The sequence below is a fragment of the Haematobia irritans genome, chromosome 3 (assembly GCF_050003625.1).
Source record: "Haematobia irritans isolate KBUSLIRL chromosome 3, ASM5000362v1, whole genome shotgun sequence".
Classification (NCBI taxonomy): domain Eukaryota; kingdom Metazoa; phylum Arthropoda; class Insecta; order Diptera; family Muscidae; genus Haematobia; species Haematobia irritans.
In genome coordinates this window covers 178,445,488-178,517,576 of record NC_134399.1, presented here as the reverse complement: position 1 = coordinate 178,517,576, position 72,089 = coordinate 178,445,488, and the positions used below count along the sequence as shown (strand labels likewise).

General features: G+C 34.0%; 1 protein-coding gene across 4 annotated transcripts; it reads left to right on the top strand.

Annotated features, from left to right (window-relative positions):
• Nucleotides 1-33,966: 33,966 nt before the first annotated feature.
• Nucleotides 33,967-57,959, top strand: LOC142229923 (uncharacterized). 4 transcript variants are annotated; one of them, XM_075300518.1, is made up of 4 exons: nt 33,967-34,107; nt 37,181-37,560; nt 40,473-40,655; nt 57,574-57,959. In XM_075300518.1, exons 2-4 carry the CDS (start codon nt 37,431-37,433, stop codon nt 57,684-57,686), a joined length of 426 nt encoding a protein of 141 aa, XP_075156633.1. In that variant the 5' UTR covers nt 33,967-34,107; nt 37,181-37,430; the 3' UTR covers nt 57,687-57,959. The 4 variants fall into 4 exon arrangements, with proteins under 4 accessions (XP_075156633.1, XP_075156635.1, XP_075156634.1 ...); XM_075300520.1 differs by lacking the exon at nt 33,967-34,107 and adding an exon at nt 34,114-34,253; XM_075300519.1 differs by lacking the exon at nt 33,967-34,107 and adding an exon at nt 34,132-34,284.
• Nucleotides 57,960-72,089: the final 14,130 nt, after the last annotated feature.

The window sequence follows — 72,089 nt, the reverse complement described above, 5'->3', positions numbered from 1 at the left end:
TTGTTTGCAGGCAGGTCAAGTTCGAAGATGGGCTATATCGGTGGAAGTTTTGATATAGTCCCCATATAAACCTACCTCCCGATTTGGGGTCTTGGGCCTATAAAAACCGTAGTTTTTATCAGATTTGCCTGAAATTGGAAATCTAGAAGTATTGTGGGACCATAAAGAGGTGTGTCGAAAATGGTCCGTATCGGTCCATGTTTTAGTATAGCCCCCATATAGACCGATCTCCCGATTTTGCTTCTTAGGCGTCTAGAAACAGTATTTTCTATCCGATTTGTCTGAAATTGAAAATCTAGAGGTATTTTAGGACCATAAGGAGTTGTGTCGAAAATCGTTCGTATCGGTCCATGTTTTGATATAGCCCCCTTATAGACCGATCTCCCGATTTTGCTTCTTGGGCGTCTAGAAACTATATTTACCATCCGATTTGCCTGAAATTGGAAATCTAGAGGTATTGGGGGACTATAAAGAGGTGTGTCGAAAATGGTCCATATTGGTCCATGTTTTGGTATAGCCCCATATAGACTGATCTCCCGATTTTGCTTCTTACACGTCTAGAAACAGTATTTTCTATCCGATTTGTATGAAATTGAAAATCTAAAGGTATTTTGGGACCATAAAGAGGTGTGTCGAAAATTGTCCGCATCGGTCCATGTTTTGATGTAGCCCCCATGTAAACCAACCACCCGATTTGGTGTCTATAAAACCCGTAGTTTTTATCCAATTTGCCTGAAATTGGAAATATAGAAGTATTTGGGGACCATAAAAAGTTGTGCCGAAAATGGTGCTCATCGGTACATGTTTTGGTATAGCCCCCATATAGACCGATATACCGATTTTGCTTTTAGGGCTTCTAGAAACTATATTTACCATCCGATTTGCCTGAAATTGGAAATCTAGAGGTATTTGAGGACCATAAAAAGGTGTGCCGAAAATGGTGCTCATCGGTCCATGTTTTCATATAGCCCCATAGAGACTGATTTCCCGACTTTGCTTCTTTGGCTTCTAGAAACAAAATATTCTATCCGATTTTCCTGAAATTGAAAATCTAAAGTTCTTTTGGAACCATAAAAAGGTGTGCCGAAAATGGTGCCCATCGGTTCATTTTTTGGTATAGCCCCCATATAGACCGATCTCCCATTTTGCTTCTTGGGCTTCTAGAAACTATATTTACCATCCGCTTTGCCTGAAATTCTTGAGCTACAATAACTGTATTTATTACATGATTTGCCTGAAATTCGAAATCTAGAGGTATTTTTAGACCACAAATAAGAGTGCCGAAATTGAGGTATATCGGTCCATTTTTTGGTATAACCCCCATTTAGATAAACGAAATTTCTTTTTCTTATAAAGTGTTTTCGTTTATTCAACGATTGTATCTAAAATTTGTGTCAAAAGAAAACTTTGCTTGTCTAAAATTACGTTTCTCAAAAAAGAAAACACTTCTTTCGGGGTATAGCTGAAAGTAAAAGTTCCAGATTTTACTCATCGTATTTAAATAAATGCGGAAAAATCTACAGATTTAAGATTTTAAATCAAGGCGTAATTTCAACATATACACGATATGTTTATATTTTCTCTAAAACTCAAACAAATTTGGTTCTCATAAATCCAGAATCTTATCTGGTCTTCATAGGTAGAATCTTTAAAGTTTGTCTTCGGGAGCTGGCTCGTTTGGGAGAAGATTTGTCATCAAACCCCCTACAATTCTATATATTATCACGTAACCCACAACGATGAAGACTTTTCATAGTAAACTATTATACTTGATTCATGGTGATGGGTATTTAAAATTCGGCCCGGCCGAATTTACTGCTATATATACTTGTTTTTGTCAAAATTTGTTGTTATTATTCAACATAGTTCCCTTCAAGGGCGATACAACGATTATAACGACCTTCCAATTTTTTGATACCATTTTGGTAGTACTCCTTCGGTTTTGCCTCAAAATAGGCCTCAATTTCGGCGATCACCTCTTCATGGCAGCCAAATTTTTTCCCTGCGAGCATCCTTTTGAGGTCTGAGAACAAGAGAAAGTCGCTGGGGCCAGATCTGGAGAATACGGTGGGTGGGGAAGCAATTCGAATCCTAATTCATGAATTTTTGGCCACCGTTCTCAATGACTTGTGGCACGGTGCGTTGTCTTGGTGGAACAACACTTTTTTCTTCTTCATATGGGGCCGTTTTGCCGCGATTTCGACCTTCAAACGCTCCAAAAACGCCATATAATAGTCACTGTTGATGGTTTTTCCCTTCTCAAGATAATCGATAAAAATTATTCCAAAAAACACAGGCCATTACTTTGCCAGCGGACTTTTGAGTCTTTCCACGCTTCAGAGACGGTTCAGCGGTCGCTGTCCACTCACCTGACTGTCGATTGGACTCAGGAGTGTAGTGATGGAGCCATGTTTCATCCATTGTCACATATCGACGGAAAAACTCGGGTGTATTACGAGTTAACAGCTGCAAACACCGCTCAGAATCATCAACACGTTGTTGTTTTTGGTCAAATGTGAGCTCGCACGGCACCCATTTTGCACAGAGCTTCCGCATATCCAAATATTGATGAATGATATGACCAACACGTTCCTTTGATATCTTTAAGGCCTCTGCTATCTCGATCAACGTCATTTTACGGTCATTCAAAATCATTTTGTGGATTTTTTTGATGTTTTCGTCGGTAACCACCTCTTTCGGGCGTCCACTGCGTTCACCGTCCTCCGTGCTCATTTCACCACGCTTGAATTTTCCATACCAATCAATTACTGTTGATTTCCCTGGGGCAGAGTTCGGAAACTCATTATCAAGCCAAGTTTTTGCTTCCACCGTATTTTTTCCGTTCAGAAAACAGTATTTTATCAAAACACGAAATTCCTTTTTTTCCATTTTTTTCTCAATAACAAAAGTTGCTTCACAAAAGACGCTCTATCTCACAAACTAATTAACTTACAGACACGAATCATTTGAAGGTTGGTACTATATAAAAATTATATGCATTTAATACTAGCGACGCCATCTATGTGTCAGACCGGGGACTTATCAAACAACCTGTTAATAAAGACTTGATAAAAATGTAATCGTCTTCGTATAAAATTTTTGTACTTTTAATTTAGTGTTTTGATCAAAAAACCGAATAATAAACATCTCTTGTAAGCGTGCAAGAAAATGATGAAATAACGCCTTGATTTGAAGTCTATAGATTTTTAAACCCAATTATATAAATGATTACGAGAAGTAAAATCTGGAAATTTTACATTCAGTTTCAAGCAATTTTCGTGATCAGTGCACCTCAAGATCTGAAATCGGTCTATATGGAGGCCTTACCAAATGGACCAATAAAAACTAAATCATATACACTTTTTTGTTGGATTAAAATGCCAGTATATTTTCAATTTGTGGCGAATCGGATAAAAACTACAATTTCTAGAAACCCTAGGAGTTAAATCAGGAGATCAGTCTAATAGGGGACTATTGCAAAAACATGGAGGGATACACATTATATTCGGCACATCTAATTGTATTTCTAGAATCTACACCCCAAATCGGAGGGCCGGTTTATAAGGGGGCTATATTAAAAACTGTACCGATACACAATATACTCGACACACCTCTTTATGGTCCTAGAATACATCTAGATTTCCAATTTCAGGCAAAATAGATTAAAACTACGAATTCTAGAAGGCCAAGAAGTAAAATCAGGAGATCATTATATATGGGGGCTATATCAAAACAAGGTCCGATAATCACCATTTTCGGCACACCTCTTTATGGTTCTAGAATACCCTAGATTTATAATATCAGGCAAATTGGATAAAAACTACGGATTCTAGAAGCCGTGGAAGTAAAAGCCTAACTCATATTTATCGCAAAGCATCAACTCCGATGTTTTTTCTCCAGTGTCTTCAATATACATATTGGTTACGTTTGAAGCTTTCTGTGCGATAAAGCTTTAATATAAACCAACAATTCTTAGTTATCTTAGTTCTTAGAACGTATTTTACATATGAGCTCCCATTCGTTCAGGTCAATCTGTATATATGTTAGAATTAATTTGAAATGTGATTTGAATTGCAAATAACACTAACATATTTCTATTCTTTTCCCCATATAGAGAGCTATGCACACATGTATCACCCCTATTGATTTTTCTTTAGTCTGATTATTGTTATGACACTATTTAGACCGGCCATTCCATTTATACTATCTGTCTGTCCTACATTCGCTTATTTGTAAGATATTTACATTCGTGACATGTTGTGTCAAGAATCTAACATAAAATGCTGCGGTCTTATGTTTCATACGGTGGTATCACTTTAATGTCAATTAAATTTATTTCAGCTGTGTGAGATCTACACTGGGTTAATGAGAAAATGTAATTCGTAATACGAACTGATGATTTATTATTATTTACTACTCAGCAAAAAAGCGTCGTAGTACATCCAGCATATTAGCGCAGAAGCGATGAATTTATCATGGCTTTGCCATAGGACTGGTGTTAATTAAAAAAATTTGTGATAGTTCGATTTTTTTTTAATTTTTACTGCATTATGACGCTTGTCTGAATCTCAAATATTTTCAAAACTTCGGAGGAATATATTTAGTAATTGTTCCACAAAATTAAAAAAAAAAAACAAAATAAGGAAAGTCTAAAGTTGGGCAGGGCCGACTATATTATACCCTGCACCACTTTGTAGATCTAAATTTTCGATACCATATCACATCCGTCAAATGTGTTGGGGGGCTATATATAAAGGTTTGTCCCAAATACATATATTTAAATATCACTCGATCTGGACAGAATTTGATAGACTTCTCTATAGACTCAAAATTTAAGTCGGCTAATGCACTAGGGTGGAACACAATGTTAGTAAAAAACCAGTAAGGAAAGTCTAAAGTCGGGCGGGGCCGACTATATTATACCCTGCACCACTTTGTAGATCTAAATTTTCGATACCATATCACATCCGTCAAAGGTGTTGAGGCTATATATAAAGGTTTGTCCCCAATACATACATTTAAATATCACTCGATCTGGACAGAATTTGATAGACTTCTACAAAATCTATAGAGTCAAAATTTAAGTCGGCTAATGCACTAGGGTGGAACACAATGTTATTAAAAAACCAGATCGGTGAAAAATATATATGGCAGCTATATCTAAATCTGAACCGATTTTTTCCAAAATCAATAGGGATCGTCTTTGAGCCGAAACAGGACCCTATACCAAATTTTAGGACAATCGGACTAAAACTGCGAGCTGTACTTTGCACACAAAAATACATTAACAGACAGACAGACAGACGGACAGACAGACAGACAGACGGACATCGCTAAATCGACTCAGAATTTAATTCTAAGACGATCGGTATACTAAACGATTTGTATGTAACGCCTTCTTGGCGTTACATACAAATGCACAAACTTATTATACCCTGTACCACAGTAGTGGTGAAGGGTATAAATATGGGAAACATTTAAATCTGGAGCAATTTTAAGAAAACTTCGCAAAAGTTTATTTATGATTTATCGCTCGATATATATGCATTAGAAGTTTAGGAAAATTAGAGTCATTTTTACAACTTTTCGACTAAGCTGTGGCGATTTTACAAGGAAAATGTTGGTATTTAGACCATTTTTGTCGAAATCAGAAAAACATATATATGGGAGCTATATCTAAATTTGAACCGATTTCAACCAAATTTGGCACGCATAGCTACAATGCTAATTCTACTCCCTGTACAAAATTTCAACTAAATCGGAGCAAAAAATTGGCCTCTGTGGTCATATGAGTGTAAATCGGGCGAAAGCTATATATGGGAGTTATATCTAAATATGAACCGATTTCAACCAAATTTGGCACGCATAGCTACAATGCTAATTCTATTCCCTGTGCAAAATTTCAACTAAATCGGAGCAAAAAATTGGCCTCTGTGGTCATTTGAGTGTAAATCGGGCGAAAGCTATATATGGGAGCTATATCTAAATCTGAACCGATTTAGCTGATATTTTGCAAGTTTTTCGAGACTCATAAAATATTCGGATGTACGGAATTTGAGGAAGATCGGTTGATATACACGCCAATTATGACCAGATCGGTGAAAAATATATATGGCAGCTATATCTAAATCTGAACCGATTTTTTCCAAAATCAATAGGGATCGTCTTTGAGCCGAAACAGGACCCTATACCAAATTTTAGGACAATCGGACTAAAACTGCGAGCTGTACTTTGCACACAAAAATACATCAACAGACAGACAGACGGACAGACAGACAGACGGACATCGCTAAATCGACTCAGAATTTAATTCTAAGACGATCGGTATACTAAACGATGGGTCTCAGACTTATCCTTCTTGGCGTTACATACAAATGCACAAACTTATTATACCCTGTACCACAGTAGTGGTGAAGGGTATAAATATGGGAAACATTTAAATCTGAAGCACTTTTAAGGAAACTTCGCAAAAGTTTATGATTTATCGCTCGATATATATGTATTAGAGGTTTAGGAAAATTAGAGTCATTTTTACAACTTTTCGCACGGATGAAAAAGACTGTTTTTCATATGTTTGGCTATAAACATTATATGTTTGGAACACAAATTTTTAAACATAATATTTTTGAGTGCAAGCATATAATGTTCATAAACTAGCATAACATGTTTGGGACATATATGTTAATATGTTAGAACATATTATGTTTGGGACATAAAATGTTTGTAAATATAATATGCTTGGATGCAAACATATATTAATTTAGAAATAGTCTAAAAACATATATGTGTTTAGTAGCTTGGAGCGCTATTTAACAGGGAGCGATATTGAATTAAGTTGGTGGTTGTTGCTTGTTATTACAAAATTTACATTATATTTTTCCTTGGGCAATTGATCAGCTACTTCTTTGATCCTTACAAACTGTGTGGTCCGCTGTTCGAATCCCCGTCCGGCAAAAGGTAAAATTAAAATAAAAAAAAAAAATGAATAATTTCTTCTACAATGTTTGTATTACAGAAAAAGGTGCTAAGAACTAAAAAATGTCTTGGAAGTGAGAAAGATGTGGGGGAATATACAATTAGGCAGAAACAAAATTTTGAGCATTCAGGTCGAAAACCTATGTTGTTAGCACCTATTTTACCTGTTTATTTTCATAATTCATTATGATTGTAAATATATAAATAAATAAATAAAATTTTGAGCACAATATTGTTTGGGAGAATTTTTTTTAAGCATATAATATTTTTGGGTGCAAAATGCTTCCAAACATATTATATGTTCACATAATAACATATTGTTTTTTTGGAAGACAACATTATTGAATTTGGATGCAAAAATACAAAATGTTTGGAAATTGACTACCCAAACATATATTGTTTAGACCAATATGCTTTCAAACATATTATATATTGGAAGAGATCAAACATATAAATGTTTGGGCAATACCCAAAAATGTATATGCTTGAAGCAAAATATGTTTGGGAGTATATGTTACAGAATCGATTTTTTATGAGGGTGCGACTAAGCAGTGACGATTTTACAAGGAAAATGGTGGTATTTTGATTTTTTTTGTCGAAATCAGAAAAACATATATATGGGAGCTATATCTAAATCTGAACCCATTTCAACCAAATTTGGCACGCATAGCTACAATACTAATTCTACTCCCTGTGCAATATTTAAACTAAATCGGAGCAAAAAATTGGCCTCTGTGGTCATATGAGTGTAAATCGGGCGAAAGCTATATATTGGAGCTATATCTAAATCTGAACCGATTTTAACCAACTTTGGCACGCATAGCTACAATGCTAATTTTACACCCTGTGCAAAATTTCAACCAAATTGGGGTAAAACTCTGGCTTCTGGGATCGTATTAGTCCATATCGGGCGAAAGATATATATGGGAGCTATATCTAAATCTGAAACGATTTCAATAAAATTTGGCACACTTCACTATAGTATTAATTGTTCTTCTTGTGCAAAATTTAAGCAAATTAGGGTAAAACTCTGGCTTCTGGGGCCATATAAGTCCATATCGGGCGAAATATATATGGGAGCTATATCTAAATCTGAACCGATTTCTTCCAAAATCAATAGAGATCTATTCTGAGCCAAAACACATACTTGTGCCAAATTTCGATTGGACTAAAACTACGACCTAGACTTTGATTACAAAAATGTGTTCACGGACAGACGGACATCGCTATATCGACTCAAGAGCCCACCCTGAGCATTATTGCCAAAGACACCATGTGTCTATCTCGTCTCCTTCTGGGTGTTGCAAACATATGCACTAACTTATAATACCCTGTTCCACAGTGTGGCGCAGGGTATAAAAAGTATATGCAGTTCGGCCGGGACGAATCTTGAATACCCACCACCATGAACCAAATATTAGGGTTTCCTTTGAAATTTCAGGAGGGCTTGAGGACTTGAGGACACTTCCCGAAGATAAATTTAAAGATCTCACCTATGAGGACTATATCAGATTCTGGATTTATAAGAACCATTTTTGTTTGAGTTTTAGAGGAATCATTAACATCTCTCGTAAGTGTGCAAGAAAATTATTAAATAACGTCTTGATTTGAAATCTTAAATCTGTAGAAGTAAAATCTCGAAATTTTACATTGAGTTTCAAGCAATTTTCATGATCAGTGCGCCTTCTACACCCTCAAGAAGTGAAGCCGGTCTATATGGAGGCATTACCAAATGGACCGATAAAAACTTAATCCGATACACGTTTTTGTGAGCCTAAAATACCAGAATATTTACCATTTCAGTCAAATCAGATAAAAACTACGGTTTCTAGAAACCCAGGGAATTAAATCGGGAGATCGTTCTTATGGGGGCTATACTAAAATATGGACCGATACTCACCGTTTTCGGCACACCTCTTTATGACCCGAAAATACCTCTAGATTTACAATTTCAGGCAAATAGGATAAACTTCGAATTCTAGAAGCCCAAGAAGTAAAATCGGGTAATCGGTCTATATGGGGGCTATACCAAAATATGGACCGATACTCACCATTTTCGGCACTCCTCTTTATGGTCCTAAAATACCTCTAGATTTCCAATTTCAGACAAATTGGATAAAAACTACGGTTTCTATAAGCCCAAGACCTCAAATCGGGAGGTCGTTTTATATGGGGACCATACCAAAACATGGACCGATACTCACAATTTTTGGCACACGTATTTGTGGTCCAACAATACCTCTAGATTTCCAATTTCAAATAAATTGAATAAAAACTGGGGTTTCTATAAGCCCAAGAAGTAACATCGGGAGATCGGTCTATATGGGGGCTATACCAAAATATGGACCGTTACTCACAATTTTTGGCACACGTATTTGTGGTCCTACAATACCTCTAGATTTCCAATTTCAGGTAAATTGAATAAAAACTGCGGTTTCTATAAGCCCAAGCAGTAAAATCGGGAGATCGGTCTATATGGGGGCTATACCAAAACATGGACCGATAATCACCATTTTTGGCACACCTCTTTATGGTCATAAAATACCTCTAGATTTCAAATTTCAGCCAAATTGGATAAAAACTACGATTTCTATAAGCCCAAGACCCCATCTTCGAACTTGACCTGCCTGCAGACAAAAGACGAGTTTGTGCAAAATTTCAGCACGATTGCTTCATTATTGAAGACTGTAGTGTGATTACAACAGACAGACAGACGGACATCGTTATATCGTCTTAGAATTTCTCCCTGATCAAGAATATATATACTTTATATAGTCGGAAATCGATATTTCGATGTGTTACAAACGGAATGACAAACTTATTATACCCCCGTCACCATTCCATGGTGGTGGGTATAAAAATACATAAAATGTTTGTGCCCACTGTTTCATCGCTTATGATTTCTTGTGGGCGAGAAACGCTTTCGTTTCTACCACGAAAGTCAAAGACAAATGTGAACGTTTGCGGCCGGTTTCATCTGTTGGTATTCACTCCAGCACAATGGTAACTGGAGTAGGTGACGTTCTTCGTATCGGGTTGTATGGACAAGTGCTAGTAGCTAGCTGCAGGCGTTTTAGCAATGTAATGTATCTGTTTAAATTGTGAGAACGTGTCTGTCGACATTTGAATCTCTAAATGTGTTTCGTAATAGATACTAATGAAAGAAAAACATATCGGACTTCTATTGTTTTTAAAATGCATGTACATGTGGTAAAACGTTGCTCTACTATAAATAGAATAAAATGAAGAATTTTAAAGGGCTAATAAAAAATATTATATACAAAAAATTAAAAAGAAATAGTTACTGTCATATTTTCTTTTATCTAAGATATGATAAATAATTAAATAAAAATTACAATTAAATAAAATCAAGTAGAGAAAGTCTAAAGTTGGGTGGGGCCGACTATACTGTACCCTTCAACAATGTGTAGACCAACTTTTTTGATACCATCTCAAATCCAACACAGTTATCTAAGGCTTTATCTAAAACTGAACCGAATTGGAGTCTATTTTTCACATTTAAATAGAATGTTAAATCTTTTCTCTGTACAAAATAAGAAGTCAATTGGAGTAAAATGTTATGGAAAATGGGTTTAAAATATGAAAAATTCTAACATATTTACCCAAATCCGCTATGCTATATGAACTATACGTATCAGGCGTACGTATATATGGAAACTATATATAAATCTAAACCGATTTGGCTGATATTGCAAGTTTTACCAGACTCATTCAAAGCATTCGGATGCATGAAGTTTGTAGAAGATCGGTTGATAAATGCATCAATTATGACCAGATTGGTTATAAATATATATGCACCCTCAAAAAAAATCGCTTCTTTAACATATGTTCCAAACATATTTTGCAGGAAGCACATATATTATTGCATACTGCCGAAACATTAATATGTTTGTTTTATGTGAACATATTATATGTTTGGAAGCATTTTGAGCCAAAAATATTATATGCTTGGAAGAATTTTTCGCAAACACGATTGTGCTCATTCCCTAACATACTCGTAATTTTCACTTCCACGAAATTTTTTAGTTATTGGCACCTTTCTCTGTAATACAAATAATGTTGAAGAAATTATTCACTTTTATAAATTTTTTAAATTTTACCTTTCGCCTGCACGGAGAATCGAACCGAGGACCATACAGTTTGTAAGCCAACACACTATCCACTGGGCTACGTAGCTGTTATAGTCACCAGTAGATAATTATCGTTTTAAGTTACATTTATATAGCATAGTTTGCAGCGCCCACGAGCCCATACAAACATAACATTATTTAACAGAAACATACATTTGTTTGCCACGTGGAGCAGTGGTTAGCATGTCTGCCTTGCATGCAAAGGGTCGTGGGTTCAATCCCTGCTCCGACCGAACAGTTTTTTTTTTTTTTTTTTTTTTTTTTTTTTTTTTTTAATTTACACATTTATATTTATACTATATTAATTTTTTTAAACGAAACATCGAAATGTGCGTTATTAAAGATTTATAGTCAGTAACAGTGCTTGATATAAACGAAATTGAATGATTTTTGGATAAAATATTATTTTTTATTGCAAAAATAACAATCTTGTAATAAAAAACTGTTTTTGTACAAAACTTTAAAATTTGGAAGGAATTCAGAAACTAACAAAAGAAGAACGTGGAGTCGAGTATAAACATACATACATAATTTTATAATATAAACATAAATTTATTTAGGAGTGAACAGTTTTTTACTAGCATTTAACACCATCGCTCTAAAATTCCTTTTATTTTTCTTTAATAATTCATTTTAAAGAAAATAAACTTTTTAAATTGTTTTAGCTGTAAAAGTCGAATTTAATGCCCGCTTTTATATTTGATGGTGTCCGTCAACTCCTCGTGGACTACTTTTTAATAAAGAGAAACTAAATTTTGTTTTTTTACATTTTACTGTGTAATTTTTCACTATTTCCTCCTTATTTCATTTTACCGTCCCAACTCTAAAAAGAGTATAGTGCCCTTTCGTTATTTTTATGAAGACCCCTGATTTCTTTTAACGAACCAAGAAAAAAATAATGCCAAAATGATAAACAAAACACATGTCCACACATACATAAAATGCTGCTCTCAAGGCGAAAACATAAGCTGTTTGTTTTTCAAATGTCTATTCTCTTGGTTCAGAATGTATATTCTCTTTATTCAAATTAAATAATATTTAGACTTAAACATATCAAATTTTTGGCCTTATCATAAAACAGTTTTCCGAAACAACATACAAGCGGTTTCACAGAAATTGTTCTCTTTTGACTCTTTTGCTGTGTTATATTGATATCTTTCGTCAACTCTCCCGGTTTCCATCTCTATTTCTCTCTATACTCTCTCTGTCGCTTTGAATAAAATATCACAACATATGTATGTTTAGTTGAAATTTGTAAATTTATATATGTTTGTATTCACACATATGATTTTTATGAAACATTCATGCCCCAAACATAATATATTCTAACATATTAACATAGATGTCCCAAACATTTAGTGTTAGTTTAGGAAAATTACATGTTCGCACTTAAATATATTGTGGTTTAAAATCGTGCCCGAAACACATTTTGTTTATATCGGAACATATGAAAAACATATTTTTCTAACAGTGTGGTAGCTAAATCTAAATCTGAACCGATTTTTTTCCGAAATCAATAGCGATTGTCATTGAGCTGAAGTAAGACCATATTCTAAATTTGAGGACGATCGGACATAACAGCGAGCTGCACTTTGCACATAAAAATACATGACCAGACAGACGGACGGGCATCGCAAAATCGAATCAGAATTTAATTCTGATCGGTTATCGGTAACATATACTAAACGATGGGTCTCCGACTGGTCCTACTTGGCGTTACTTACAAGTGCACTGTACCCTAAACCACTCCTATAACCATAGAAATAATCATGAACGACGTTCACGTTTCAAAACGATCCGTTCATGAAAATGAAAGTGAAACAGAAAGTGCCAATCTGGCACCGAAAAGTTGAGGCCTTACGTTGTCAAAACAACCACCACCGTTTGATTTGAAAACACTCAGAATCACCTCCAGAGTCGATCTAGCCCTAGAAGGCCGCCCATATAATTGTCGTTCGCAGTAGAGGTGTGCACGTGAGTAATATATTGCTCACGCTCACGCACACTCACGACGGAGAAATCGCACGATATTTTTTGGTAGGACTCACGCTCACGCACGCTCACGAAAAGAAAATTTGTACTCACGCACACTCACGCACGAAAATCTTTTAAATGTCGTGACTCACGAAAAATGTCGTGACTCACGAATAATTTTATGAGTGATTTACTTTTAGAACCTGACTGAAAACATGAGTATGGTTAAAATCGTTTGCGTTATAAAAATCTTACCACCTAGGATGTCACTAAAATTATAAATGAATTCAAATCGTAAGAATTTTATGTTCGTCAGCGGGATTATATTCGTGAGCGTGTTTTTCCGAAATTCGTACTCACGCACACTCACGAAGATATTATTTTCGTGACTCACGCTCACGCACGACATTTGGTTGGTTAATCACGCTCACGCACACTCACGCCATTGCCGCCAGCGTGACTCACGACTCACGCGTGAGTCACGAAAATTTTCGTGAGTCACGACAATTTCGTGTCACGTGCACATCTCTAGTTCGCAGTTATTAAGCGATTTTGATTATATTTGGTACAGGGTGTTTTTTGGGACAAGGAAAAAAGCGTATCAAATTTAGATATAGTTTCCATATATATGTATCGCCGGATTTCGATCATCGTGAAATTTAACAAAAAGTGGTTTCTTATAGTACCCTACAAGTATTTGTCAGACTTCTGCATAACAACCCAGAAAAAACGGCGGCGCCAAAAAAGAAATGAGTAATGGATCCGGAAGTGGTGCAAAATTGACACAAAAGCGATGAATTTAACATGGGATTGTCATAGGATGGAAGTCCTCCATTTTAACAGTCGTTGCACTGAATTTGCATCATTAAAAAAATTCTGTAATATTTTGTCAAATAAATAATTTTTTATAATTTTTAATGTCCTCAAATATTTTCAAAAATTCAAAATTTTTTCAAATTGGATTTAGCATTTCTTTCGACATAATTTAACTGATTTGTATCATTTTATGAATTCTTACTCTGTTTTTAACTTATTTGAAGCAAAAAAAGTTAAAATTACCCATTAAAAATATGAAAAAACCAAGTTATAAAAAAATTGAATCAAAAGAACTTCCTGGATAGTTGAAATAAAGAACATCATTGGGGGTGCATCTTCTGGAAGTGCTTTTAAAGTTGTGACTTTGGAAGAACTTCCAAATTTTTTTGCTAGGAATTTTGTCCTTCATCCACCCTCCATAATGTTTGATTATTCCCACAGGATTTTCCCATATAAATAGATATTTGTGTTACATAAATTGTGACCATTCACGATAAATAAAAATTTAAATATATTAGAACTTAAAGCATATATACTTAAAGCATATATATGAGTATGTCGGTTAAATTGAAGAGAAAATTTAAATTGCATATTTTCTTGAAGGGTTCTTTAAACTATTAACATTTTCTTTAGTCTAATGAATATAATGCACGGTGACAGTGTTGCCGGTATTGGGGATTTTTCCCCAAATCGGGGATATTTTGTTACGGATGGGGATTTTTGTGGGGAAGTTTCGAAATCTGTTCATTATAATAATTAAGATCCAGAATGATGGTTTATATGAAATTCTTTACTTCTACACTCAAAAAAAAAAAAGTTTACTTGGATCCAAAGATTTTTACCTTTCTTTAAGGATTTCGGTATTGATTCCGAGCCAATGATGCGGCTTCTTTAAAACAAAGACATTTTTTACGGACCTCCCTGAAGTCTTAGCCTATATTTGAAGCGTTTTTATCTTAGATTTAAAAATTCAATATGTCAGTTGAATTAAAGACGATTTCTTTATATTAAAAATGTTTTTCTTTAATTTAAGGAACATTTGCATTACTTCAAAGATCTACAACTTCAACAGAGGGAGGCAAAATTTCAAGATTTATGTCCTAAATTTAATGAAACAAATTTTTGAAGCAAGGATTATAAACTTTATTTTAATTAAAATGTCATTATTTTAAAGAATTTTGTCCTTAGCATTGCGTAAATTTCGAGATCTAAATTTTAAGTTGCATAATCTTCCATATTAGGTCAATATTTTTTTCAGTGTACAATCCTAAAGAAGGCTTAAAGAAGTACAGAGAATCTCCAAAATATAAAAAAGACTCCTCCTCTTTATTCCACTACATTTATATGGGCGTCCAAGAGCTACTTTACATTTTACTCTGTTTCCTAAGAATTTGTTTACTATTTTTTTCGTAAGGATTCATCTGCGTACATCACTGATTTGGAAAATATATCCCATACATATAGAATAGAGTTCATATCGGATAACAACGCCTTTTGATCGATCACCCAATTTTATTTCTTGACTAATTAGAACTAAGTTTTGATTCATAAATACACATGGTGACCGTACTCCCATTTTTATACCCTTCGCCACACTGCGGAACAGGGTATTATAAGTTAGTGCATATGTTTGCAACACCCAGAAGGAGACGAGATAGGCACATGGTGTCTTTGGCAATAATGCTCAGGGTGGGTCCCTGAGTCGATCTAGCCATGTCCGTCTGTCCGTTTGTCCGTCCGTCCGTCTGTCTGTGACCACATTTTTGTGATCAAAGTCTAGGTCGCAGTTTAAGTCCAATCGCCTTCAAATTTGGCACAAGTTCCTGTTTTGGGTCAGAATAGAACCCTATTGATTTTGGAAGAAATCGGTTCAGATTTAGATATAGCTCACATATATATCTTTCGCCCGATATGCACTTATATGGACCCCTGAAGCCAGAGTTTTACCCTAATTTGCTTGAAATTTTGCACAAACATAACACTTGGTCGTATAGTCAAGTGAGCAAAATTTGATTCAAAACGGTTCAGATTTATATATAGCTCCCATATATATCTTTCGCCCGTTATGGACTTATATGGCCCCAGAAGCCAGAGTTTTACCCTAATTTGCATGAAATTTTGCACCAGGAGAACAAGAAGTACTATAGTCAGATGTGCCAAATTTGATTGAAATCAGTTCAGATTGAGATATAGCTCCCATATATATCTTTCGCCCGTTTTTTCGTCATATGACCACAGAGTTCAAAGTTGTAGTCCGATTTACGTGAAATTTTGCACAGGGAGTAGAATTAAAATACTAAGTATGCATGCCAAATTTGGTTGAAATCGGTTGAGATTTCTATATAGCTTCCATATATATGCTTTTCCGATTTGGGCAAAAATAACAAAAATACCCACATTTTCCTTATAAAATCGCCACTGCTAAGTCGAAAACTTGTAAAAGTCACTCAAATTTTCCTTTATTTCTAATACATATCTATCGACCGATAAATCATAAATACACTTTTGCGAAGTTGCCTCAAAATTCGTTCAGATTAAAATGTTTCCCATATTTTTTTACTAACATAGTGTACCATCCCAGGGCATTAGCCGAACTTAAATTTTAAATTATAAATTTTGTTCAGATGGAGTCAGATTTAAATGTTTGTATTTGGGACAAAAACCTCTATATATATCCCAACACATTTGACGGATTTGATATACTATCGAAAATGTGGTTTTACAAAGTGGTGCAGGGTATAATATAGTCGGCCCCGCTCGACTTTAGACTTTCCTTTCTTGTTATTTCTCGAGTAATTAGAAGATGATTTGCTTAAGAAACAAATTCGATGGCACTTTATACCAATAATTAGATTTGATGAGGGTTTGTATCAGATGATATTTTGAGCACCCGTCTCCTGGTTTTGTGTTTTGAAATATTCATCTTTTTGTAATTCTCAAAATGGTATAACAAAAATTGTATATTTTTCCAATTTTTATTTTTTAAGGATTTTCTACAGCAGAGTCTATTCCTTTACTTTTTTTTCAAAAAACTAGCTAAAAATTTATTGGGGATTTTTGTGGGGAATTTTAAATTAAATTGGGGATTTTTGGGGATGAAAGCGTTCCAATTTGGGGGACAAGAGCTCGGAAAATACTGGCAACACTGCACGGTGAACTATAACAGGTTGGCTGATAAGTCCCCGGTCTAACAAAGAAAAACATATTTTTTGTCAAAATTCGTTTTTATTATTCAACATAGTTCCCCTCAAGAGCGATACAACGATTATAACGACCTTCCAATTTTTTGATACCATTTTGGTAGTACTCCTTCGGTTTTGCCTCAAAATAGGCCTCAGTTTCGGCGATCACCTCATCATTGCAACCAAATTTTTTCCCTGCGAGCATTTAAAGGTCTGAGAACAAGAAAAAAAATCGCTGGGGGCCAGATCTGGAGAATACGGTGGGTGGGGAAGCAATTCGAAGCCCAATTCATGAATTTTTGCATTCGTTCTCAATGACTTGTGGCACGGTGCGTTGTCTTGGTGGAACAACACTTTTTTCTTCTTCATATTATTGGGGATTTTTGTGGGAAATTTTAAATTAAATTGGGGATTTTTGGGGATGAAAGCGTTCCAATTTGGGGGACAAGAGCTCGGAAAATACTGGCAACACTGCACGGTGAACTATAACAGGTTGGCTGATAAGTCCCCGGTCTAACAAAGAAAAACATATTTTTTGTCAAAATTCGTTTTTATTATTCAACATAGTTCCCTTCAAGAGCGATAAAATGATTATAACGACCTTCCAATTTTTTGATACCATTTTGGTAGTACTCCTTCAGTTTTGCCTCAAAATAGGCCTCAGTTTCGGCGATCACCTCTTCATTGCAACCAAATTTTTTCCCTGCGAGCATTTAAAGGTCTGAGAACAAGAAAAAGTCGCTGGGGGCCAGATCTGGAGAATACGGTGGGTGGGGAAGCAATTCGAAGCCCAATTCATGAATTTTTGCATTCGTTCTCAATGACTTGTGGCACGGTGCGTTGTCTTGGTGGAACAACACTTTTTTCTTCTTCATATTATTGGGGATTTTTGTGGGGAATTTTCAATTAAATTGGGGATTTTTGGGGATGAAAGCGTTCCAATTTGGGGGACAAGAGCTCGGAAAATACTGGCAACACTGCACGGTGAACTATAACAGGTTGGCTGATAAGTCCCCGGTCTAACAAAGAAAAACATATTTTTTGTCAAAATTCGTTTTTATTATTCAACATAGTTCCCTTCAAGAGCGGTACAATGATTATAGCGACCTTCCAATTTTTTGATACCATTTTGGTAGTACTCCTTCGGTTTTGCCTCAAAATAGGCCTCAGTTTCGGCGATCACCTCTTCATTGCAACCAAATTTTTTCCCTGCGAGCATTTAAAGGTCTGAGAACAAGAAGAAATCGCTGGGGGCCAGATCTGGAGAATACGGTGGGTGGGGAAGCAATTCGAAGCCCAATTCATGAATTTTTGCATTCGTTCTCAATGACTTGTGGCACGGTGCGTTGTCTTGGTGGAACAACACTTTTTTCTTCTTCATATGGTGCCGTTTTGCCGCGATTTCGAACGCTCCAATAACGCCATATAATAGTTACTGTTGATGGTTTTTCCCTTCTCAAGATAATCGATAAAAATTATTCCATGCGTAACAGAGGCCATTACTTTGCCAGCGGACTTTTGAGTCTTTCCACGCTTCGGAGACGGTTCAGACGGTCGCTGTACACTCAGCCGACTGTCGATTGGACTCAGGAGTGTAGTGATGGAGCCATGCTTCATCCATTGTCACATATCGACGGAAAAACTCGGGTGTATTACGAGTTAACAGCTGCAAACACCGCTCAGAATCAACAACACGTTGTTGTTGGTACTATATAAAAATAATATGCATTTAATATAAGCGACGCCATCTATGTGTCAGACCGTGGACTTATCAGCCAACCTGTTATATGAGATTCGACTCTGTCTAGGTTAGGTGGCAGCCCGATATATCAGGCTCACTTAGACTATTCAGTCAATTGTGATACCACGTTGGTGAACTTCTCTCGACGCTGTCTAAATCTGTTAATTTTTATCGTATTATAATTTCAAAATTCTTTTATGAAACTATTGATTTAAAAATTGTAAATCAAAATGTCCAACGAATTATTTCTGCTTGACTTGACATTTAAAGATTCTACATAAATTTCAATGATGTTATTGATGTACGACATCATTTTAATTATAATGCGCTTATGACACTAATCATTGATATTTCCTCTTTGATTTGTCCTGTTAAAATTAACACATACAAATTATTATCTCCCATGGATTAAATCACCTTCAATTAATTTTTGTAAGTAATTAAATGGGATTTCAGCAGAGTTGTATATTACAACATAAAGCTGTTTATTTTATTACTGCATATATTATACAAAAAAAAATAAATAAAACTAAATATGATTGAAATTATAATTAATAAATTGTTATATTGTACAAACTGTTTTGCATGGATTAAAAATAATTAGTTGCAAAAAATAATTAGTTTTTTATGACAAATCTAATTTACAGTGAAATAAGTTTATACTACCGAAGATTCGGTACACGCACAGAAAAAACATGTTTGGACGTGGTTGCCGCATCCATTTAATGCTTATTTAGTGTATGTAATTGTCGCGAAAACCATGTATTTTGTCTTTGTAAAAATAATTTTCGAGCGGAGAAAAATATATGTTGGCAATAAGCTTTTAAATGGTTCTCAAATGCCGCAAACATGTTCTATTATTTAAATGATAGAATTTGAGACCATTATATGGTCAGGAAAATCATGTACCTGACCATTCAATTTTTTTACTTTTTTGCAGAGAAAAAAGTATTTTTATAGTTTACGTATAGATATGTCTACAACCATTACATGGCCATAAAGACCATGTACATTGTTTTCGTGACCATTTAATTTTTTAATTTTTTTGCAGCGACAAGAATTTTATAAAAACATTGAGCAGGTACACACGATTTTCATTTTGCGCGTCAGTCGTTGATTGTTTTTGGAATGGACGGAGAATACGGAATTATTGTGTTTTGTGTTAATTTATTTATTCAGAAATGGAACGTGGTTTTATGTGAATACAAAAAAGGAAAGTGTAATTGAAACAAATGTACCTGGTTTTTGTTCTGCATTTTGACATATGGTATAATTTATTTTTATTTGCAGTTATATGTGTTTGTACATTTGATGGGCACGAAGTAAATATGGAATATGGAATTTATTGTTGAAATTGAACCAAACTAGAGTGTGTAAAAATATGTCATGTTTGCTTGCATGACATTATAAATACAAATAAACAATGAATTAGTTTATAAATAAATAAAAACAAATAAATAAAGTTGATTTTGTGTTTTCTTTTCTCAAGTGGCGTCCTTTTTTCGACGACGAAAAAAGTTTTTTTCATAAAAATCAAAACATTTTAGGTTGTGACCATGTTCTTTTAACTAGAAGAAAAACATTTTTGACGAATAACATAACATTTTAGATCGTGACCATTGTCTTTTAATGGAAACAAAATTCTTTTTATCAATATAATAACATTTTAGATGAGGACAATTGTATTTTTCTTAGAACCATGTTCACTGAGCCAAAATGCTATCGTATTATTTTGCTCTTCGAATATGATTGTGACAATCATGTTTCTTCTCTGCGTGTATGGTCGGTGGGTCTAAAATAACATTAAATTCTACACTTTAAGCGAGTAGAATGGTTTCCACAGAAAAAAATATCATCAATATTTTTCCATAAAAAACTTAATTGAATTTGCACAAATATTCACTTAACAAGTATATATGGCCGTAAGTTCGGCCAGGCCGAATCTTATGTACCCTCCACCATGGATAGCGTAGAAACTTCTACGAAAGACTGTCATCCACAATCGAATTACTTGGGTTGTGGTATCTTAAAACTTCTTAACATAGTTTTCTAAATTGTGAGTTAGTCCATACGTGGTATATATCAGACAAAACAGTTATGTATAGTTAAGTCTACAAATAATTATGAATCGATATGAACTTTTTGCACGATACATAGAGAGCCAGAATTGAAATATGGGGGTCTCTTATATGGGGTTATATATATTATGAACTTGGTATGGGCCAATTTTTGTGTGATTGGGGATCGATTTATCTGAGGGCTATATATAAGTATAGACCGTTATGGACCTAGTTAGGCATGGTCGGCCATATAATACCAGCACAATGTACCAAATTTCAACTGACTTGATGAAATTTGCTCCTCAAAGAGGCTTCAAAACCAAATCTCGGGATCTGTTTATATGGGGGCTATATATGGACTGATATTGACCACTTTTGGCATGGTTGTTAAATATCATATACTACCACCACGTACCAAGATCCAACCAGATCGGATGAATTTTGCTTCTCCAAAAGGCACCGGAGTTCAAATCTGGGGATCGGTTTATATGGGAGCTACATATATTAATGATGGACTGATATGAACCAATTCCTGCATGGTTGTTGGATACCATATACTAACATCACGTACCAAATTTCAACCGAATCGGATGAATTTTGCTCTTCCAAGGGGCTCCGGAGGTCAAATCTGGGGATCGGTTTATATAGGGCGTATATATAATTATGGACCGATTTCGACCAATTTTTGCATGGTTATTTGAGGCCATATATTAACACCACGTACCAAATTTCAACTGAATCAGATGAATTTTGGTCTTCCAAGAGGCTCCGGAGGTCAAATCTGGTGATCGGTTTATATGGGGGCTATACATAATTATGGACCGATGTGGACCAATTTTTGCATGGTCATTAAAGACCATATACTAGCATCATGTTCCAAATTTCAGCCGGATCGGATGAAATTTGCTTCTCTTAGAGGCTTCGCAATCCAAATCGGGGCACCGGTTTATATGGTGGCTATATATAATTATGAACCGATGTGGACCAATTTTAGCATAGTTGTTAGAGACCACATACCAACACTATGTACCAAATTTCAGCAGGATCGGATGAATTTTGTTCCTCCAAGAGGCTCCGGAGTTCAAATCTGGAGAACGGTTTATATGTGGGCTATATATGTTATATAATTATGGACCGATGTGGACCATGTTTTTCATGGTCATTAAAGACCATATACTAGCATCTTGTTCCAAATTTCAGCCGGATCGGATGAAATTTGCTTCTCTTAGAGGCTTCGCAAGCCAAATCGGGGGATCGGTTTATATGGGGGCTATATATAATTATGAACCGATGTGGACCAATTTTAGCATAGTTGTTAGAGACCATATACCAACACTATGTACCAAATTTCAGCCGTATCGGATGAAATTTGCTTCTCTTAGGGGTCCGTTTATATGGGGGCTATACGTAAAAGTGGACCGATATGGCCCATTTGCACTATTATCCGACCTAAATCGATAACAACTACTTGTGCCAAGTTTGAAGTCGATATCTTGTTTCGTTTGGAAGTTAGCGTGATTTCAACAGACGGACGGACATGCTCAGATCGACTCAGAATTTCACCACGACCCAGAATATATATATATACTTTATGGGGTCTTAGAGCAATATTTCGAGGTGTTGCAAACGGAATGACAAAGTTAATATACCCCCCATCCTATGGTGGAGGGTATAAAAATAAATAAAAGCAGTAAGTTCGGCCAGGCCGAATCTTAAATACCCACCACCATGAATCAAACATAAAAGTTTTCTTTGAAAACTCATCGTCGTAGCGGGTTACTTGATAATTTATAGAATTTCAGGGGGTTTGATGACAAATATTCTTCCAAGCAAATCAGTTCAACCAGTACGCTTCCCGAAGATAAATTTAAAGGTTCTACCTATGAAAACTAGATCAGATTCTGGATTTATAAGAACCAATTTTGTTTGAGTTTTAGAGAAATCATACACATATGGTGTAAGTGATGAAATAACGCCTTGAATTGAAATCTTAAATTTGTAGATTTTTACCGCCATTATTTAAATGATTACGAGGATTAAAATCAGAAAATTTTACTTTTAGTTTCAAACAATTTTCATGATCAGTGCACCTGCTATACATTGAAAGAAGAGTTTTCTTTTCTATGGATCGAAATATTAGACAAGCAACGTTTTCTTTTGACACAAATTTTAGAGACAATCGTTGAATCACTTATCAAAAATTCGGATTAATTTGCTCTAAACGAAAATACTTTATACGAAAGGGGAATTTCGTTTGTCCACAATTTCCTTCCAGAGCAATTTATTTTTTCTTTGGGTGTACCCTCAAGAAGTTAAATCGGTCAAATCAAGTCAAATCAAATCTATCGCTACAACTAAATGCGATGCAGATTTTGAGGGTCTAAAATACCAGTATATTTACATTTTCGGGCAAATCGGATAAAAACTACGGTTTCTAGAAGCCCAAGGAGTTAAATCGGAAAATAGGTCTATGTGGGGGCTATACCAAACCATGGGTCGACACACACCATATTCGGCTGACCTATTTGTGGTCATCCGGATCTAGAAGTCCTAGACATAAATTAGGGAGATAGGTCTATATGGGGGCTATACCAAAACATGGACCAATACTTACCATTTTCGGCACACCTCTTAATGGTCCCCAAATACCTCTAGAATTCCAATTTGAGATAAATTGGGTAAAAACTACGAATTCTAGAAGCCCAAGAAGTAAAATCGGGAGATCAGTCTATATAGGGGCTATACCAAAACATGGATCGATACGGACAATTTTCGACACACCTCTTTATGGTACTAAGATACCTCTAGATTTCTAATTTCAGCCAAATTGGATAAAAACTAGGGATTCTTTCTTTTTATAGCCGAGTCCGAACGGCGTTCCATATTGCAGTGAAATCACTTAGAGAAGCTTTGAAACTTTCAGAAATGTCACCAGCATTACTGAGGTGGGATAATCCACTGCTGAAAAACTTTTTGGCGTTCGGTCGAAGCAGGAATCGAACCCACGACCTTGTGTATGCAAGGCGGGTATGCTAACCATTGCACCACGGTGGCTGGTTAACCCTGGATCTATCCCGTCACTACCTATCGCATTAGACCTCACATCCGCAAAAGCCCGTAAAACATCAGATACAATCTTCTATGACACAAAGAGATAGATATAGTAATAATTTAAAAAATGGAAAAAATATATATAAAATTTTTGTGATACCAGCTTGCGGACTACAATAAGATCAAAATTTCGAAACACAAATCAAATGCTCGATAGATAAAAATGGGAGTTTGGAATTTTATGAAATTTCCCCCATCAATCCAATCCAATCCCCCAACTCAAAAATGTCGCCCCTTTGTACCTAAAAAATATTCCCTAATTTGGGGGAAAATCCCCAATACTGGCAACACTGGTACCGAATTACTGGTACTCACCACATATGAAAGGTGCCATAAAAAAAAAATACTTTGTGCTACATTTTAATGCGTTTAATGGTTGCACTATTGCCATATTTACAAAGTTCTTAGAGTTTTACATATGTAAGGTAAATGGTTAATCAAAGTACCTTTCTGAATGTGAGTTTCGAGCATGTAAATTAAAATGAATAGCCCATAAATTACTTTAAATTTCCTTTGCCATAATGGCGGTGTAAAATCGCAAGATCGATCCACCTTTATATGAAGTTTTTTTTGTTGTTCTGCCAGAGATAAATGTTTGTGCGGTTTATAAATAGGAGATGCAATTAAAGATATTTATGTTGTGAATTTTTACATTCGCCATGAATTATTAACTATGGTCGAGACTTGTGTAGACGTGTTGGGGCATTCTTTAAGATAATAAAAGTAAGAGTGTACATTACACTCTAGGTCACTAGATATTCCAAGGCAAAAGGTCAAAATACCTTTTTAGTGCCATATTTTTTAAAACACATCACGCACACCAACAGAACAAATAGGATAATAAAAAAGTCTGAGAGCAAATTTAACTATGTTCGGACATTTTTGCATGTATGTAAGTGGTGTGTGAAAAGAGTTTTTTTGGCAAGCTGTTACCATAAAAGAATAAAAATTTTGCTTTAACATTTTTAAAATTTGTATGGTACTTTAAAATTTTTAAAATAGTATTGGTTTAAATTTGAAATGTTGAATAAATTATTTTAATTTTTAGTTGTACCAAATTTTAAATATGAAATTTAATGGGGCCTATATATAGTTGGCAACTGATGATGAACCTATTTTCGGTTTATATGGGGGCTTCACCTAAAAGTAGTCCTATATGGCTTATTTGCTATAAATACCGTCCGACCTACAAGTACTTGTGTCAAGTAAGTGGGAGGTGTCCACTTACACTCAAAAAAAAGTTTACTTGGATCCAAAGATTTTTACCTTCCCTTAAGGATTTTGGTATTGATTCCGAGCCAAAGGTGCGACTTCTTTAAAATAAAGAAATTTTTTAGCGACCTATCTGGCTTTAAATCTAGGACTAATAAAGTTAAAATTAGGATACAAATCTCATTTATCAAATTTTCATTCTCTGTTCGCGGTTTATTAATAAAGGTACTCACACACAAACAAATGCTAGTTTAATCCAAATTATAACGGATACTTCAAAGTAAAAAATGTTTTCTTAATTCTAAATATAAAACTTTAAACCAAAGACGTTAAATAAGTCCTCAAAATAAGTCTTATCCTATATTTGAACAGTTTTTATCTTAAATCTAAAGTTTCAATATTTCAGTTAATTTAAGGACAATTTCTTTAAATCAAAGATGTGTTTCTTTACTTTAAAGAAAATTAGCCTTAGTTCAAAGACATGGGACTTTAACGGAGGGGCGCAAATTTACAAAATTTTTGTCCTAAATTTAATGAAAAAACAATTTTGAAGCAAAGATTATATACTTTATTTTAATTAAAAAAAGGTTTACTTGGATCCAAAGATTTTTACCTTCCCTTAAGGATTTTGGTATTGATTTCGAGCCAAAGATGCGACTTCTTTAAAATAAAGAAAATTTTTGCGACCTATCTGGCTTTAAATCTAGGACTAATAAAATTAAAATTAGGATACAAATCTCATTTATCAATTTTTATTCTCTTTTCGCGGTTTATTAATAGAGGTACTCACGTGCAAACAAATGCCAGTTTAATCAAAATTATAACGGATACTTCAAAGTAAAAAAGTATATACGGCCGTAAGTTCGGCCAGACCGAATCTTATGTACCCTCCACCATGGATTGCGTAGAAACTTCTACGAAAGACTGTCATCGACAATCGAATTACTTGAGTTGTGGTATCTTAAAACTTCTTGACATCGTTTTCTAAATTGTGAGTTAGTCCGTACGTGGTATGTATTAGACAATACGTAGAGAGCCAGAATTAAAATATGGGGGCTATATATAATTATGAACTTGATATGGACCAATTTTTGTGTGATTGGGGATCGATTTATCTGATGGCTATATATAACTATAGACCGATATGGACCTAGTTAGGCATGGTAGTTAATGGCCATATACTAGCACAATGTACCAAATTTCAACTGACTCGTATGAAATTTGCTCCTCCAAGAGGCTCCAAAACCAAATCTCCGGATCGGTTTATATGGGGGCTATATATGATTATGGACTGATATGGGCCACTTTTGGCACAGATGTTAAATATCATATACTACCGCCACGTACCAAATTTCAACCAGATCGGATGAATTTTGCTTCTCCAAAAGGCACCGGAGGTCAAATCTGGGGATCGGTTTATATGGGGGCTACATATAATTGTGGACTGATATGAACCAATTCCTGCATTCTTGTTGGATACCATATACTAACCACATGTACCAAATTTCAACCGAATCGGATGAATTTTGCTCTTCCAAGAGGCTCCGGAGTTCCAATCTGGGGATCAGTTTATATAGGGCCTATATATATAATTATGGACTGATTTCGACCAATTTTGCATGGGTGTTTGAGGCCATATATTAACACCACGTACCAAATTTCAACTGAATCAGATGAATTTTGGTCTTCCAAGAGGCTCCGGAGGTCAAATCTGGTGATCGGTTTATATGGGGGCTATATATAATTATGGACGGATGCGGTCCAATTGCATGGTCATTAGAGACCCTATATTAACACCATATACCAAATTTCAGCCGGATCGGATGAAATTTGCTTCTCTTAGAGGCTCCGCAAGCCAAATCGGGGGATCGGTTTATATGGGGGCTATATATAATTATGGACCGATGTGAACTAATTTTTGCATGGTCATTAGAGACCATATATTAACACCATGTACCAAATTTCAGCCGGATCGGATGAAATTTGCTTCTCTTAGAGGCTCCGCAAGCCAAATCTGATGATCGGTTTATATGGGGGCTATATATAATTATGGACTGATGCGGACCAATTTTTGCATGGTCATTAGAGACCATATATTAACACCATGTACCAAATTTCAGCCGGATCGGATGAAATTTGCTTCTCTTATAGGCCTCACAAGCCAAATTTGGGGGTCTGTTTATATGGGGGCTATACGTAAAAGTGGACCGATATGTGGACCATTTGCAACACCATCCGACCTACATCAGCAACAACTACTTGTGCAAAGTTTCAAGTCGATAGCATGTTTCGTTCGGAAGTTAGCGTGATTTCAACAGACGGAGAACATGCTCAGATCGACTCTGAATTTCACCACGACCCAGAATATACTTTATGGGGTCTTTAGGCAATATTTCGATGTGTTACAAACGAAATGACAAAGTTAATATACTCCCCATCCTATGGAGGAGGGTATAAAAATGTTTTCTTAACTCTAAATAAAAAACTTTAAACCAAAGACGTTAAATAAGTCCTCAAAATAAGTCTTAGCCTATATTTGAAGAGTTTTTATCTTAAATCTAAAGTTTCAATATTTCAGTTACTTACTAATTAAATTTGATTACGCAAATTTAGGTTGCGTAATCTTTAATATCACGTAAATATTTTTTCAGTGTATGCTATTTTAATTATACCCTGCGCCACACTGTGGAACAGGGCATTATAAGTTAGTGCATATGTTTGCAACATCCAGAAGGAGATGAGATAGACACATGATGTCTTTGGCAAAAATGCTCAGGGTGAGATTCTGAGTCGATATAGCCATATCCGTCTGTCCGTGAACACATTTTTATAATCAAAGTCTAGGTCGTAGTTTTAGTCCAATCGACTTCAAATTTAGCACAAGTATGTGTCTTGGCTCAGAATAGAACCCTATTGATTTTGGAAGAAATCGGTTCAGATTTAGATATAGCTCCCATATATATCTTTCGCCCGATATGAACTAATATGGTCCCAGAAGCCAGAGTTTTACCCCAATTTGTTTGAAATTTTTCACTAGGAGTACAATTAGTAGTGTAGTCAAGTGTGCCAAATTTTATTTAAATCGATTCAGATTTAGATATAGCTCCCATATATATCGTTCGCCCGATTTGCACTATATGACCACAGAGGCCAATTTTTAACTCCGATTTGGTTGAAATTTTGCACAGAGAGTAGAATTAGCATTGTTGCTATGCGTGCCAAATTTGGTTGATAGCTCCCATATATATGGTCAAAATACCAACATTTTCCTTGTAAAATCGCCACTGCTTAGTCGAAAAGTTGTAAAAATTACTCTAATTTTCCTAAACTTCTAATACATATATATCGAGCGATAAATAATAAATAAACTTTTGCGAAGTTTCCTTAAAATTGCTTCAGATTTAAATGTTTCCCATATTTTTTTACTAACATTGTTTTCCACCTTAGTGCATTAGCCGACTTAAATTTTGAGTCTATAGATTTTGTAGAAGTCTATCAAATTCTGTCGAGATCGAGTGATTTTTAAATGTATGTATTTGGGCAAACATTTATATATAGCCCCCAACATATTTGACGGATGTGATATGATGGTATCGACAATTTAGATCTACAAAGTGGTGCAGGGTATAATATAGTCGGCCCCGCCCGACTTTAGACTTTCCTTACTTGTTTTTTACTAAAATTGTATTCCACCCTAGTGCATTAGCCAACTTATATTTTGAGTATATAGATTTTGTAAAAGTCTATCAAATTCTGTCCAAATCGAGTGATATTTAAATGTATGTATTTGGGACAAACCTTTATATATAGACCCCAACACATTTGACAACATGGTATCGAAAATTTAGATCTACAAAGTGGTGTCGGGTATAATATAGTCGGCCCCACCCGACTATAGACTTTCCTTACTTGTTTCAATGTGATAATATAGCAAACGTCTCGCAAAAAATATCCACATTTGAGAAGTGTCCGCTTTTCAAAGTATCCAAGATTGAAAGGTTTCACTGTATAGTGTACCGTAGTACCTTTATTTATTTTATGCAAAATGTCAAAGATCAAAGATATACTACATTTGTACACACAAAAAAATTTTTTTTCTGATTCAATCACGAAATTAATTGATCCAATTAATTTTTTAATTGAAATGTCTTCAATCACGAAAATGATAGTATCAATCACAGTTTTAATTGGGCATAGAAAAAATTCTTGATTAAAAAATTAATTGATTTCATTGCCAAATTTCAATTAATTTTTTAATTGATTCAATTAAAAATTTAATTGATGTTGATTGCAAAACTCAATTAATTTATTAATTAAAAAAAGGTAACTATTTTCAATTACATTCTGAATTGGCTTAGAATTTTTATTTGGATTAACAATTGATTGATTGAAAAAAAATTTAATTAAAAATTTAAAAAAAATGTTCATCATCATCATAAACTGACTTAGTCTTCCGAATTTGATTAAAAGTTAATTGTATCAATTAACTTTTTAATTAAAAATTTTAAAATGTTCAATCATTGACTTAATTAATTTAATGTTTCTATCTTGATTAAAAAGTTAATTGTACCAATTAATTTATTAATTGAAAAAAATTTCAACTTCAATTAACCTTTTAATTGGAAATATTTTGGTGATATTTTTTTCTGTGTAGGAAAATGCAAATTTCAAGGATTAGTGTCGTAAAGTTGGTGGAAACAATTAATTGGATTATTATAAACCCGTTTTTATGGAAACTTCTTTATTTCAAAGAAAAGTTTCCTTAATATTGTGTAAATTGCGTGTCCTATAATTTAGGGTGTTCTCAAATCCATCATCATCTTAACAAAAATATTTGGAGGTTCTTCTAAAGGCACAGCTTTAGAAGCACTTCCAAAAATATCCTCCCAAAGATGTTATTTATTTTAACTACACAGGAAGTTCTTTTAATTCAATTTTTAATGGGTAGTTTTAACTTTTTTTGTTTCAAATAGGTTAAGAACAGAGTAATAACACTAGCCAACAACCATTTTGTGAATTGTTTCTAGCATATTTTTTCTTATTGATTATGACCTACTAAACACGAAAATGATTTTTAAAAAATTTTCTGTCGATTGGTTTTCGAGATTTTTTTTTTTAATTTTTGGAGGTACACCTACAATTTTGAGCATATCTTTCGTTTTCTTTGACCTTTTTGATCCTAATACTACTCAAATTAAAGAAAATTGAGCCGTCTACAACTCATTCTCAGAAAATTTTCAAATCGGGTAAGTAGTTTGAATGTTAGCGGCTTAAAAAGGTAAAAAAACGGCGTTTTTTAAGTAAAAATGTGGCAAAAAAAAACATATAAAAATTCATATAAAATATAAAAAAAATTCTAACGGAAATTTGGTTGTTAGTTGTTAGTTTGGATGTTAGCGGCTTAAAAAGGTAAAAAAACGGCGTTTTTTAATTAAAAATGTGGCAAAAAAAAACATATAAAAATTCATATAAAATATAAAAAAATTTACGTGTAGCTGGAATCTTTACAAAGAAATTAAGCCCTTACTTAACGAAATCTGACAACAAATAGCGGACTGATAATTTTTTTGGTAATAGACTGAAATTCCGATATATTACGATATTTTGATTTTCTTTATTTGCACAGCTTACACAGAGAAAACAAAATTCGTTACACGGCACGTGTAGAAATAGCAATCCTAAGCGGTTCGTATTTCGCCCTGCTAAATTCAATTCGTTAAATGTATAAAACAGAAAGTTACACGGGACATGTAGAAAGCTGCCCGCCACGTATAGAAAGGAAAAATTAAACGCTGCATGTAGAAAAGTTGGCTTATTTTGTTTTCTCTGTGTACCTACCCAACGCAAACGAATAAATACATTTGAAACTTAATTTTAAATAAACAATTTGTTTTAGTATATTATTTTTTTAAATTTATTTAAGATTACCAAATCAACGCCAAAAAATGAATAAAAATAAAGATATAACTGTAAATTTTATGCCATGTGGAAAAACAGCTGACTTCTTCTTTGTTTTTTGTATTCGCTGCAATTGGTCTCACGTATTATGGTCCAAATATAGTCACCCATCATAGCCGTGTCATAGATGCCCTGATAGCGTCGTTCCATAGCCTTCAATTCCTGATGAAAGCGCTCGCCGTGTTCGTCGCTCACGTCTCCTAAATTCTCAGGGAAGAAATCCAAATGGGAATGCAGAAAATGTATTTTAATTTAATTTAATTAATAAAATTATACAAATTTTTCAAGTTTTGTCGAAAAAATGCTAAACTCATTCTAGAAATATTTTGAAAATATTTTAGGTCAAACCTTTTTTAATTCATATCCAAAACACTGAATTCGGATCACTCCTTAAGAACTGATATATATTCAGTGCAACGGCTGTTGATATGATGGACATCGGTCCTAAGATAAGCCCATGTTAATTACACCGCTTCTGCGCCAATTTTGCACTACTTCCAGATCCAAAAAGCACATTTTCTCTATTTTTTTGGCGACGCTTTTTTTCTGGGATGCTATTCTCTCGAAAAACAAAAGAGAAGAAAAAATTCAACAAATATTTGCAGATTTTAAGATCACCATATGTAGACAAATCTAGAATATTAAAAAAAAAACAAAAATTCATAAATTGATATCACTCACTCTCTGCTACAATAACATCTGCCAATAAAAACACACGAATTCTTTTTATACCCTCCATCATAGGATGGGGGTATATTAACTTTGTTATTCCGTTTGTAACACATCGAAATATTGCTCTAAGACCCCATAAAGTATATATATTCTGGGTCGTGGTGAAATTCTGAGTCGATCTAAGCATGTCCGTCCGTCCGTCTGTTGAAATCACGCTAACTTCCGAACGAAACAAGCTATCGACTTGAAACTTGGCACAAGTAGTTGTTGTCGATGTAGGTCGGATGGTATTGAAAATGGGCCATATGGGTCCACTTTTACGTATAGCCCCCATATAAAGGGACCCTCAGATTTGGCTTGTGGAGCCTCTAACAGTAGCATATTTCATCCGATCTGGCTGAAATTTGGTACATGGTGTTGGTATATGGTCTCTAACAACCATGCAAAAATTGGTCCATATCGGTCTATAATTATATATAGCCCCAATATAAACCGATCCCCAGATTTGGTTTGTGGAGCCTCTAAGAGAAGCATATTTCATCCGATCCGGCTGAAATTTGGTACATGGTGTTGGTATATGGTCTCCAACAACCATGCAAAAATTGGTCCATATCGGTCCATAATTATATATAGCCCCCATATAAACCGATCCCCAGATTTGGCTTGTGGAGCCTCTAAGAGAAGCATATTTCATCCGATCCGGCTGAAATTTGGTACATGGTGTTGGTATATGGTCTCTAACAATCATGCAAAAATTGGTCCACATCGGTCCATAATTATATATAGCCCCCATATAAACCGATCTCCAGATTTGGCTTGCGAAGCCTCAAAGAGAAGCAAATTGCATCTGATCCGGCTGACATTTGGTACATGGTATTGGTATATGGTCTCTATCAACCGTGCAAAAATTGGTCCATATCGGTCCATAATTATATGTAGCCCCCATATAAAACGTTCTCCAGATTTGACCTCCGGAGCCTCTTGGAGGAGCAAAATTCATCCGATCCGGTTCAAATTAGGAACGTGGTGTTAGTATATGGTCGCTAACAACCATACCAAAGTTGGTCCAATCACACAAAAATTGGTCCATATCGGTTCATAATCATGGTTGCCACTAGAGCCAAAAATAATCTACCAAAATTTTATTTCTATAGAAAATTTTGTTAAAATTTTATTCGGTTCATAATAAAATTTTCATCATTGTCAAAATTTTATTTCTATAGAAAATTTTGTTCAAATTTTATTCGGTTCATAATCATGGTTGCCACTCGAGCCAAAAATAATCTACCAAGATTTTATTTCTATAGAAAATTTTGTCAAAACTTTATTTCTATAGAAAATTTTGTTAAAATTTTATTTCTGTAGACATTTTTGTCAAAATTTTCTTTCTATAGAAAATTTTGTGAAAATTTTTATTTCTATAGAAAATTTTGTGAAAATTTTATTTCTATAGAAAATTTTGTTAAAATTTTATTTCTGTAGAAAATTTTGTCAAAATTTTATGTCTACTTTGTCAAACTGAATTATATACGTATTGGATCGAACTTTTTTGATTTAATATATACCACGTATGGACTTACATACAATTTAGAAGATGGTGTTGGGAGGTTTTAAGATACCTTGCCATCGGCAAGCGTTACCGCAACTTAAGTAATTCGATTGTGGGTGGCAGTGTTTAGAAGAAGTTTCTACGCAATCCATGATGGAGGGTACATAAGCTTCGGGCTGGCCGAACTTACGGCCGTATATACTTGTTTTTTTTTTTTGAATTCATTAACGAGTGTGTAAATAAATAAACTATTGTTGTATAGATTTTATCCATCGACAACAATTATGTTATATATCACTTACCAAACAATTAAGCATTGTTTTCAACTTAAGTTACGATGGAGAAGTGGCTTCACACCACCTACCATAATACGATTCCACTACCATAATACGAGTATCATTTACTCTCCAAAGTGTCTATTTTGCTTTAGATTTACGATCTATCCATAGATAAAATTTTTGCATTAAAACAAGTTGTCAATATTGTTGTCTTGTCTTGTGTTTTGTTTCTGTTTTCTTTACTTTGCGAAAAAGAACAACAAAAGCTTTTGCCAATTTCAATTCAAAAGTCTTGGACATGGTTTAAAGACTAATGCCTCAAAATTCAAATACTTCAGTTAACGAAAAGCTTTTAAACAAGTTGGACGCGAGCTCAAACTTAAATTTTGATTCCGTTGACTAGCAAACATTGCTGCTGTGTGTTCAGTGTAAGCCATTTACAACGTTTGAATGCAAAAGAGCATTCAATTTCAATTGTAGATATATCGTGTCGCGTCAAAACAGCGGGCGACAAAATACTCGTAACGATTGAAAAAAAAAGAACAGTGGCAAAGAAAACACAAAATCGAAAAGTGTATGCTTTTTTTACGTTTGCACAAATTCATGTAATGAATTGTTTATAGATGTAAATAAAATAACAATAAAGGCATAATTTGTGAGCATTAAACAAATAAAATGGCATTCAAGTGACATAACTTCTTACTAGGGTGACCTAAAAGAAGCATAACAAATTTCAATAGATTAGAATTATTTCTAATGAAAACTAAGAAAACGAAGTGAATCCTTTTTGGAAAAATAATATATACACTAAAAAAATATTGAACCCTCCAGTGAACTGAAGCCAATTTAACTCTATTTTAGTACATGGAAATTATTATGTGTTCAGGGTATAATAAGTTTGATCTGCCAAAAAATGTGCCTACCAGAAATATTGATTGTAGACCCCATAAAATATATACCGATCGACTCAGAATCACCTCCTTAGTCGATCTTGCGCTTGGTGTCCGTCCGTCCGTCTGTCCATGTATTTGTTGGTCAAAGGATTCCGGTCGCAATCATTAACCGATTTTGATGAAATTTGGTACAGGGAGTTTTTTGCGCACAAGGACGAACGCTATTGAATTTGGAAGAAATCGGATCAAATTTAGTTATAGCTCCCATATATATGTATCGCCCGATTTCGGCAAATGGCATCACGTTGCGCTTTTTTTCAAACGGATCGTCACCAAATTTGGCAACAGGTAATCTTTTCCATCGCCCTTCAATTCTGCAAAAATTTCATCCAAATCGGTTCAGATTTAGATATAGCTCTCATATATATGTATCGCCCGATTTTCCCAAATTTGGCCAAAAAACCTTTATTAATCAACCGATCTTACACAAAGTTGGCTAAATATAATCTTCTATAGCACTAACTATATGTGCAAAAAATCATCGAAATCGGTTCAGATTTAGCTATAGCTCCCATATATATGTACCGCCCGATTTTTCTAAATTTGGCTATAAAACCCTTATTTATCAACCGATCTTACCCAAATTTGGCTAAATGTAGTCTTCTATAACACTAACTATATGTGCAAAAAATCATCGAAATCGGTTCAGATTTAGATATAGCTCCCATATATGTGTATAGCCCGATTTTCCCAAATTTGGCCATAGAACCTTTATTTATTAACCGATCTTACTCAAAGTTGGCTAAATATAATCTTCTATAGCACTAACTATATGTGCAAAAAATCATCGATATCGGTTCAGATTTAGCTATAGCTACCATATATATGTACCGCCCGATTTTTCTAAATTTGGCCATAAAACGATCTTATTAAAATTTGGCTAAATGTAGTCTTCTATAGCACTAACTATTATATGTGCAAAAAATCATCGAAATCGGTTCAGATTTAGATATAGCTCCCATATATGTGTATAGCCCGATTTTCCCAAATTTGGCCATAGAACCTTTATTTATTAACCGATCTTACTCAAAGTTGGCTAGATCCAGTCCTCTATAGTACTAACTATATGTGCAATATTTCATTGAAATCGGTTCAGATGTAGATATAGCTTCCACATATGTATCGCCCGATTTTGAAGAATGTGCCCTTAATAACCTTATGTTTGACCATAGAGGCCTCATTTCTTAACTGATATTACTCAAATCTTGCACAAGGTAACCTTTTGTGGTATTAATCAAACCCGCAAAATATTATGCAAATTGGTTCAGATTTAAATATAGCTTCCATATATATGCATCGCTCGATTTTCCTAAATTTGTTCATAACATTTTTGAGACATACTTAAAAAAGTAAGATTTCATTAAGCTGTGGAAAATTTAAATAAAAATAATAAAATTTAACTATAAGCAAATAATTTTTTTCCCAATAAAAATAAGTTAAATTTAGCGTTAGTTTAACTATGAAAATTTTTTTCTGTGTATATCACTAAAGCCGATTTAATTCTATTTTATTTCATGGAATTATTACCTTTTAAGAAAGTTTCCATGACTTAAACATTTTTTTTGCGTACGTTCGTTTAGTTAACCTAAACAGAGGAAAAAACTATACACAAATGAATCGTAATGATTTCCTAATTTCGTGTTTCCCAAAAACTAGTTCAGAATTTCTTAAAATTTGTAAATTTTACCAATAATGCGCCCATCTTGAACTTTGTGTGGCACTAAAGACATGTCATGTAATTTTGAACTCCAATTTTTTCCTTTAACTACGAAATTTTCTTTAATAAGTGAAAAATAATAAATATGCCTAGTAAATTTTCTTGAATTTGTCCAAAAATTATTACTTAATTTTGTGAAATTGGCGTGACATCTGCGTTTCTAATTTTGTAAAACTAATCATCATTTTCTAAAATTAACTAAAATTTTCTTTCCTGGTGGGGTCACATTTTTTTTTCAGTGTATTTTTGCAATTTTGCACTCCTATTTTTCTCTACAAACTACGAAATTTTCTTTAGTAATATATTAAGACTAATAAATTTTCTTGAATTTATCAATTACTTATTTATTTTATTACTTAATTACTTATTTTTTTTAATCGGCATGAAATCTACGTTTTACAGTTTAGTTAAAAATTTCTACAAATAACCAAAAATTTTCTAAAATTAACCAATTGGCAATTTAGAGGTATTTTAGTGCCATAAAGAAATATGTTAAATTTGGTTTTGGTTTATGATTTGGTATAGCCACCATATAGATCGATCCTTAGATTTGACTACATAGGCTTTTTCATACCATAATTTTGCTCCGATTTGCCTGAAATTGCAAATCTACCAGTATTTCAGACCGAAATACATTATAGTACCCCCAGACATGTAGTTCGGTGCATGATAGATATTCTCGTATATTTTATATTATGGTGTGGAGGTCATAGAAAATGATTACATGTTATGAACTCTGGGAAAACCCACTTACTTACTTTTTGCATCATCCTGTCTTCAAGAGATATCAAAGCGAATTCTTTTTTTCTATTTTCATCGTCATCATCGTAGATTTATGTAAACCGCGACGAAGGCTCGTCAGAAAGGCAAAAACCAGTAAAGCGTGCACAATTAATGCTCAAACGAAACAAAAAGTCAGAGAGTCACATAAACCGAAAACGAATTTACAAAGAGTGGAAAATACAGCAACAACAATAAAAATAAATAACAACAAACAATTAAGGCAGAGACAACAGAAGCCGTGGCATAGCACCAACAGCAGCAGCACCAACAAAAGCAATAAAAACAACATAATTCAAAGATGAAAGAAATCAAAAGTATTTACAACAATTTAATTGTCATCGTCGCCGTTGTCGTGATGTTAATGTGCAATTATGTTTGTTCAACTCCCATGATGTACAAACGCAATCCATATGATAAATTCGAAAGAGGTTAGTAGTAACTTAAGCATACTTAGATGCTACACAGACAAAAATAGGACCAATATTTTTATACCCTCCATCATAGGATGCGGGGTATATTAACTTTGTCATTCCGTTTGTAACACATCGAAATATTGCTCTAAGACCCCATAAAGTATATATATTCTGGGTCGTGGTGAAATTCTGAGTCGATCTAAGCATGTCCGTCCGTCCTTCTGTTGAAATCACGCTAACTTCCGAACGAAACAAGCTATCGACTTGAAACTTGGCACAAGTAGTTGTTATCGATGTAGGTCAAATGGTATTGAAAATGGGCCATATCGGTCCACTTTTACGTATAGCCCCCATATAAAGGGACCCTGAGATTTGGCTTGTGGAGCCTCTAACAGAAGCATATTTTATCCGATCCGCCTGAAATTTGGTACATGGTGTTGGTATATGGCCTTTAATAACCATGCAAAAATTGGTCCACATCGGTCCATAATTATATATAGCCCCCATATAAACCGATCCCCAGATTTGGCTTGCGGAGCCTCAAAGAGAAGCATATTTCATCCGATCCGGCTGAAATTTGTTACATGGTGTTGGTATATGGTCTCTAACCATGCAAAAATTGGTCCATATCGGTCCATAATTATATATAGCCCCCATATAAACCGATCCCCAGATTTGGCTTGCGGAGCCTCAAAGAGAAGCAAATTTCATCCGATCCGGCTGAAATTTGGTACATGACGTTGGTATATGGTCTCTAACAACCATGCAAAAATTGGTCCACATCGGTCCATAATTATATATAGACCCCATATAAACCGATCTCCAGATTTGGCTTGCGAAGCCTCAAAGAGAAGCAAATTGCATCCGATTCGGCTGAAATTTGGTACATGGTATTGGTATATGGTCTCTAACAACCGTGCAAAAATTGGTCAATATCGGTCCATAATTATATATAGCGCGCATATAAACCGATCCCCAGATTTGGGTTGCGGAGCCTCAAAGAGAAGCAAACTTCATCCGATCCGCCTGAAATTTGGTACATGATATTGTTATATGGTCTCTAATAACCATGCAAAAATTGGTCCACATCGGTTCATAATTATATATAGCCCCCATATAAGCCGATCCCCAGATTTGGCTTGCGAAGTCTCCAAGAGAAGCAAATTTCATCCAATCAGGTTGTAATTTTGAACATGGTGTTTAGTATATGCACTTTAACAACCGTGCCAGAATTGGTCCATATCGGTCCATAATTATATATAGCCCCCATATAAAACGTTCTCCAGATTTGACCTCCGGAGCCTCTTGGAGGAGCAAAATTCATCCGATCCGGTTCAAATTAGGAACTTGGTGTTAGTATAGGGTCGCTAATAACCATACCAAAATTGGTCCAATCACACAAAAATTGGTTCATATCGGTTCATAATCATGGTTGCCACTAGAGCCAAAAATAATCTACCAAAATTTTATTTCTATAGAAAATTTTGTTAAAATTTTATTCGGTTCATAATAAAATTTTCATTATTGTCAAAATTTTATTTGTATAGAAAATTTTGTTCAAATTTTATTCGGTTCATAATCATGGTTGCCACTCGAGCCAAAAATAATCTACCAAGATTTTATTTCTATAGAAAATTTTGTCAAAAGTTTATTTCTATAGAAAATTTTGTTAAAATTTTATTTCTGTAGAAATTTTTGTCAAAATTTTCTTTCTATAGAAAATTTTGTCAAAATTTTTATTTCTATAGAAAATTTTGTGAAAATTTTATTTCTATAGAAAATTTTGTTAAAATTTTATTTCTGTAGAAAATTTTGTCAAAATTTTATGTCTACTTTGTCAAACTGAATTATATACGTATTGGATCGATCTTTTTTGATTTAATATATACCACGTATGGACTTACATACAATTTAGAAGATGGTGTTAGGAGGTTTTAAGATACCTTGCCATCGGCAAGCGTTACCGCAGCTTAAGTAATTCGATTGTGGGTGGCAGCGTTTAGAAGAAGTTTCTACGCAATCCATGATGGAGGGTACATTAGCTTCAGGCTGGCCGAACTTACGGCCGTATATACTTGTTTCTATTAACATCTTAATTGATATTGAAAACATTAAATTTAAATGTAATTAATCTTTTAATCAAAATCAACATCAGTCGCATACATTAATTATAATAATTAAATATTTCATGTTTTTGTTTTATTTTCAAATAAAAGTTTTTAATTGAATAGATTAATTTTTTAAATGGACATCGGCGATTAAAGTTAATTCGATCAATTAGATGATGATTAAAAATTAATTCGATCAATTAATTTAATCCCAAATATATGTCTTTTAGTGTACACTGGGAAAAGGCTTATCCGTAATCTGGTGGTATTTTTTATGGCACGAGGGAATACCAAACGATTTTAAGCTGGAAAATAATCGTACAAGGTTCCAAAGAATGATGGTATTGATCAGAAATACAGTTTAAAGAAGTCAATGTACAAAATAAGAAAGTATATTCTAATGAAAATGAAAAGTGTACTGCTTTTTGTGAAAAAAGTCTGACAACTCCATTACACGCTGTACGAAAGAGGTTTTGACACTTAGATATTTTTGGGTGCCATTGTGCGCAGTGTTGCCCGTATTGAAGATTTTCCCCAAATTAGGTATATTTTTCGCGAATGGGGACGAAATTTTTCAGGTAACAAAGTCAAATTGTCCCTTAAGTGTTAACCAATTTACCGATATCAAACAATATTCCAGCGTATTCATGCCATCTCTTTCGAAGTGGTGTCTTCGCTGATTTTTTTGTTTTGTTTTTAATGGCCAAGTAATATTGTCATTTTCTGACTCTATCATTCTCTCAATTCTTTCATTTTAACGATATCGAACTACTTATGTCGCAAAGAATAACATAAACATTTTTATTGCATCATTTTCAGATTTAGTACCCGTTTCATCAACAGTCATTCCACTAACAGCTCTTGAAGTTAGCTATGGATTGGGTGGCAAACCAAGTGAGGAATACAAGGAGGCTTATTTGAAAAAGTTACGCAAGAAGGTACTACTTGAACATGAAAAGGGAGCAACTGATGGTCAAGTAGATCCAGATACTTTAATCACCAGTAAGTATTAATATTATTACTTTTAAAATTAGCCAATTAAGATAGCTGCGAAATCATACACGCAAAAAAAATAATTCTTTCCTCCCAAACGAAATTTTAGACAAACAAAGTTCTATACATACTTTTTATGATAAACGTTTATTCTTTTCCAGGATGTAAAAACAATTTCATAAAGACTAATTCAAAAAAAAAAACATTGTTTTCTTGCTAATTGCTTTTTCCCTCACATCTTTCTCACATCCACGAGGTTTTTTAGTTATTAACACCTTTTCCTGTAATACCAACAATGTAGAAGATATTATACAATTTTATAAATTTTTAAAATTTTTTTACCTTTCGCCTGGACGGAGAATCGAACCGCGGACCATGCATTTTGTAAGCCAACACACTAACCACTGAGCTATGTACCTGTTATGGTCATTAATAGATAATTATCCATATAAGTTATATTTATATAGCATAGCTTGCGGCGCCCACGAACCGAATAAACAAAGTTTATTCAACAGAAACAAACATTTAGTTTGGCACCGTGGAGCAGTGGTTGCTAAGTCCGACTTGCATGCCAAGGGTCGTGGGTTCGATCCCTGCTTCGACCAAAGTTTTTTTTTGTTTTTTTTTTTACATATATTCCAGATATGTTCGGAAGATTCCGAAAAAATGTTCAACATTACATTGTACTATATTAAATTTTGAACTGTAAAATGTAAGACACATTTTAAGACACACATTAAGACCTAAAGTCAGAAAAGAACAGTGTTTGATATAAACGAAATGGACTGTGTTGTTGTTTCAAAAATAACTTTTTTATTGAAAAAATAAAAATTTTGTAACAAACGAATCTTTTTGGTGATAAAAGTTTAAAATTTTCGAAGCAATTCAAAAAACTGTAACAAAAGAAAAACGTTTTCGGTACACGTTTTCCAAACGTTGTTTTTCTTTGCGTGTATGGACTTTCAAATACCACATTGCTTATGAGTGTTTTTTTTTTGTACTTTGAGAAAGCCCATTCATGTTTCTCTAAATGGTTTTTTATCTAAAGAATCTTTCTACTACAAATTGAAATTAGTCACTGCCTATCATGGCTACAAATCACCAATATCTTATTTTGGCAATAACCATCCGAATTACTATTCCACATTGATGCCATTCCATAATGGTACTTACTTCGATTTTTAGTTTGATTGGCCTCTTGATTTTATTGGCTTGAGATATTGCTAAAATCGTTTCAAAATCATTTTATTTGGTTGATTGACCTGTTCAAGCCATATTTGTAAGATTGTGTTGCGCCTACGCATTTTTTCCAATAACTTTATTTGTTTATCTAAAAAATAAACTTCATCATTTGGTCGATTCATACAAGTGATGTCATATTTATTTACGCTATATTAAATAAATTAAATGAAAGTCTTCAATTTGAAATAATTTATTACTCGGATTAGTATTAAAATCCATCCAACTATATAACAAAAAGTAAAATAAACAAGAATATACGGCCGAAAGTACGGCCAGGCCGAATCTTATGTAACTTCCACTATGTATTGCGTATAAAGACCTACTAAAGACTGCCATCCATAATCGAATTACTTGGGTTGCGGTAATACTTGCCGATGGTAAGGTATCTTAAAACTTCTTAACATAGTCTGCTAAATTGTAAGTTAGTTCATACGGGGTATATAATAGACACAACAAGTATATACAGCAGTAAGTTCGGCCGGGCCGAATCTTAAATACCCACCACCATGAACCAAATATTAGGGTTTCCTTTGAAATTTCAGGAGGGATTGAGGACTTGAGGACACTTCCCGAAGATAAATTTAAAGATTTCACCTATGAGGACTATATCAGATTCTGGATTAATAAGAACCATTTTTGTTTGAGTTTTAGAGGAATCATTAACATCTCTTGTAAGTGTGCAAGAAAATTGTAAAATAACGTCTTGCTTTGAAATCTTTAATCTGTAGATTTTCACCCGAGAAGTATCTGAAATCTGAAAATTTTACATTGAGTTTCAAGCAATTTTCATGATCAGTGCGCCTTCTATACCCTCAAGAAATGAAGTCGGTCTATATGGAGGCATTACCAAAAGGACCGATAAAAACTTAATCCGATACACGTTTTTGGGAGCCTAAAATAATATTTACAATTTCAGGCAAATCGCATAAAAACTACGGATTCTAGAAACCCAAGAAGTAAAATCGGGATATCGGTCTATATGGGGGCTATACCAAAACATGGACCGATACTCACCATTTGTGGCACACCTCTTTATGGTCCTCAAATACCTATAAATTTCCAATTTCAGACAAATTGTATTTAAACTACGGATTCTATAAGCCGAAGACCCCAAATCGGGAGGTCGTTTTATATGGGGACCATACCAAAACATGGACCGATACTCACAATTTTTGGCACACGTATTGGTGGTCCTACAATACCTCTAGATTTCCAATTTCAGGTAAATTGAATAAAAACTGCGGTTTCTATAAGCCCAAGAAGTAAAATCGGGAGATCGGTCTAAATGGGGGCTATACCAAAATATGGACCGATACTCACCATTTTCGGCACACCTCTTTATGGTCCTAAAATACCACTAGATTTCCAATTTCAGGCAAATAGGATAAAAACTTCGGATTCTAGAAGCCCAAGAATTAAAATCGGGAAATCGGTCTATATGGGGGCTATACCAAAATATGGACCGATACTCACCATTTTCGGCACACCTCTTTATGATCATAAAATACCTCTAGATTTCCAAATTCAGACAAATTGGATAAAAACTACGGTTTCTGTAAGCCCAAGACCCCAAATCGGGAGGTCCTTTTATATGGGGACCATACCAAAACATGGACCGATACTCACAATTTTTGGCATACGTATTTGTGGTCCTACAATACTTCTAGATTTTCAATTTCAGGTAAATTGAATAAAAACTGCGGTTTCTATAAGCCCAAGAAGTAAAATCGGGAGATCGGTCTAAATGGGGGCTATACCAAAATATGGACCGATACTCACCATTTTCGGCACACCTCTTTATGGTCCTAAAATACCACTAGATTTCCAATTTCAGGCAAATAGGATAAAAACTTCGGATTCTAGAAGCCCAAGAATTAAAATCGGGAAATCGGTCTATATGGGGGCTATACCAAATATGGACCGATACTTACCATTTTCGGCACACCTCCTTATGATCCTAAAATACCTCTAGATTTCCAAATTCAGACAAATTGGATAAAAACTACGGTTTCTGTAAGCCCAAGACCCCAAATCGGGAGGTCCTTTTATATGGGGACCATACCAAAACATGGACCGATACTCACAATTTTTGGCATACGTATTTGTGGTCCTACAATACTTCTAGATTTTCAATTTCAGGTAAATTGAATAAAAACTGCGGTTTCTATAAGCCCAAGGAGTAAAATCGGGAGATCGGTCTATATGGGGGCTATACCAAAACATGGGCCGATACTCACCATTTTTGGCACACCCCTTTATGGTCATAAAATACCTCTACATTTCTAATTTCAGGCAAATTGGATAAAAACTACGATTTCTATAAGCCCAAGACCCCAAATCGGGAGGTAGGTTTATATGGGGACTATATCAAAACCTGGACCGATATAGCCCATCTTCGAACTTGACCTGCCTGCAGACAAAAGACGAGTTTGTGCAAAATTTCAGCGCGATTGCTTCATTATTGAAGACTGTAGCGTGATTACAACAGACAGACAGACAGACAGACAGACAGACAGACAGACGGACAGACGGACATCGTTATATCGTCTTAGAATTTCTCCCTGATCAAGAATATATATACTTTATATAGTCGGAAATCGATATTTCGATGCGTTACAAACGGAATGACAAACTTATTATACCCCCGTCACCATTCTATGGTGGTGGGTATAAAAATGCCGATTGAATACGTATATAATTCAGTTCTTGATCGGTATATATTGGGAAGTCTAGCTTGTTTCGTTCGGAATTTTGCGGACATCGCTTGATCGACTCAGAGTTTCACCACGACCCACGAACATATATATGGTTGCTGAAGTCAGAAAGATAACAAACTAATAATATGCTACATGTTCCCCGTCTAAAAATAACATTTTGCTCTTGAAACATGTTTAAGGTGAACTTCGCTCTTATCAATGAGCGCTGCTCGATTCAATGGTATCTTATTTTTATAGCCGAGTTCGAACAGCGTTGCGGTGAAACCACTTAGAGAAGCTTTGAAACACTAAGATATGTCACCACCATTATCAGGTGGGATAAGCCACCGCTGATCCATTGTACGGCGGTGGCTTCGAAAATCCAAAGTAACTCTTAACATCCATAGGGTCGTGAACTATACATAGAATGGGGCAGCACTCATTGATAAGAGAGAAGCCCATCACTTGTGGTACCACAATCAACTGAATACTTTATCTGAGGCAAAAAATTAACAGGTTGCCGCTATAACCTAACCTGATATAACCCAGCAAAAAAAATTTGGAAGTTCTTCCTAAGGCACAACTTTAAAAGAACTTCAAAAATGTCCTCCCAAATATATTCTTTATTTGAACTGCACGAAGTTCATTTAATTCAATTTTTTATAATTCTTGTACCCTCCACCATAGGATGGGGGGTATATTAAATTTGTCATTCCGTTTGTAACACATCGAAATATTGCTCTAAGACCCTATAAAGTATACATATTCTGGGTCGTGGTGAAATTCTGAGTCGATCTGAGCATGTCCGTTCGTCCGTCTGTCTGTTGAAATCACGTTAACTTCCGAACGAAATAAGCTATCGACTTGAAACTTGGCACAAGTAGTTGTTATTGATGTAGGTCGGATGGTATTGCAAATGGGCCATATCGGTCCACTTTTACGTATAGCCCCCATATAAACGGACCCCAAAAGTTCATTTAATTCAATTTTGTATAATTCTTGTAATTTTATAATTCTTGTACCCTCCACCATAGGATGGGGGGTATATTAAATTTGTCATTCCGTTTGTAACACATCGAAATATTGCTCTAAGACCCTATAAAGTATACATATTCTGGGTCTTGGTGAAATTCTGAGTCGATCTGAGCATGTCCGTCCGTCCGTCTGTTGAAATCATGTTAACTTTCGAACGAAATAAGCTATCGACTTGAAACTTGGCACAAGTAGTTGTTATTGATGTAGGTCGGACCGTATTGCAAATGGGCCATATCGGTCCATAGCCCCCATATAAACGGACCCCCAAAATTGGCTTTTGAGGTCTCTAAGAGAAGCAAATTGCATCCGATCCGGCTGAAATTTGGTACATGGTGTTAGTATATGGTCTCTAATAACCATGAAAAAATTGGTCCACATCGGTCCATAATTATATATAGCCCCCACATAAACCGATCCCCCGATTTGGCTTGTGAGGCCTCTAAGTGAAGCCAGTTTCATCCGATCCGGCTGAAATTTGGTACATGGTGTTAGTATATGGTCTCTAATAACCATGCAAAAATTGGTCCACATCGGTCCATAATTATATATAGCCCCCATATAAACCGATCCCACGATTTGGCTTGCGAGGCCTCTAAGAGAAGCAAATTTCATCCGATCCGGGTGAAATTTGGTACATGGTGTTAGTATATGGTCTCTAACAACCATGCAAAAATTTGTCCACATTGGTCCATAATTATATATAGCCCCCATATAAACCGATAACCAGATTTGACCTCCGAAGCCTCTTGGAAGACCAAAATTCATCTGATTCAGTTGAAATTTGGTACGTGATGTTAATATATGGCATCAAACACCCATGCAAAAATTGGTCGATATCGGTCCATAATTATATATAGGCCCTATATAAACCGATCCCCAGATTTGACCTGCGGAGCACCTTGGAAGAGCAAAATTCTTCCCATTCGGTTGAAATTTGGTACGTGATGTTAGTATATGGTATCCAACAACCATGCAGGAATTGGTTCCTATCAGTTAATAATTATATATAGCTCCCATATAAACCGATCCCGAGATTTGGTTTTGGAGCCTCGTGGAGGAGCAAATTTCATCCAAGTGAGTTGAAATTTGTGGATGACAGTCTTTCGTATAAGTATCTACGCAATCCATGGTGGAGGGTAAATAAGATTCGGCCGAACATACGGCCGTATATACTTGTTTTGTTTCAAATAGGCCAAATTTTATTGAAAAATATTCTGAATCTATTCTAGAAAATTTTTTGAAATATATGTGGTCAAACGTTTCAAGCGTTAGAATGCATTAAAAATCATAAAAAATTATAAAAAATATTTATTTGGCAAAATATTGCAAAATTTTTTAATTCACATCCAAAACAATGAGTTCGAATCACAGCTTAAGAAGGGATACAAAGTCAGTGCAACGGCTTTTGAAATGGTGGAAATCCGTACTATGACAAGCCCATGTTAAATTCATCGCTTCTGTGCCAATTTTGCACCAGTTCCGCAACCAAAAAGTATATTTTCTTGGCGATGCTTTTTTGCTGGTAACTTTAGGTCGTAAGGAAAACTTCAATTGAAAAACATAAGTTTTCAATAACCTATATTTTCATGTCAGTCTCTAAGAATAACTCAAATCGAATGAAAATCAGAAAATATTGCTGTTCTGCTTACGTTTTTCTATTTATATACATTTTTGGATGCAAATATATCTCTGGCTTTTCTATCGAAAATATTTTAAGCAATCACCAAAAATATTCATGCTCAAGATAACTTTATAAATTTTGTCAACAAAATTTCTACAATAAATTTGGCACACAAATTATGGTTCTATCTCAGTGCATACTGAATTTGCTGATTAGTTGCTGCAATCCATTAGACTTCAATTTTTTTAAAAGCAATGCTGCCATACGATGGCATTCACAGTTCATTGCCTTATCTTTGATTATGGCCTTCTTCTTACTCTCTGTATCTCTATCTCACAAAAAAAAAAACACACACACACAGAAATTTGGAGCAACAAGACGATATAAAATTCACAAGAAATACAAACACCATGCAATGTTCTACAACATTCATGGCAGTCGAAGAAACAGAAGGACATAAAGTTTCCGAGTATCTCGTTTGCATACAAAGTTAAACGAAATATTACATTCACTTTGAATACAAATGTAATAAACATCCGCTGCAGAATTGCAAAGTTCATTTACATTTTTTTCAAATGAAAATTTTAGCAAAAAAAAAAACAAAATAATAATAATAAATAAAATAAATTAAGAAGAAAGAAAAAGGTGACGAAAAAGTGTGATACTTCAATTGGCTTTGTGGGAAGAGAGATTGTAATGGGATGGAAACTATAACCATTAAGCCGAATATTAGTAGATGCACAAGGAAATTATAGATAAATTTGGATTGATGACTGAAAACATAAATAAACTCATTGATGGGAAAATTATCTATTTCGTTCGAAAATTGAACTAAATTGTACTCCACTCTGGGATTTGCATACTGCATTGTTAAAACAAGGAAAATCTATTGAACTGGAATTCTGTTTAACTACACGGTTGAAAAAGACTGTTTTTCATATGTTTGGCTATAAACATTATATGTTTGGAACACAAATTTTTAAACACAATATTTTTGAGTGCAAGCATATAATGTTAATAAACTAGTATAACATGTTTGGGACATATATGTTAATATGTTAGAACATATTATGTTTGGGACATAAAATGTTTGTAAATATAATATGCTTGAATGCAAACATATATTAATTTAGAAATAGCCTATAAACATATATGTGTTTAGTAGCTTGGAGCGCTATTTAACAGGGAGCGATATTGAATTAAGTTGGTGGTTGTTGCTTGTTATTACAAAATTACCATTTTATTTTTCCTTGGGCAATTGATCAGCTACTTCTTTGATCCTTACAAACTGTGTGGTCCGCTGTTCGAATCCCCGTCCGGTAAAAGGTAAAATTAAAATAAAATAAAAAATCATAAAATTGAATAATTTCTTCTACAATGTTTGTATTACAGAAAAAGGTGCTAAGAACTAAAAAATCTCGTGGAAGTGAGAAAGATCTCGGGGAATATACAATTGGTCAGAAACAAAATTTTGAGCATTCAGGTCGAAAACCTATGTTGTTAGCACCTATATTACCTGTTTATTTTCATAATTCATCATGATTGTAAATATATAAATAAATAAATAAAATTTTGAGCACAATATTGTTTGGGAGAATTTTTTTTAAGCATATAATATTTTTGGGTGCAAAATGCTTCCAAACATATTATATGGTCACATAATAACATATTGTTTTATGGAAGACAACATTATTGAATTTGGATGCAAAAATACGAAATGTTTGGAACTTAGACTACCCAAACATATGGTGTTTAGACCAATATGCTTTCAAACATATTATATATTGGTAGAGATCAAACATATAAATGTTTGGGCAATACCCAAAAATGTATATGCTTGAAGCAATTTTTTGTGAGGGTGTACCACACCGAAAACAAAGTAAACAAAGAATAAACTAACTCATACGAAAATTGAACTAAATTTTACTCCACATTTTGAGATTTCCACAAAGCGTTGTTAAAACCAAGAAAATTTAATGCCCCGTTGTACTTTTTAACTGCAGTTCTCGAAATTATACCCTGTCATAGAAGAAGAAATTAACTAAAATTAAAGAAGAAAAGCATTGGAGCCAAATCATGACCATTTTAACCATACAGTAGTTCATTCTTACTATTTTTGGGAATCGTACGAAAATTTTAATTTGCTTTAGTTCATATTGAACTTATGTGTATGGTCATTGAACTTTATACTCACGTTTAGTTCTTAAAATGTTTGAGACATACTTAAAAAAACGAAATTTTCATTGGGCTGTGGAAAATTTTGCAAAAAATAATAAAATTTAACTACAAACAAATATTTTTTTTGCAATAACAATAAGTTTAATTTAGCGTTAGTTTAACTACGGATTTTTTTCTGTGCATTTAAGCAATACCACCCTGTCATTAAAAAAAAAAAAACAATTATACTCGTATACGGCCAAAAGTTGGACGTTTTGGTGTTTGGTCGAAACTGGGTGTGTTCGAACACGACCCTGTGTATGCAAGGCGAGCATGCTAACCATTGCACCATGATGGCTCCCCACCATGGACTGAAACAATATTTTTTTTGAAAACAATATAAATAATATCATTTGTGTAGTAAATTTTAGATGCGGAAAATTCGAATTTCAAGTGAATTTAATGGAATATATACAAAGTTTTGGCAAATTGGGGATATTTTTCGTGGATGAGCACTTGGAATTTTCATAAATTTAGGGTTTTGTTTTTAAATCGGTTCAGTATAATAAATCAGGTTTATAATTATTTAACAAGTATATACGGCCGTAAGTTCGGCCAGGCCGAAGCTTATGTACCCTCCACCATGGATTGCGTAGAAACTTCTACTGAAGCCGATGGCAAGGTATCTTAAAACTTCCTAACACCGTAATATATACCACATAGTCCATACGTATATTATTATATTATAAACTAAAAAAGGCCGATTAAATACGTATACAATTAAGTTTAAAGTTTCTATAGAAATAAAATTTTGACAAAATTTTCTATAGAAATAACATTTTGACAATATTTTCTATAACAATAAAATTTTTCTATAGAAGTAAAATTTTGACAAAATTTTCTATAGAAATAAAATTTGGAAAAAAATTTCTATAGAAATACAATTTTGACAAAATTTTCTATAGAAATAAAATTTTGACAAAATTTTCTATAGAAATAACATTTTGACAATGTTTTCTATAATAATAAAATTTTGGTAGATTATTTTTGGCTCGAGTGGCAACCATGATTATGAACCGATATGGACCAATTTTTGTGTGATTGGGGATCGGCTATATATAACTATAGACCGATATGGACCAATTTTGGCATGGTTATTAGCGGCCTTATACTAACACCACGTTGCAAATTTCAACCGGATCGGATGAATTTTGCTCCTTCAAGAGGCTCCGGAGATCAAATCAAGGGAACGGTTTTTATGGGGGCTATATATAATTATGGACCGATATGGACCAATTATTGCGTGTTTGTTAGAGACCACATTCTAACACCATGTTCCAAATTTCAACCGGATCGGATGAATTTTGCTCCTCCAAGAGGCTCCAGAGGATAAATCTGGGGATCGATTATGGACCAATTCTTGCATGGTTGTTGGAGACCATATACTAACACCACGTACCAAATTTCAACCGGATCGGATAAATTTCAACCGGATCGGATGAATTTCGCTCCTCCAAGAGGCTCCAGAGGACAAATCTGGGGACCGATATGGACCAATTCTTGCATGGTTGTTGGAGACCATATACTAACACCACGTACCAAATTTCAACCGGATCGGATGAATTTAGTCCTCTTAGAGGCTCCGCAAGCCAAATCGGGGGATCGGTTTATATGGGGGCTATATATAATTCTGGACCAATGTATACCAAGTTTTGCATGGTTGTTAGATACCATATACTAACGCCATGTACCATATTTCAGCCGGATCGGATGAAATTTGCTTCTCTTAGAGCAATCGCAAGCCAAATTTGAGGGTCCGTTTATATGGGGGCTTTACGTAACAGTGGACCGATATGGACCAATTTTTGCATGGTTGTTAGAGACCATATACTAACACCATGTAGCAAATTTCAACCGGATGAAATTTGCTTCTCTTAGAGCAATCGCAAGCCAAATTTGGGGGTCCGTTTATATGGGGGCTATACGTAAAAGTGGACCGATATGGCCCGCTTGCAATACCATCCGACCAACATCAATAACAACTACTTGTGCCAAGTTTCAAGTCGATAGCTTGTTTCGTTCGGAAGTTAGCGTGATTTCAACAGACGGACGGACGGACGGACATGCTCATTATGGCCGAATACCCATTTTCATTTGTCGAGCATTTGGAAGACGGCGGCTTTGATTTTCCACACGCACAGAAAAACCATGTTTGGACATGGTTGCCGCATCCATTTAATGCTTATCTAGAGCATGTAATTGCCGCGAAAACCATGTATTTTGTCTTTGTAAAAATAGTTTTCGAGCGGAGAAAAATGTATGGTGGCAATAAGCATTTGAATGGTTCTCAAATACCGCAAACATGTTCTATCATTTAAATGATAGAATTTGAGACCATTAAATGGTCGGGAAAATCATGTACCTGACCATTCAATTTTTTACAGGGAAAATATTTGCTTGTATTATTTTTATCGAAATTTTCCACAGCTTAATGAAATCTTACTTTTTTTAAGTATGTCTCAAAAATTTTATGAACTAAACGTGAGTATGAAGTTCAATGACCGTACTCATAAGTTCAATATGAACTAAAACAAATGAAAATTTTCGTACGATGACCAAAAATAGTAAGAATGAACTACTGTATGGTTAAAATGGTCATGATTTGGCGCCAATTATTTTCTTCTTTACTTTTAGTTATTTTTTTTTTATGAGATGATGTAATTTCGTGAACTGCAGTTAAAAAGTACAACAGGGCACTAAAATTTCTTGGTTTTAACAACCCTTTGTGGAAATTTCAAAATGTGGAGTAAAATTTAGTTCAATTTTTGTGCGTGGTAGTTCATTCTTCCTATAAAACGGTCCACTTTAAAGGAAATTTCCCGAACATATACAGGAGAATAAAGCAACGTCTCTCAATGTCATGTATATCTATGATTTTACTAAAAGCGGTAACGCTTGCCGATGGCAAGGTATCTTAAAACCTCCTAACACCATCTTCTAAATTGTATGTAAGTCCATACGTGGTATATATTAAATCAAAAAAGATCGATCCAATACGTATATAATTCAGTTTGACAAAGTAGATATAAAATTTTGACAAAATTTTCTATAGAAATAAAATTTTAACAAAATTTTCTATAGAAATAAAATTTTCTATAGAAATAAAATTTTCTATAGAAATAAAAATTTGGACAAATTTTTCTATAGAAAGAAAATTTTGACAAATTTTTCTATAGAAAGAAAATTTTGACAAAATTTTCTACAGAAATAAAATTTTAACAAAATTTTCTATAGAAATCAACTTTTGACAAAATTTTCTATAGAAATAAAATCTTGGTAGATTCGATGTGGCAACCATGATTATGAACCGAATAAAATTTGAACAAAATTTTCTATAGAAATAAAATTTTGACAAAATTTTCTATAGAAATAAAATTTTGACAATGATGAAAATTTTATTATGAACCGAATAAAATTTTAACAAAATTTTCTCTAGAAATAAAATGTTGATAAAATTTTCTATAGAAATAAAATTTTGACAAAATTTTCTATAGAAATAAAATTTTGGTAGATTATTTTTGGCTCTAGTGGCAACCATGATTATGAACCGATATGGATTAATTTTTGTGTGATTGGACCAATTTTGGTATGGTTGTTAGCGACCATATACTAACACCACGTTCCTAATTTGAACCGGATCGGATGAATTTTGCTCCTCCAAGAGGCTCCGGAGGTCAAATCTGGAGAATGTTTTATATGGGGGCTATATATAATTATGGACCGATATGGTCCAATTCTGGCACGGTTGTTAAAGATCATATACTAACACCATGTTCCAAATTACAACCGGATTGGATGAAATTTGCTTCTCTTGGAGACTTCGCAAGCCAAATCTGGGGATCGGTTTATATGGGGGCTATATATAATTATGAACCGATGTGGACCACTTTTTGCACGGTTGTTGGATACCATATACCAATACCATGTACCAAATTTCAGCCAGATCGGATGCAATTTGCTCCTCTTTGAGGCTTCGCAAGGCAAATCTGGAGATCGGTTTATATGGGGTCTATATATAATTATGGACCGATGTGGACCAATTTTTGCATGGTTATTAGAGACCATATACCAACATCATGTACCAAATTTGCGCCGGATCGGATTCAATTTGCTCCTCTTTGAGGCTCCGTAAGCCAAATCTGGAGACCGGTTTATATGGGGGCTATATATAATTATGGACCGATGTGGACCAATTTTTGCATGGTTGGTAGAGACCATATACCAACACCATGTACCAAATTTCAGCCGGATCGGATGAAATATGCTTCTCTTAGAGGCTCCACAAGCCAAATCTGGGGATCGGTTTATATGGGGGCTATATATAATTAAGGACCGATATGGACCAATTTTTGCATGGTTGTTAGAGACCATATACCAACATCATGGACCAAATTTCAACCGGATCGGATGAAATTTTCTTCTCTTTGAGGCTCCGCAAGCCAAATCTGGAGATCGGTTTATATGGGGGCTATATATAATTATGGACCGATGTGAACCAATTTTTGCATGGTTGTTAGAGACCATACATCAACACCATGCACCAAATTTCAGCCGGATCGGATGAAATTTGCTTCTCTTTTAGGCTCCGCAAGCCAAATCTGGGGATCGGTTTATATGGGGGCTATATATAATTATGGACCGATGTAGACCAATTTTTGCGTGGTTGTTGTAGACCATATACCAACACCATATACCAAATTTCAGCCGGATCGGATGAAATATGCTTTTGTTAGAGGCTCCACAAGCCAAATCTGAAGGTCCCTTTATATGGGGGCTATACGTAAAAGTGGACCGATATGGCCCATTTTCAATACCATCCGACCTACATCGATAACAACTACTTGTGCTAAGTTTCAAGTCGATAGCTTGTTTCTTTCGGAAGTTAGCGTGATTTCAACAGACGGACGGACGGACGGACATGCTTAGATCGACTCAGAATTTCACCACAACCCAGAATATATATACTTTATGGGGTCTTAGAGCAATATTTCGATGTGTTACAAACGGAATGTCAAAGTTAATATACCCCCATCCTATGATGGAGGGTATAAAAATTAAAAAAAAAAATCAGGAAGATTCGTTCTCCCGGCAAATATCTCAAAAAGGATTTTAGATGATTTTATTTTCAAAATGTCAGACAAAGGGGAAGCCTCCTCCCCGACAAAACTTCGAAAAGTTAGGCACCCCCATACTAATTTTATAACCACCCCAAATGTCCTCCGTAAATTACAAGTAAATCGGAGAAGTTTAGGGTTTTCATTGTTCTCAAAAAAGTCGGCTAAAAGGGAAATCCCCGGCCCGGGCCAAACATCGAAAAACAAAGTTGCGGGTCATTATCTACACGCCAACCCCATCCTTTCCTAAAAATTTCAAACGAATCGGATAACTTTAGGCCAATTTTTAAAAAGTCGGTCAAGGGGATGGTGCCCTTTCTCGTCCGAATATCAAAAATCAGTTACTCCATATTAATTTCATAATCTAGCACCACGTTCTCCGTAAATTTCAAGTAAATCTGAGAAATGTAGAGAATTTTTCATGGTTCTTTAAAAAACATGGGGCAAAGGAAGGGGGGCGTTCCCCGACAAAATATAAAAAAATAAAATAGCGGATCCTTGTCTAAACGCCAATCCCATCCAAATCAGAGAAGTTAAGTCCAATTTAAAAAAACCTTCTTAATATCAACAAGTATATACAGCACTAAGTTCGGCCGGGCCGAATCTTAAATACCCACCACCATGAACCAAATATTAGGGTTTCCTTTGAAATTTCAGGAGGGCTTGAGGACACTTCCCGAAGATAAATTTAAAGATTTCACCTATGAGGACTATATCAGATTCTCGATTTGAAATCTTAAATCTGTAGAAGTAAAATTTGGAAATTTTACATTGAGTTTCAAGCAATTTTCATGATCAGTGCGCCTTCTACACCCTCAAGAAGTGAAGTCGGTCTATATGGATGCATTACCAAATGAACCGATAAAACCTTAATCCTAAAATACCAGAATATTTACAATTTAAGGCAAATCAAATAAAAACTACGGTTTCTAGAAACCCAAGGAGTTAAATCGGGAGATCGTTCTTATGGGGGCTATACTACAATATGGACCGATACTCACCGTTTTCGGCACGCCTCTTTATGACCCGAAAATACCTCTAGATTTCTAATTTCAGGCAAATAGGATAAAAACTTCGGATTCTGGAAGCCCAAGATGTAAAATCGGGAAATCGGTCTATATGGGGGCTATACCAAAATATGGACCGATACTCACCATTTTCGGCACACCTCTTTATGGTCCTAAAATACCTCTAGATTTCCAATTTCAGGCAAATTGGATAAAAACTACGATTTCTATAAGCCCAAGACCCCAAATGGGGAGGTCGGTTTATATGGGGACTATATCAAAACTTGGACCGTTATAGCCCATCTTCGAACTTGACCTGCCTGCAGACAAAAGACGAGTTTGTGCAAAATTTCAGCACGATTGCTTCATTATTGAAGACTGTAGCGTGATTACAACAGACAGACGGACAGAGGGACATCGTTATATCGTCTTAGAATTTCTCCCTGATCAAGAATATATATACTTTATATAGTCGGAAATCGATATTTCGATGTGTTACAAACGGAATGACAAACTTATTATACCCCCGTCACCATTCTATGGTGGTGGGTATAAAAATCAGGTACCCTATATAGATTTCATAATAATAAAGAGGGCATATACCCACATCACATATTGAATTTCAACCGGATCGGAGATCGGTTTATATGGGAGCTATACGTACCCAGAAAAAAATGAAAGTTCTTCTAACGGCACAACTTTAAAATCACTTCCCAAAATGTTCCCCCAAAGATATTCTTTATTTTAATTACACACACACAAAAAAATTTATTCTGGTTCAATCACGAAATTAATTGATCCAATTAATTTTTTAATTGAAATGTCTTCAATCACAGAAATGATAGTATCAATTAAAAAGTTAATTGAAGGTCAATTAAAAAATTAATTGATCCAATTAAAAAAATAATTGATACTATTAATTTTTGTGATTGATTTTTGTTTCAATTAAAAAATTTGTTGAATCAATTAAATTTTTAATTGAATATTTTTTAAAACTCAATTAAAATTTTAATTGGAAAAATTTTCGTGAAATTTTTTTCTGTGCATGAAGTTTTTTTAATTTAGTTTTAATTTTTGCATATTTTTAATGGATAATTTTATTTTGTTGTTGTTTCAAATAGGTTAAAAACCGAATAATACTTAATAAAATGGTAAAAATTATTTTAATTTTGTCAAAAAAAAAAATGCTGAATTCATTTTAGAAAAATAATTTAGAATTTAGTTTTGAAAATATTTGAGGTCAAACGATTCAGACAAGCCTAATAATGCGTTAGAAATCATAAAAAATTATAAAACTTATGTTTTCGGCAAAATAAAAAAAAAAATTAATTCACATTCAAAACACTGAATGCGGTTTTAAATCCATCGCTTGTGCCAATTTTGCATCACTTTCGGATCCAAACAGAACATTTGCACTTCATTTTTTTATTACTACTTTTTTTGCGCGGTTGTTAGAGGGCACATACATACGGATCCGGAAACGGATCGGACGAAATTCTTATGATTATATCTCCTTCTTAATTTTTTGGTTTAGTTTATCTTTTTTAAATGCATCTATGAGAATTTCTTTTGATGCTAAAATTAATATTTTACACAGCTCTGTAAACATCCCACAATGTCAGTTATTTCAGCCACTACAATACAAATCTCTTTAAATAAATCAAAAAAATAATTTTGACTTTAGAATGTGAAAAAATGAACAAAAAACACAAGCCTACTTCATAAGGTGTAAGAGAATCGCAAAAACTCAATAAATTATTCGCCAAACAAACTACAGCCATTTAAGCTGGCATCAGCCACAGCAACCGTAATATCGCTCTTAGCAATTTGTGTGGATGGAAAACAAAAATGGTCCGAAATACCCTCTGATAATTGCTTAGCGAGAAGATTTATGAACTTTGCTTATTTTCTTATTCGTAAATAATAAACATAAATGTTTTAGTATGTTTTGGTTCATATTTTAACGGTATTTATTTTCGATTTCTTTCGTTACAGTAAAAAAGAAACACAATGATGCTTCAAACAAGGCCAAAGTCAAGGGCATTATCACTGGCAACAAAAATCCCATTGAAACTGGAGCAACAACTGCCGTCACTGACAACAAATGAAATTAATTTCAATCGTGTATGAACATGCAGAAGTAACAAACAAGAGACCTTAATTGATGTTAAATCGTTATTGTATATTTATTTTTAAAATTTACACAAATATTGTACAGTATAACATTTATTGGAATAATTTTTAATACGATAATTTAAATTGCAAAGAATTTTATTTTAGAAATATTTGCACTTTTTTAACAAATACAAAAACAAAGAATTTGTTTATTCCATAACACATTTAAATTTTATTAATCTAATAAAAAACTATCTAAAAATCTATTATATGTATATGTGCTGTTGGCAACAGGCAATTATTTAGTGTAAGTTGTCTCGTTTACTAAGCCTTCCATAGGGGGTATATTAACTTTGACATTCCGTTTGTAACACATCGAAATATTGATGGTATACGTACACAGAAAAAAATATCACCAAAATATTTCCAATTAAAAAGTTACTTGAAGTTGACAATTTTTTCAATTAATAAATTAATTGATACAATTAACTTTTTAATCATGATGGAAACATTAAGTTAATTAAGTCAATGATTGAACATTTTAAAATTTTTAATTAAAAAATTAATTGATACAATTAACTTTTTAATCAAATTCGGAAGACTAATTCAGTTAGAAAAAAGTGCTGATTTTTTTTAAATTTTTAATTAAAAATGTATTTCAAACAATCATTTGTTAATCCAAATAAAAACTCTAAGCCAATTCAGAAAGTAATTAAAAATAGTTACCTTTTTAATTAATAAATTAATTGAGTTTTGCAATCAACATCAATTAAATTTTTAATTGAATCAATTAAAAAATTAATTGAAATTTGCTGAAAAAAATCAATTAATTTTTTAATCAAGAATTTTTTCTATGCCCAATTAAAACTGTGATTGATACTATCGTTTTCGTGATTGAAGACATTTCAATTAAAAAATTAATTGGATCAATTAATTTGGTGATTGAATCAGAAAAAAAAAAATTTTGTGTGTACGTATAGCCCCCATATAAACCGATCCCCAGATTTGGCTTGCGGAGCCTCTTAGAGAATCAAATTTCATCCGATCCGGTTGAAATTTGGTACGTGGTGTTAGTATATGGTCTCTAACAACCATGCAAACATTGGTTCGTATCGGTTCATAATTATATATAGCCCCCATATAAACCGATCCCCAGATTTGACCTCTGGAGCCTCTTGGACGAGCAAAATTTATCCGATCCGGTTGAAATTTGTTACGTGGTGTTAGTATATGGTCTCTAACAACCATGCAAAAATTGATCCATATAGGTCCATAATTATATTTAGCCCCCATATAAACCGATCCCCAGATTTGACCTATGGAGGCTTTCGGACGAGCAAAATGAATCCGATCCGGTTGTAATTTCGTACGTGATGTTATTTTTGGTCTCCAATTTTTGCATGGTTGTTAACCATGCAAAAATTGGTCCATATCGGTTCATAATTATACATAGCCCCCATATAAACTGATCTCCAGATTTGACCTCTGGAGTCTCTTGGACGAGCAAAATTTATCCGATCCGGTTGAAATTTGATACGTGGTGTTAGTATATGGTATCTAACAACCATGCAAAAATTGATCCATATCGGTTCATAATTATATATATCCTCCATACACCCAGAGAAGGAATATGATCACCTCAAACATGTTTTAAGAGCAAAATGTTATTTTTGGGTGGTGACCATGTAACATGGTTTTCGCAACCATGTTATTTTCTCGGAAATCATGTATCTGATTTCGGCAAGCTGGTTATATTTGACGAGAAAATAACATTTTAGTGACAAACATTTTACATGGTCACCATACAAAAATAACATTTTGCTCTTGAAACAGGTTTGAGGTGATCATATTCCTTCTCTGTGTGTATAAACGATTCCCAGATTTGACCTCTGGAGCCTCTTGGACGAGCAAAATTTATCCGATCCGGTTGAAATTTGGTACGTGGTGTTAGTATATGGTCTTTGACAACCATGCAAAAATTGGTCCATATCGGTTTATAATTATATATAGCCCCCATATACACCGATCCCCAGATTTGACCTCCGGAAGGAGCAAAATTCATCCGATTCGATTGAAATTTGGTACATTACGCTAGTACACAGAAAAAATTTTCACGAAAATTTTTCCAATTAAAATCTTAATTGAGTTTCAAAAAATATTCAATTAAAAATTTAATTGATTCAACAATTTTTTTAATTGAAATAAAAATCAATCACACAAATTAATAGTATCAATTAATTTTTTAATTGGATCAATTAATTTTTTAATTGACTGTCAATTAATTTTTTAATTGATACTATCATTTCTGTGATTGAAGACATTTTAATTATAAAATTAATTGGATCAATTAATTTCGTGATTGAATCAGAAAAAAAATTATTTGTGTGTATATGGCCACTAACAACCACGCCAAAATTTGTCCTATCGCGCTATATAAATAGTCTACCAAAGTTTTATTTCTATAGAAAGATTTGCCAAAATTTTATTTCTATAGAAAATTTTGTCAAGATTTTATTTCTATAGAAAATTTTGTCAAAATTTAATTTTTATAAATTTTTTTTTTCATAATTTTATTTCTATAGAAAAATTTCTCAAAGTTTTATTTCTATAGAAAAATTTGTCAAAATTTTATTTCTATAGAAAATGTTCTCAAAATTTTATTTCCATAGAAAATTTTGTCAAAATTTTTTTTTTATAGAGATTTTGTCAAAATTTTATTTTCATAGAAAATTTTCTCAAAATTTTATTTCTATAGAAAATTTTGTCAAAATTTTTTTTTATAGAGATCTTGTCAAAATTTTATTTCTATAGTAAATGTTATCAAAATTATATTTCTATAGAAAATTTTGTCAAAATATCATTTCTATAAAAAAATTTATTTTCTTTTTATTTCTATAGAAAATGTTAAAAAATTTTATTTCCATAGAAAACTTTCTCAAAATTGTATTTCTATAGAAAATTTTTTCAAAATTTTATTTCTGTAGAAAATTTTGTCAAGATTTTATTTCTATAGAAAATTTTCTCAAAATTTTATTTCCATAGAAAATTTTCTCAAAATTGTATTTCTATAGAAAATTTTGTCAAAATTTAATTTTTATAGAATTTTTTTCCATAATTTTATATCTATAGAAAAGTTTCTCAAAATTTTATTTCTATAGAAAATGTTCTCAAAATTTTATTTCCATAGAAATTTTTCTCAAAATTGTATTTCTATAGAAAATTTTGTCAAAATTTTATTTCTATAGAAAATGTTCTCAAAATTTTATTTCCATAGAAAATTTTGTCAAAAAAATTTTTTTATAGAGATTTTGTCAAAATTTTATTTCCATAGAAAATTTTCTCAAAATTTTATTTCTATAGAAAATTTTGTCAATTTTTTTTTTATAGAGATTTTGTCAAAATTTTATTTCTATAGTAAATGTTATCAAAATTATATCTCTATAGAAAATTTTGTCAAAATATCATTTCTATAAAAAAATTTATTTTCATTTTATTTCTATAGAAAATGTTAAAAAATTTTATTTCCATAGAAAACTTTCTCAAAATTGTATTTCTATAGAAAAATTTCTCAAAATTTTATTTCTATAGAAAATGTTCTCAAAAGTTTATTTCCATAGAAATTTTTCTCAAAATTGTATTTCTATAGAAAATTTTGTCAAAATTTTATTTCTATAGAAAATTTTGTCAAAATTTTATTTCTATAGAAAATTTTCTCAAAATTTTATTTCCATAGAAAATTTTGTCAAAATTTTATTTCTATAGAAAATTTTGTCAAAATTTTATTTCTATAGAAAATTTTCTCAAAATTTTATTTCCATAGAAAATTTTGTCAAAATTTTATTTCTATAGAAAATTTTGTCAATATTTTATTTCTATAGAAAATTTAGTCAAACTGAATTATATACGTATTTAATCGGCCTTTGTTTAGTTTAATATATACCACGTATAGACTAACTTACAATTTAGAATACGGTGTTAGGAAGTTTTAAGATACCTTGTCACCGGTAAGTATTACCACAACCCAAATAATCCGATTGTCGATGACAGTCTTTAGTACAAGTTTCTACGCAATCCATGGTGGAGGGTACATAGGATTCGGGCTGGAAAAACTTACGGCCGTATATACTTGTTTTTGTCTAATATATACCCCGTTTGAACTAACTTACAATTTAGAAGACGATGTTAAGAACCTGCCGCTGATTGAAGTTGTGATATAGATGACTACACAAATTTGTGGGAATGAGAAAGCAGAATTGCTTTGCCCATTTGGCAAAGACAATTCAATGTCAAAAACCACATTTAGTTCAAATTCGTTTTCTAGCTATGATGATTTCATTTTTGGTTTCACGTCTCTGTTACCTAATGAAATTTAAGTCTTCCATTTCGTAACACATAGGGTATCATAAGGTCGTTCCAACGTGACATTAACCCTTTTCCAAATTGCTGCAATAAGAGCTTTTAAAATGTAAAACCATGAATCATTATATCACACATCCTTGGACACGCTGAAAAAAAAGCATGCCCGGTTTCAAAGATTTTGTCTTTAATTTTACAATTTTTGTATTGATTCCGAGCCAAAGAAGCGGAGAATACAAGTAAGGATACTTTTAAAAAAACAATTCACTTTTAAAATTGGGTTTTGTGTACTTAGGTTAGGTTAGGTGGCAGCCCGAAGTATCAGGCTCACTTAGACTATTCAGTCCATTGTGATACCACATTGGTGAACTTCTCTCTTATCACTGAGTGCTGTCCGATTCGAAGTTAAGCTCACTGACAAGGGACCTCCTTTTTATAGCCGAGTCCGAACGGCGTTCCACATTGCAGTGAAACCACTTAGAGAAGCTTTGAAACCCTCAGAAATGTCACCAGCATTACTGAGGTGGGATAATCCACCGCTGAGAAACTTTTTGGTGTACGGTCGAAGCAGGAATCGAACCCACGACCTTGTGTATGCAAGGCGGGCATGCTAACCATTGCACCACGGTGTGTACTTGCTTTTAGGAAGTAAATTTTAATTTTTTGTTTTTACAGCTTTTTTCTTCATATGCTATCAAAGTCCTTTAAAAACGAGTTAACGACAACTTTATTTTCCAAATTCAGACTCAACTTCCAGGAGAAATTACGTTATGTTTTAAGTAAAAAACGTCTTTAATATAAAGCGTTGAAAAACATGTCCTATATTTTAACGATTTTTTGCTTTGTAGTCAAGATTCAAGAAGACAACAAATATAAAGACAATTAATTTTAAAGAAAATTTCTGAATTATTAAAGTCAAGTTGACCTTACCCCAAAAAATTTTCTTTCATGTTATGATACCCATTTTTAAGTGAAATCACTTAATTATAAGGACAATACGACTTCATTGAAAAGTTTATCAACTTTTGGACAAGGAACAAAACTTTATATTAGAGAAATGCTAAGCAAAATTCGTATTCGTATTTTAAGGACATGAAACCTTTGGCCCAACGACAATATTTTTTCAGTGCATAAATACATATTTTCATATATGTATGTATGTCCTAATTACGCTCTCAGTTCAGCTATGGCCAGGGGTTGTGATAAAGGTCAATGAAGCTTAAAAACCATAAATGTCAATTTAATGGTTTGTTAATGAGCCATAATGTATACCATTTGTTTCTTACTGTTTTATTTTGTGTGGTTGTGTGTGTTATTACAAATGTAATATCGTTGATGCAGCTAAATCCACATGTTTGTTTAATATAAAAAAATTCTACTTGTTTAAGTGTCATTTTGAAAAAAAAGGTCAATCATCATAATAGAATGATTTGCCCACCAGCTTTGGTCAGAATATTGAAATAATTGTAATATGTGAATAAATGAATGAAATGCGAATGGCAACTATCAGCGATTTTTTTAAATCGATATATGGTATTTAATCAAATGAATGATTTTATTGTGGTCGCAAAAAATAAAAAAAAGAACGTTAAAAAATTAATAATAAATGTTATGTCAATAAGAATTTCCAACCCGGAATTATGTAAATTTAATCAGGAAAGAGCAAACAAATTTTCTTTTATATTGTAGTGGAATTTTGTGAAAAAAATGCTAAATATGTGTTTTATGAGAACAATGAAATAACTAAAATTCGACGGAAACAGCTACCGTGGGACAAAAAATGTTAACAGGTTGGCCGATACACGCAAAAAAATAATTCTTTCCTCCCAAACGAAATTTTAGACAAACAAAGTTCGTTTCTCATTTGCTTTTCGCTGTAAGGAAGTGTATTTGGAAGAAAAGTATATACTTTTTGTGATAAACGTTTATTTTTTTTCCAGGATGTAAAAACAATTTCATAAAGACTAACTCAAAAAAAATTTTTTCTGGCTAATTGCATTTTTCCTCACATCTTTCTCACTTCCACGAAGATTTTTAGTTCTTAGCACCTTTTTCTGTAATACAAACAATGTAGAAGAAATTATACGATTTTATAAATTTTTAAAATTTTTTTACCTTTCGCCTGGACGGAGAATCGAACCGCGGACCATGCACTTTGTAAGCCAACACACTAACCACTGAGCTATGTACCTGTTATGGTCATCAATAGATAAATATCCATATAAGTTATATTTATATAGCATAGCTTGCGGCGCCCACGAACCGAATAAACAAAGTTTATTTAACAGAAACAAACATTTAGTTTGGCACCGTGGAGCAGTGGTTGCTACGTCTGACTCTCATGCCAAGGGTCGTGGGTTCGATCCCTACTTCGACCAAAGTTTTTTTTTTTTTTTTTACATACATTCTACATATGTTCGGAAGATTCCGCAAAAAATGTTCAACATTACTTTGTACTATATTAAATTTTGAACTGTAAAATATGTTTTATTAAAGACCAAAAGTCCGAAAAGAACAGTGTTTGATATAAACGAAATGGACTCTGTTGTTGTTTCAAAATTAACTTTTTTTATTGAAAAAATAAAAAATTTGTAACAAACGAATTTGTTTGTTGATAAAAGTTTAAAATTTTCGAAGCAATTCAAAAAACTCTAACAAAAGAAAAACGTTTTCGGTACACGTTTTCCAAACGTTTTTTTTCTTTGCGTGTAAGTCCCCGGTCTAACAAAGAAAAGCACATTTTTGTTTGTCAAAATTCGTTTTTATTATTCAACATAGTTCCCTTCAAGAGCGATACAACGATTATAACGACCTTCCAATTTTTTGATACCATTTTGGTAGCACTCCTTCGGTTTTGCCTCAAACTAGGTCTCAGTTTCGGTGATCACCTCTTCATTGCAGCCAAATTTTTTCCCTGTGAGCATCCTTTTGCGGTCTGAGAACAAGAAAAAGTCGCTAGGGGCCAGATCTGGAGAATACGGTGGTGGGGTGGGGAAGCAATTCGAAGCCAAATTCATGAATTTTTGCCATCGTTCTCAATGACTTGTGGCACGGTGCGACTTGTGGCACGGAACAACACTTTTTATACCCTCCACCATAGGATGGTGGGTATATTAACTTTGTCATTCCGTTTGTAATAGTGTTAGTATATGGTCTCTAACAACCATGCAAAAATTGGTCCACATCGGTCCATGATTATATATAGCCCCCATATAAACCGATCCCCCGATTTGGCTTGCGAGGCCTCTAAGAGAAGCAAATTTCATCCGATCCGGCTGAAATTTGGTACATGGTGTTAGTATATAGTTTCTAACAACCATGCAAAAATTGGTCCACATCGGTCCATGATTATATATAGCCCCCATATAAACCGATCCCCCGATTTGGCTTGCGAGGCCCCTAAGAGAAGCAAATTTCATCCGATCCGGCTGAAATTTGGTACATGGTGTTAGTATATGGTTTCTAACAACCATGCAAAAATTGGTCCACATCGGTCAATAATTATATATAGCCCCCATATAAACCGATCACCGGATTTGATCTCCGGAGTCTCTTGGAAGACCAAAATTCATCTGATTCAGTTGAAATTTGGAACGTGGTGTTAATATATGGCCTCAACCGCCCATGCAAAAATTGGTCGAAATCGGTCCATAATTATATATAGGCCCCATATAAACCGATCCCCAGATTTGACCTCCAGAGCCCCTTGGAAGAGCAAAATTTTTCCCATTCGGTTGAAATTTGATGTTAGTATATGGTATCCAACAACCATACAGGAATTGGTTCCTATCAGCCCATAATTATATATTGCTCCCATATAGACCGATCCCAGATTTGACCTCCGGTGCCTTTTGGAGAAGCAAAATTCATGCGATCTGGTTGAAATGTGGTACGTGGTGACCATGCCAAAAGTGGTCCATATCAGTCCATAATCATATATAGCCCCATATAAACCGATCCCGAGATTTAGTTTTGGAACCTCTTGGAGCAAATTTCATCCGAGTGAGTTGAAATTTGGTACATTGTGCTGGTATGTGGTCGTAAACAACCATGCCTAACTATGTCCATATCGATCTATAGTTATATATATCCCTCAGATAAATCGATTTCCAATCACACAAAAATTGGTCCATATCAAGTTCATAATTGTATATAGCCCCCATATAAGCGACCCCCATATTCAATTCTGGTTCTCTACGTACCGTGCAAAAAGTCCATATCGATTCGTAATTGTTTGTAGACTTAACTATACATAACTTTTTTGTCTAATATATACCACGTATGGACTAACTCACAATTTAGAAAACGATGTTAAGAAGTTTTAAGATACCACAACCCAAGTATTTCGATTGTGGATGACACTCTTTCGTAGAAGTTTCTACGCAATCCATGGTAGAGGGTACCGTAAGTTCGGCCAGGCCGTATATACTTTCTTCTTCATATGGGGCCGTTTTGCCGCGATTTCGACCTTCAAATGCTCGAATAACGCCATATAATAGTCACTGTTGTTGGTTTTTCCCTTCTCAAGATAATCGATAAAAATTATTCCATGCGCATCCCAAAAAACAGAGGCCATTACTTTGCCAGCGGACTTTTGAGTCTTTCCACGCTTCGGAGACGGTTCACCGGTCGCTGTCCACTCAGCCGACTGTCGATTGGACTCAGGAGTGTAGTGATGGAGCCATGTTTCATCCATTGTCACATATCGACAGAAAAACTCGGGTGTATTACGAGTTAACAGCTGCAAACACCGCTCGCGGCACCCATTTTGCACAGAGCTTCCGCATATCCATATATTGATGAATGATATGGCCAACACGTTCCTTTGATATCTATAAGGCCTCTGCTATCTCGATCAACTTCATTTTACGGTCATTCAAAATCATTTTGTGGATTTTTTTGATGTTTTCGTCGGTAACCACCTCTTTCGGGCTTCCACTGCGTTCACCGTCCTCCGTGCTCATTTCACCACGCTTGAATTTTGCATACCAATCAATTATTGTTGATTTCCCTAGGGCAAAGTCCGGAAACTCATTATCAAGCCAAGTTTTTGCTGCCACCGTATTTTTTCCCTTCAGAAAACAGTATTTTATCAAAACACGAAATTCATTTTTTTCCATTTTTTCACAATAACAAAAGTTGCTTCACAAAAGACGCTCTATCTCACAAACTAATTGACTTACAGACGTCAAATTTTGACATGAATCATTTGAAAGTTGGTGCTATATAAAAACAAGTAAGTAAAGTAGAAAGTCGGGCGGGGCCGACTATATCGTACCCTAAACCACCATTACAGAATTAGTAATCATAAGCATTTGTGGGGTAACATATAGGTCTGGGAGATAAACCGCAGTTGCATATTTAAGAAAATTAAGGGGTACATGTCTATGGGTGCTTTGTGTAAATCTGACTATAGCTCATAGTCAATGTTGCCAGGGAAAATGTTCGGTTTATCCTACAAGAACAAACAAAGTTCCCTACTTTCCTATACATTCCCAAATAATTTTCCCTACTATATTTTTCGTTAAATTTAAAAAATTTTACAAAACAAAAATGGTTCTAAGTACTTTATTATCTTAAAACATGAATATGCAAAGTATATAACTTAGAATATAAATTTGTATTAACACCACGGTTGACACAGTTGGTAGAATTCTACCCAAATTAGTAATCTTGTTTGTTAAATCTCTATAAAAATAAAATTTTGGAAAAAGTTTCTATAAACAAATTTTTGTGAGAAATTTTTCTATAGAAATAAAATTTTGAGAAAAATTTTTATAGAAATAATATTTTGAAAAAAATTCTATAGAAGTACAATTTTGACAAAATGTTTTATAGAAATAAAATGTGGACAAAATTCTCTACAGGAATAAAGTTTACCACACATTGTTAAAGATCAAGCCTTGCCAGCTTCTAATTTCCTCCTCTAGAGCCACCAAAATGTATAAATTATTACAAATTGTGTTGAGTGAAAATGTCCTACATTGTGGCCCTACGTCCCTACAAGACGCTAAATATTAGAAAAACCCTACATATAGGGAATTTCCCCTACTTCTAGCAACACTGGCTGTGTTGATATTGCACCTACGGAGTTAGTATGCCACTAATATTGAGCCCATTATTAAACAAGTACATACGGCCGCAAGTTCGGCCAGGCCGAATCTTATGTACCCACCACCATGGATTGCGTAGAAACTTCTACGAAAGACTGTGATTTAGTCCATACATGGTATATATTAGACAAAAAAGTTATGTATAGTTAAGTCTACAAATAATTACGAATCGATATGAACTTTTTGTACGTAGAGAGCCAGAATTGAAATATGGGGGTCGCTTATATGGGGGCTATATACAATTATGAACTTGATATGGACCAATTTTTGTGTGATTGGGGATCGATTTATCTGAGGGCCATATATAACTATAGACCGATATGGACCTAGTTAGGCATGGTTGTTAACGACCATATACTAGCACAATGTACCAAATTTCAACTCACTCGGATGAAAATTGCTCCTCCAAGAGGTTCCAAAACCAAATCTCGGGATCGGTTTATATGGGGCTATGTACGATTATGGACTGATATGGACCACTTTCGGCATGGTTGTTAAATATCATATACTACCACCACGTACCAAATTTAAAGCAGATCGGATGAATTTTGCTTCTCCAAAAGGCACCGGAAGTCAAATCTGGGGATCGGTTTATATGGGAGCTATATATAATTATGGACTGATAGGAACCAATTCCTGCATGGTTGTTGGATACCATATACTAACATCACGTACCAAATTTCAACCGAATGGCAAGAATTTTGCTCTTCCAAGGGGCTCTGGAGGTCAGATCTGGAGATCGGTTTATATGGGGCCTATATATAATTATGGACCGATATCGACCAATTTTTCCATAGGAGTTTGAGGCCATATATTAACACCACATACCAAATTTCAACTGAATCAGATGAATTTTGGTCTTCCAAGAGGTTCCGGAGATCAAATCTGGTGATCGGTTTATATGGGGGCTATATATAATTATGAACCGATGTGGACCAATTTTTACATGGTTGTTAGAGACCATATACTAACACCATGTACCAAATTTCAGCCGGATCGGATGAAATTTGCTTCTCTTAGAGGCCTCGCAAGCCAAATCGGGGGATCGGTTTATATGGGGGCTATATATAATTATGGACCGATGTGGACCAATTTTTGCATGGTTGTTAGAGACCATATACTAACACCATGTACCAAATTTCAGCCGGATCGGATGAAATTTGCTTGTCTTAGGGGCCTCGCAAGCCAAATCGGGGGATCGGTTTATATGGGGGCTATATATAATTATGGACCGATGTGGACCAATTTTTGCATGGTTGTTAAAGATCATATACTAACATCATGTACCAAATTTCAGCCGGATCGGATGAAATTTGCTTCTCTTAGAGGCCTCGCAAGCCAAATTTTGGGGTCCGTTTATATGGGGGCTATACGTAAAAGTGGACCGATATGGCCCATTTGCAATACCATCCGACCTACATCAATAACAACTACTTTTGCCAAGTTTCAAGTCGATAGCTTGTTTCGTTCGGAAGTTAGCGTGATTTCAACAGACGGACGGACGGACGGACATGCTCAGATCGACTCAGAATTTCACCACGACCCAGAATATATATACTTTATGGGGTCTTAGAGCAATATTTCGATGAGTTACAAACGGAATGACAAAGTTAATATACCCCCCATCCTATGGTGGTGGGTATAAAAAGAGGAAATCGTTAAATTAGTGTGGGTAATGAATACAAATTTGTAAAAATCGAGCAATATTCTTATGTAAAAGCTACAAGTACGTATTAGTACGATCGGCTAGTACATCAGATTTTGAAATTTGAGTAACATTGGTTAATAAATAAGAGTACTATGGCCAAATTTGGGAAAATGGAGCGATGCATATATATGGAAGTTATATCTAAATCTGAACCAATTTGCATAATATTTTGCGGGATTGATTAATACCACAAAAGGTTACCTTGTGCAAGATTTGAGTAAGATCGGTTAAGAAATGAGGCCTGTATGGTCAAACATAAGGTTATTAGGGGCGAATTTTTCAAAATATGGGAGCTATATCTACATCTGAACCGATTTCGATGAAATTTTGCACATATAGTTAGTACTATAGAGGACTGGATCTAGCCAACTTTTAGTAAGATCGGTTAATAAATAAGGGTTCTATGTTCTAGTAAGATCGGTTAATAAAAAAGGGTTCTATGGCCAAATTTGGGAAAATCGGGCTATACATATATATGGGAGCTATATCTAAATCTGAACCGATTTCGATAATTTTTTGCACATATAGTTAGTGCTGTAGAAGACTACATTTAGCCAAATTTGGGTAAGATCGGTTGATAAATAAGGGTTTTATGGCCAAATTTAGAAAAATCGGGCGGTACATATATATGGGAGCTATAGCTAAATCTGAACCGATTTCGATGATTATTTGCACATATAGTAAGTGCTATAGAATATTATATTTAGCCAACTTTGAGTAAGATCGGTTGATAAATAAAGGTTTTGTGGCCAAATTTGGGAAAATCGGGCGATACATATATGTGAGAGCTATATCTAAATCTGAACCGATTTGGATGAAATTTTGCGGACTTGAAGGGCGATGGAAAAGATTACCTTTTGCCAAATTTGGTGACGATCCGTTTGAAAAAACGCGCAACGTGACCCCATTTGTCGAAATCGGGCGATACATATATATGGGAGCTATATCTAAATTTGATCCGATTTCTTCCAAATTCAATAGCGTTCGTCCTTGTGCCCAAAAAACTCCCTCTACCAAATTTCATCATAATCGGTTAATAATTTTGACCGAATCATGTGAACAACAAATACATGGACAGACGGACGGACGGACACCAAGCGCTAGATCGACTCAGGAGGTGATTCTGAGTCGATCGGTATATATTTTATGGGGTCTAACATCAATATTTCTGGTAGGCACATTTTTTGGCCGATCAAACTTATTATACCCTGACCACTATGTGGTTTAGGGTATAATAATATGCATTTAATACTACACACAAAAAAAAATTTTTCTGATTCAATCACCAAATTAATTGATCCAATTAATTTTTTAATTGAAATGTCTTCAATCATGAAAATGATAGTATCAATCACAGTTTTAATTGGGCATAGAAAAAATTCTTGATTAAAAAATTAATTGATTTTTTCAGCAAATTTCAATTAATTTTTTAATTGAATCAATTAAAAATTTAATTGATGTTGATTGCAAAACTCAATTAATTTATCAATTAAAAAAGGTAACTATTTTTAATTACTTTCTGAATTGGCTTAGAGTTTATATTTGGATTAACAAATGATTGTTTGAAATAGACTTTTAATTAAAAATTTTAAAAAAATCAGCACTTTTTTTAACTGAATTAGTCTTCCGAATTTGATTAAAAAGTTAATTGTATCAATTATTTTTTTAATTAAAAATTTTAAAATTTTCCATCATTGACTTAATGTTTCTATCATGATTAAAAAGTTAATTGTATCAATTAATTTATTAATTGAAAAAATTTTCAACTTCAATTAACTCTTTAATTGGAAATATTTTGGTGATATTTTTTTCTGTGTAGCGACGCCATCTATGTGTCAGACCGGGAACTTATCAGCCAACCTGTTACAACGACCTTCAATTATTTTCTAATTATAAAAGTAGACAATGAAATATATACTTAAACATATACTCTTAAAATAGTTGGTCAGATATTTTTTGGAATTCATTTCAAAACAAACAAATAAAACAACAGAAAAAAACATTAATTTATTAAAGAGTTTAAAAGGTTTTTTTTCGGATCCAACGAGTTTGACATTTTGGTGTCGGCTTCTTTAAAATAAAGACAGTTTTTGGAAGTTGTCTACACTGAAAAAATATTTTCGCGACAAGAAATATTAAGGACAAATTTCTTTAAAATAATAAAATTTCAATTAAAACTAAAGTTAATAATCATTGCTTCAATAACTTTTTTTATTAAA

Bases quoted from the DNA above. Each gene is read 5' to 3' on its own strand.
- LOC142229923 (XM_075300518.1), top strand. From the start codon at position 37,431: ATGAAAGAAATCAAAAGTATTTACAACAATTTAATTGTCATCGTCGCC. The intron at 37,561-40,472 runs GTTAGTAGTAAC...CATCATTTTCAG, and splicing joins ATATGATAAATTCGAAAGAG to ATTTAGTACCCGTTTCATCA. The intron at 40,656-57,573 runs GTAAGTATTAAT...CTTTCGTTACAG, and splicing joins TCCAGATACTTTAATCACCA to TAAAAAAGAAACACAATGAT.